Source organism: Balaenoptera physalus, assembly GCF_965194825.1.
Source record: "Balaenoptera physalus genome assembly, contig: HAP1_SCAFFOLD_1205, whole genome shotgun sequence".
Lineage (NCBI taxonomy): Eukaryota > Metazoa > Chordata > Mammalia > Artiodactyla > Balaenopteridae > Balaenoptera > Balaenoptera physalus.
In genome coordinates, this window is record NW_028125589.1 from 194,683 (window position 1) to 258,008 (window position 63,326).

The 63,326-nt window shown below is 40.0% G+C and overlaps 1 protein-coding gene across 1 annotated transcript; it reads right to left on the minus strand.

Annotated features, from left to right (window-relative positions):
* Positions 1–25,262: 25,262 nt before the first annotated feature.
* LOC309653801 (uncharacterized protein) lies at positions 25,263–60,726 on the minus strand (the record flags this gene model as incomplete). The annotated part of the gene is made up of 2 exons (XM_082478597.1): positions 25,263–26,237; positions 60,313–60,726. Coding segments are annotated over 2 exons (449 nt in total), but the record flags the coding sequence as incomplete, so codon positions are not given.
* Between the last annotated feature and the right edge of the window lie 2,600 nt (positions 60,727–63,326).

A 63,326-nucleotide genomic window follows, 5' to 3' on the forward strand; every position in this document is an offset into this window, starting at 1 on the left:
AAACACTCTAATCAAATTTACTCCGATAAGAAATAGAAATTAAATTAAAAAAAAAAACATAAGTTAGGAGACATAAACTTCTGGGGGCTTGTCCCAGCATATTGCACTCTAATTTACAAGCTCAGAACACTACCCCCAGGAAGACTCTGTTCTCCTAGTAACAAGACTTGAGAACGCAATAATGCTGCCGCCTTGTGGCTGCTTCCCACAACAGCACTTTAAACCCAGTGCCAATGATTGCTTATATAGTCACAAGGACTGCAGGGCTGTAAATGACACAAGCCCTCAAAATATGCCCTGGGGTAGGGAATTGGCAAGAACATTCAACACATGAGAAATTTCCAAGAAGTCAATAAGAGGAGGGAAGTTGTACTCACTCTTTAAAAAAAAAAGGAAAAGAAAAAAAAGGACATGCCTAAAGCTTAGTATAAGGAATTATGAGCCACATACAAATTCAAATTCAAAAAGGTTTCAGCTCACACCAGTCATTACCATCAGCAAAATGTCTACAAACTATAAATGCTGAAGGGGTTTTAGAGATCTGTGTACCTTCTAGCTGCTGGTGGGATGTAAAGTGGAAACAGCACTAACGCAAACTGAATCGAGCTGCTTGAAAAGGTAAAAATTGAGCTACCAAATGATGGGGCAGGGCACCTTTTGGGCCTATAACCTAAGACCACCAAAATTGGAAAGACAGGGGCAGGCAAATATGCACTGCAACAATACTGAAATAGCCAAGATATGGAAGCAAAAAAAAGGTCCATAAACAGATGAATGGACAAAGAAGAAGTGGTATACGGACAGAATGGAATAGTAGCCTCGGGAGAAAAATGAACAATGCTGTTTTCAGGACTATAGTTGAGCCTAGAAAAAATCATATAAGGTTAAGTAAGTCAAAAGGGTATGACAAATATCCTATGATATCATTTATACAAGTTTTCTTAAGATTGCTACCAATGAACGTATTTCCACAGAAAAAGACACTCACAGACTTATCAAATAAACTAATGGTTAGCCAAAATGAAAGGTGGGGCGATGGGTAATTTAGGACTATGGGGTTAACATACATATACTAATGTAAGTTAAATGTATATAAACATATAACATATAAACGATATGAATTATATAATCACCAATACCTTCAAAATATATATTCTGTGATCACATACATGGTAACAGGATCCGAAGATGAACAGACATATGTATGAATCATTGAACAGATTCTGTACAGCCAGAAAACCACAACACTCTAATCAAATTTACTCTGATAAGAAATAGAAATTAAATTTAAAAAACAAACATAAGTTAGGAGACATAAACTTCTGGGGGCTTGTCCCAGCACATTGCACTCTAATTTACAAGCTCGGAACACTACCTCCAGCAAGACTGTGTTGTCCTAGTAACAAGACTTGAGAACGTAATAATGCTGCCGCCTTGTGGCTGCTTCCCACAACAGTAGCTTTAAACCCAGTGCCAATGGTTGCTTATATAGTCACAAGGACTGCAGGGCTGTAAAAGACACAGGCCCTCAAAAAATGCCCTGGGGTATGGAATTGGCAAGAAAATTCAACACATGAGTAACTTTTCAAGAAGTCAATAAGAGGAGGGAAGTTGTACTCACTCTTTAAAAAAAAAGGAAAAGAAAAAAAAAGGACATGCCTAAAGCTCAGTATAAGGAATTATTAGCCACATGCAAATTCAAATTCAAATAGGTTTCAGGTGACACCAGTCATGACCATCTGCAAAAAGTCTACAAACTATAAATGCTGAAGGGGTTTTAGAGAATTGTGTACATTCTAGCTGCTGGTGGGATGTAAAGTGGTAACAGCACTAACGCATACTGAATGGAGCTGCTTGAAAAGGTAAAAATTGAGTTACCATATGATGCGGCAGGGCACCTTTTGGGCCTATAACCTAAGACCACCAAAATCGGAAATACAGAGGCAGGCAAATGTGCACTGCAACAATACTGAAATACCCAAGACATGGAAGCAAAAAATGGTCCATAAACAGGTGAATGGACAAAGAAGAAGTGGTATATGGACAGAATGGAAGAGTAGCCTCGGGAAAAAAATGAACAATGCCGTTTTCAGAACTACAGTTGAGACTAGAAATAGTCATATAAGGTTAAGTAAGTCAAAAGGGTATGACAAATATCCTATGTTATCATTTATACATGTTTTCCTAAGATTACTACCAATGAACATATTTCCACAGAAAAAGACAGTCACAGACTTATCAAAAATACTAACGGTTAGCCAAAATGAAAGGTGGGAGGATGGGTAAATTAGGACTATGGGGTTAACATACATATACTAATGTATGTTAAATGTATATAAACATATAACATATGAACTATATAAATTATATAATCACCAAACCTTTAAAATATACATTCTGTAATCACATACATAATAACAGGTTCCGAAGATGAACAGATATATGTATGAATCATTGAGCAGATTCTATACAGCCAATTAAAACACTCTAATCAAATTTACTCCGATAAGAAATAGAAATTAAATTTAAAAAGCAAACATAAGTTAGGAGACATAAACTTCTGGGGGCTTGTCCCAGCACATTCCACTCTAATTTACAACCTTGGAAAACTACCTCCAGGAAGACTCTGTTGCCCTAGTAAGAAGAGGTGAGAACGTAATAATGCTGCCGCCTTGTGGCTGTTTCCCACAACAGCAGCTTTAAACCCAGTGCCAAAGGTTGCTTAATAGTCACAAGGACTGAAGGGCTCTAAATGACACCTGCCTTCAAAAAATGCCCTGGGGTAGGGAATAGGCAAAAAAATTCAACACATGAGAAACTTTTCAAGAAGTCAATAAGAGGAGGGAAGTTGTACTCACTCTTTAAAACAAAAGGAAAAGAAAAAAATGACATGCCTAAAGCTCAGTATAAGGAATTATTAGCCACATGCAAATTCAAATTCAAAAAGGTTTCAGGTAACACCAGTCATGACCATCATCAAAAAGTCTACAAACTATAAATGCTGAAGGGGTTTTAGAGGAATGTGTACCTTCTAGCTGCTGGTGGGATGTAAAGAAGTAATACCACTAATGCAAACTGAATGGAGCTGCTTGAAAAGGTAAAAATTGAGTTACCATACGATGCAGCAGGGCACCTTTTGGGCCTATAACCTAAGACCACCAGAATCGGAAAGACAGAGGCAGGCAATTGTGCACTGCAACAATACTGAAATAGCCAAGACATGGAAGCAAAAAAAGGTCCATAAACAGATGAATGGACAAAGACGAAATGGTATACGTACCAAATAGAATAGTAGCCTCTGGAAAAAAATGAACAATGCCGTTTTCAGGACTACAGTTGAGCCTAGAAATAATCATATAAGGTTAAGTAAGTCAAAAGGGTATGACAAATATCCTATGATATCATTTATACATGTTATCCTAAGATTGCTACCAATGAACATATTTCCACAGAAAAAGACACTCACAGACTTATCAAATAAACTAATGGTTAGCCAAAATGAAAGGTGGTGGGATGGGTAAATTAGGACTATGGGGTTAACATACATATACTAATATAAGTTAAATGTATATAAACATATAACATATAAATGATATGAATTATATAATCACCAATACCTTCAAAATATACATTCTGTAATCACATACATGGTAACAGGATCCGAAGATGAACATACATATGTATGAATCATTGAACAGATTCTGTACAGCCAGACAATCAAAACACTCTAATCAAATTTACTCCGATAAAAAATACAAATTAAATTTAAAAAACAAACATAAGTAAGGAGACATAAACTTCTGGGGGCTTGTCCCAGCACATTGCACTCTAATTTAAAAGCTCGGAACACTACCTCCAGGAAGACTCTGTTGTCCTAGTAACAAGACTTGAGAACGTAATAATGCTGCCGCCTTGTGGCTGTTTCCCATAACAGCAGCTTTAAACCAAGTGCTAATGGTTGCTTAATAGGCACAAGGACTGCAGGGCTATAAATGACACCTGTCCCCAAAAAATGCCCTGGGGTAGGGAATAGGCAAGAAAATTCAACACATGACAAATGTTTCAAGAAGTCAATATGAAGAGGGAAGTTTTAGTCACTCTTTAAATAAAAAAGGAAAAGGACAAAAAAGGACATGCCTAAAGCTCAGTATAAGGAATTATTAGCCACATGCAAATCCAACTTCCAAAAAGGTTTCAGCTTACACCAGTCAAATGACCATCAGCAAAAAGTCTACAAACTATAAATGCTGAAGGGCTTTTAGAGAACTCTGTACCTTCTAGCTGCTGGTGGAATGTAAAATGGTAACAGCACTAACGAAAACTGAACGGAGCTGCTTTAAAAGGTAAAAATTAAGCTACCATATGATGCGGAAGGGCACCTTTTGGGCCTATAACCTAAGACCACAAGAATCGGAAAGACAGAGGCAGGCAAATGGCACTGCAGCAATATTGAAATTGCCAAGACATGGAAGCACAAAAAAGGTCCATAATCAGATGAATGGACAAAGAAGAAGTGGTATATGGACAGATCGGAGTATCAGTCACAAAAAAAATAAAACAATGGCATATGCAGCACCACAGATGAGCCTAGAGATAATCACACAACGTGAAGTAAGTCAGAATGCGAAAGACAAATGCCCTATGATGTCCCTTATGTTATCTGAAAATTCATAAACATGAACATATTTCCTAGAGAAAGGCAATCTCAGATTGAGAAGACAAACTTATGGTTAAGCCAAAGAAAATGTGTGAGGAATGGATAAATTAGGATATTGGGGTTAACACACATATATTAATACATATAAAATATATAATCCCCAAAGACCTATGGAATACCAAAAGTGGTCTACTCAACACTCTGTAACAACCTACATGGGAAAGGACCCAAAGATCAACAGATATATATGTATATGTGTAAATGCACAAGATTCTGTACACCTAGAAAAAAAGACATTTTTCAATCAAATTTGCTCTGATAAAAACTACAACTTAAAGACACAAACAAGAATTACGGAGGCTAAAACTTATGGGGGTTTGTCCTGGCACATTCCACTCTAATCTGCAACCTAAAAGCACAACTTGCAGCAAGGTTCTGTTTGCCTAGCAAGCAGAGTTGGCAACATGGAAATGCTGCCACCCTAAGGCTGTTTCCTCAAACAGCAGCTTTAAATCTACTGCTAATGGTCACTAACATTCACAAGGACTGCAGGGCTGTAAATGACTCATGCCCTCAAAAAATGTCCTGGGGTAGGGAATGGCCAAAAAAATCGAAACGTGGCAAATTTTTCAAGAAGGCAATTTGAAGTTGTAACTTTAGCTCCATCTTAAAAAAAATGAAAAGAACATTGATAAACGCAAAACACCAGGAATTATGAGACGCATGCAAATCCAATCTACACGAAGGTATCACCTCACACCAGTCAGAATGACCATCAGCAAAATGTCAACAAACAGAGCATTAACCAAGATGGCGGAGTAGAAGGACGTGCTCTCACTCCCTCTTGCGAGAGCACCAGAATCACAACTGGCTGCTGGACAATCACTGACAGGAAGACCCTGGACTACACCAAGGAGGATACTGCACGTCCAAGGACAGAGGAGAAGCCACAGTGAGACGGTAGGAGGGTGCAATCAGAGTAAAATCAAATCCCATAACTGCTGGGTGGGTGACTCGCAGACTGGCGAACACTTATACCACAGAAGTCCACCCACTGGAGTGAAGGTTCTGAGCCCCACGTCAGGCTTCCCAACCTGGGGGTCCTGCAACGGGAGGAGGAATTCCTAGAGAATCAGACTTTGAAGCCTAGTGGGAATTGATTGCAGGACTCCTACAGGACTGGGGGAAACAGAGACCCCACTCTTGGAGGGCACACACAAAGTAGTGTGCGCATCGGGACCCAGGGGAAGGAGCAGTGACCCTGGGGGAGACTGAACCAGACCTACCTGCTGGTGTTTGGGGGTCTCCTGCAGAGGCGGGGCGTGGCTCTGTTTCACCGTGGGGACAAGGACACTGGCAGCGGAGGTTCTGGGAAGTGCTCCTTGGCGTGAGCCCTCCCAGAGTCTGCCATTAACCCCACCAAAGAGCCCAGGTAGGCTCCAGTGTTGGGTTGCCTCAGGCAAAACAACCAACAGGGAGGGAACCCAGCCCCACCCATCAACAGTCAAGTGGATTAAAGTTTTACTGAGCTCTGACCGCCACAGCAACAGTCAGCTCTACCCACCACCAGAGCCTCCCATCAAGCCTCTTAGATAGCCTCAACCACCAGAGGGCAGACAGCAGAAACAAGAAAAACGACAATCCTGCAGCCTGTGGACCAAAAACCACAGTTACAGAAAGATAGACAAGATGAAAAGGCAGAGGGCTATGTACCAGATGAAGGAACAAGAAAAAACCCCAGAAAAACAACTAAATGAAGTGGAGATAGGCAACCTTCCAGAAAAAGAATTCAGAATAATGATAGTGAAGATGATCCAGGACCTCGGAATAAGAATGGAGGCAAAGATTGAGAAGATGCAAGAAATGATTAACAAAGACCTAGAAGAATTAAAGAACAAACAAACAGAGATGACCAATACAATAAGTGAAATGAAAACTACGCTAGAAGGAATCAATAGCAGAATAACTGAGGCAGAAGAACGGATAAGTGACCTGGAAGACAGAATGGTGGAATTCACTGCTGCAGAACAGAATAAAGAAAAAAGAATGAAAAGAAATGAAGACAGCCTGAGAGACCTCTGGGACAACATTAAATGCAACAACATTCGCATTATAGGGGTCCCAGAAGGAGAAGAGAGAGAGAAAGGACCAGAGAAAATATTTGAAGAGATTATAGTCGAAAACTTCCCTAACATGGGAAAGGAAATAGCCACCCAAGTCCAGGAAGCGCAGAGAGTCCCATACAGGATAAACCCAAGGAGAAACACGCCGAGACACATAGTAATCAAAGTGGCAAAAATTAAAGACAAAGAAAAATTATTGAAAGCAGCAAGGGAAAAACGACAAATAACATACAAGGGAACTCCCATAAGGTTAACAGCTGATTTCTCAGCAGAAACTCTACAAGCCAGAAGGGAGTGGCATGATATACTTAAAGTGATGAAAGGGAAGAACCTACAACCAAGATTACTCTACCCGGCAAGGATCTCATCTAGATTTGATGGAGAAATCAAAAGCTTTACAGACAAGCAAAAGCTACGAGAATTCAGCACCACCAAACCAGCTCTACAACAAATGCTAAAGGAACTTCTCTAAGTGGGAAACACAAGAGAAGAAAAGGACCTACAAAAACAAACCCAAAACAATTAAGAAAATGGTCATAGGAACATACATATCGATAATTACCTTAAACGTGAATGGATTAAATGCCCCAACCAAAAGACATAGACTGGCTGAATGGATACAAAAACAAGACCCATATATATGCTATCTACAAGAGACCCACTTTAGACCTAGGGACACATACAGACTGAAAGTGAGGGGATGGAAAAGGATATTCCATGCAAATGGAAATCAAAAGAAAGCTGGAGTAGCTATACTCATATCAGATAAAATAGACTTTAAAATAAAGAATGTTACAAGAGACAAGGAAGGACACTACATAATGATCAAGGGATCAATCCAAGAAGAAGATATAACAATTATAAATATATATGCACCCAACATAGGAGCACCTCAATACATAAGGCAACTGCTAACAGCTATAAAAGAGGAGATCGACAGTAACACAATCATAGTGGGGGACTTTAACACCTCACTTACACCAATGGACAGATCATCCAAAATGAAAATGAATAAGGAAACAGAACCTTTAAATGACACAATAGACCAGTTAGATTTAATTGATATATATAGGACATTCCATCCAAAACCAGCAGATTACACGTTCTTCTCAAGTGCGCACGGAACATTCTCCAGGAGAGATCACATCTTGGGTCACAAATCAAGCCTCAGTAAATTTAAGAAAATTGAAATCATATCAAGCATCTTTTCGGACCACAACGCTATGAGATTAGAAATGAATTACAGGGAAAAAAACGTAACACAGACAAACACATGGAGGCTAAACAATACGTTACTAAATAACCAAGAGATCACTGAAGAAATCAGAGAGGAAATCAAAAAAATACCTAGAGACAAATGACAATGAAAACACGACGACCCAAAACCTATGGGATGCAGCAAAAGCAGTTCTAAGAGGGAAGTTGATAGCTATACAAGCCTATCTCAAGAAACAAGAAAAATCTCAAGTAAACAATCTAACCTTACACCTAAAGAACAAACAAAACCCAAAGTTAGCAGAAGGAAAGAAATCATAAAGATCAGAGCAGAAATAAATGAACTAGAAACAAAGAAAACAATAGCAAAGATCAATAAAACTAAAAGTTGGTTCTTTGAGAAGATAAACAAAATTGATAAGGCATTAGCCCAGACGCATCAAGAAAAAGAGGGAGAGGACTCACATCAATAAAATCAGAAATGAAAAAGGAGAAGTTACAACAGACACCGCAGAAATACAAAGCATCCTAAGAGACTACTACGAGCAACTTTATGCCAATAAAATGGACAACCTGGAAGAAATGGACACATTTTTAGAAAGGTATAACCTTCCAAGACTGAACCAGGAAGAAACAGAAAATATGAACAGACCAATCACAAGTAATGAAATTGAAACTGTGATTAAAAATCTTCCAACAAACCAAAGTCCAGGACCAGATGGCTTCACAGGTGAATTCTCTCAAACATTTAGAGAAGAGCTAACACCTATCCTTCTCAAACTCTTCCAAAAATTGCAGAGGAAGGAACACTCCCAAACTCATTCTATGAGGCCACCATCACCCTGATACCAAAACCAGACAAAGACACTACAAAAAAAGAAAATTACAGACCAATATCACTGATGAATATAGATGCAAAAATCCTCAACAAAACACTAGCAAACAGAATCCAACAACACATTAAAAGGATCATACACCACGATCAAGTGGGATTTATCCCAGGGATGCAAGGATTCGTCAATATACGCAAATCAATCAATGCGATACACCATATTAACAAATTGAAGAATAAAACCATATGATCATCTCAATAGATGCAGAAAAAGCTTTTGACAAAATTCAACACCCATTTATGATAAAAACTCTCCAGAAAGTGGGCATAGAGGGAACCTACCTCAACATAATAAAGGCCATATATGACAAACCCACAGCAAACATCATTCTCAATGGTGAAAAACTGAAAGCATTTCCTCTAAGATCAGGAACGAGACAAGGATGTCCACTCTCACCACTATTATTCAACATAGTTCTGGAAGTCCTATCCACGGCAATCAGAGAAGAAAAAGAAATAAAAGGAATACAAATTGGAAAAGAGGAGGTAAAACTGTCACTGTTTGCGGATGACATGATACTATACATAGAGAATCCTAAAACTGCCACCAGAAAACTGCTAGAGCTAATGAATGAATATGGTAAAGTTGCAGGATACAAAATGAATGCACAGAAATCTCTTGCATTCCTATACACTAATGATGAAAAATCTGAAAGAGAAATTATGGAAACACTCCCATTTACCATTGCAACAAAAAGAATAAAATACCTAGGAATAAACCTACCTAGGGAGACAAAAGACCTGTATGCAGAAAACTATAAGACACTGATGAAAGAAATTAAAGATGATACCAACAGATGGAGAGATATACCATGTTCTTGGATTGGAAGAATCAACATTGTGATAATGAGTATACTACCCAAAGCAATATACAGATTCAATGCAATCCCTATCAAATTACCAATGGCATTTTTTACGGAGCTAGCACAAATCATCTTAAAATTTGTATGGAGTCACAAAAGACCCCGAATAGCCAAAGCAGTCTTGAGGGAAAAAAATGGAGCTGGAGGAGTCAGACTCCCTGACTTCAGACTATACTACAAAGCTACAGTAATCAAGACAATATGGTACTGGCACAAAAACAGAAACATAGATCAATGGAACAAGATAGAAAGCCCACAGATTAACCCACGCACCTATGGTCAACTAATCTATGACAAAGGAGGCAAAGATATACAATGGAGAAAAGACAGTCTCTTCAATAAGTGGTGCTGGGAAAACTGGACAGCTACATGCAAAAGAATGAAATTAGAATACTCCCTAACACCATACACAAAAATAAACTCAAAATGGATTAGAGACCTAAATATAAGACTGGACACTATAAAACTCTTAGAGGAAAACATAGGAAGAACACTCTTTGACATAAATCACAGCAAGATCTTTTTTGATCCACCTCCTAGAGTAATGGAAATAAAAACAAAAATAAACAAATGGGACCTAATGAAACCTCAAAGCTTTTGCACAGCAAAGGAAACCATAAACAAGACGAAAAGACAACCCTCGGAATGGGAGAAAATATTTGCAAACGAATCAACGGACAAAGGATTAATCTCCAAAATATATAAACAGCTCATTCAGCTCAATATTAAAGAAACAAACACCCCAATCCAAAAATGGGCAGAAGACCTAAATAGACATTTCTCCAAAGAAGACATACAGACGGCCACGAAGCACATGGAAAGATGCTCAACATCGCTAAGTATTAGAGAAATGCAAATCAAAACTACGATGAGGTATCACCTCACTCCTGTTAGAATGGGCATCATCAGAAAATCTACAAACAACAAATGCTGGAGAGGGTGTGGAGAAAAGGGAACCCTCTTGCACTGTTGGTGGGAATGTAAATTGATACAGCCACTATGGAGAACAATATGGAGGTTCCTTAAAAAACTAAAAATAGAATTACCATATGACCCAGCAATCCCACTACTGGGACTGCATATACCCAGAGAAAACCGTAATTCAAAAAGACACATGCACCCGAATGTTCATTGCAGCACTATTTACAATAGCCAGGTCATGGAAGCAACCTAAATGCCCATCAACAGACGAATGGATAAAGAAGTTGTGGTACATATATACAATGGAATATTACTCAGCCATAAAAAGGAACGAAATTGAGTCATTTGTTGAGAAGTGGATGGATCTAGAGACTGTCACACAGAGTGAAGTAAGTCAGAAAGAGAAAAACAAATATCGTATATTAATGCATGTATGTGGAACCTAGAAAAATGGTACAGATGAGCCGGTTTGCAGGGCAGAAGTTGAGACACAGATGTAGAGAATGGACATATGGACACCAAGGGGGGAAAACTGCGGTGGGGTGGGGATGGTGGTGTGCTGAATTGGGCGATTGGGATTGACATGTATACACTGATGTGTATAAAATTGATGCCTAATAAGAACCTGCAGCATAAAAAAACAAACAAACAAAACAACTAATACTAAACTTTCATTGGGTTATTTGTATGGAAATATGTTAATATAAATGTTTCAGACATTACATGAAATTTCTAAAAATCTTATATTTGTATTTGTATGGAAATATGTATGGAAATATGTTAATATAAATGTTTCAGACATTACATGAAATTTCTAAAAATCTTATATGTTCTGGTATAATGTTATAAGTAATAATCCTAGTTATTACTTTAAAATGTATATCTCAGAAATAACTAATTTTCTTGTCAACTGCATTATTATGAACTTTCATCAAATCTTTAACTGTGGTCATTTTTACGTCTTTTCTCATTTACAGACAGTTCTGGGTGTACTCTGATGCTTTTGCAAATATGTTCCTATTAAAGGGTTTCATCTTCAAGAAATTCATGGAAAAGACTCTGACAAGTACAAGTTTCTGGTAACTGACTGCACTGCTGAACTGAATGAATAAGCATTTTCAGAACTCTAATGAAAAACTGATGAACTCAAAAAAGTGCTAACAAAAGATCAAGATGAAAAAAAAATTTAATTACATGGGACTGAGTGAACTGATGAGGATGAGTATAATTTTTGTGACTTTCTGTCTGAATTAAAAAAAAAAATCCCACAAGGACTCAGAGGCAAAGAATATACAAATCAATTTTCACTGCAAAGTAAAGGAGCTGTTACAGTGGAGGATTACTGGACTGAATGTTAATATTATGACATAGTATGAGTGTCTTTCAGGTTTGGTAACTGCAATCATTGTTGCTTTTGTTGTGGTCATCCATGTACAATGCTTAGTGTCAGTCTATTTATCTCTTGTAAAAATAAATTACACTGTGTGTGTGTGAAAAATAATGTCAACAAACAATAGGTGCTGAAGCAGTTGTGGAGAAAAGCGTAACCTCTCGGTCTAAGTGGGATGTAAACTGGTAATGGCCAAATAATAGGAACAGGACGGCAGTGCGTTTAAAGGTAAAAATTGAGTCACCATATGATCTGGAAGGCCCACTATTGGGCCTGTCACCTGTGAAAGCCAGAATCAAAAAGGCACGGGATGGAAAACCGTGTATTGCAGCAGTACTTACAATAGCCAAAACATGGAAGCAAACAAAATGTCCATCAACAGATAAATGGACAAAGAAGAAGTGGTACACATACCGAATGGAAGAGTAGCCTCGGGAAAAAAATGAACAATGCCGTTTTCAGGACTACACATGAGCCTAGAAATAATCATATTAGCTTAAGTAAGTCAAGAGGGAATGACAAATATCCTATGATATCATGTATACATGTTATCCTAAGATTGCTACCAATGAACATATTTCCACAGAAAAAGACAATCACAGATTTACAAAACAAACTAATGGTTAGCCAAAATGAAAGGTGGGAGGATGGATAAATTAGGACTATGGGGCTAACATACATATACTAATGTATGTTAAATGTATATAAACAAATAACATATAAACTATATGAATTATATACCCACCAATACATATAAAATATATAAAGACAAAACACCTACCAAATACCAAGGGAGGTCTATTCAACATTCTGTAATAACATACATAGTAACAGAATCCGAAAATGAACAGACATATGTATGAATCATTGAGCAGATTCTGTACAGCCAGAAAACCACAACACTCTAATCAAATTTACTCCGATAAGAAATAGAAATTAAATTTAAAAAACAAACATAAGTAAGGTGACATAAACTTCTGAGGGCTTGTCCCAGCACATTCCACTCTAATTTACAACCTTGGAACACTACTTCCAGGAAGAAACTTTTGAACTAGTAACAAGAGTTGAGAACGTAATAATGCTGCCGCCTAGTGGCTGTTTCCCACAACAGGAGCTTTAAACCCAGTGCCAATGGTTGCTTATATAGTCACAAAGACTGCAGGGCTGTAAATGACACACGCCCTCAAAACATGCCCTGGCGTAGGGAATAGGTAAGAAAATTCAACATATGAGAAATTTTTCAAAAAGTCAATAAGAGGAGGGAAGTTGTACTCACTCTTTAAAAAAAAGGAAAAGAAAAAAAAGGACATGCCTAAAGCTCAGTATAAGGAATTATTAGCCACATGCAAATTCAACTTCCAAAAAGGTTTCAGCTTACACCAGTCAAATGACCATCAGCAAAAAGTCTACAAACTATAAATGCTGAAGGGCTTTTAGAGAACTCTGTACCTTCTAGCTGCTGGTGGAATGTAAAATGGTAACAGCACTAACGAAAACTGAACGGAGCTGCTTTAAAACATAAAAATTAAGCTACCATATGATGCTGCAGGGCACCTTTTGGGCCTATAACCTAAGACCACAAGAATCGGAAAGACAGAGGCAGGCAAATGGCACTGCAGCAATATTGAAATTGCCAAGACATGGAAGCAAAAAAAAGGTCCATAATCAGATGAATGGACAAAGAAGAAGTGGTATATGGACAGATCGGAGTATCAGTCACAAAAAAAATAAAACAATGGCATATGCAGCACCACAGATGAGCCTAGAGATAATCACACAACGTGAAGTAAGTCAGAATGCGAAAGACAAATGCCCTATGATGTCCCTTACGTTATCTGAAAATTCATAAACATGAACATATTTCCTAGAGAAAGGCAATCTCAGATTGAGAAGACAAACTTATGGTTAAGCCAAAGAAAAGGTGTGAGGAATGGATAAATTAGGATATTGGGGTTAACACACATATATTAATACATATAAAATATATAATCCCCAAAGACCTATGGAATACCAAAAGTGGTCTACTCAACACTCTGTAACAACCTACATGGGAAAGGACCCAAAGATCAACAGATATATATGTATATGTGTAAATGCACAAGATTCTGTACACCTAGAAAAAAAGACATTTTTCAATCAAATTTGCTCTGATAAAAACTACAACTTAAAGACACAAACAAGAATTACGGAGGCTAAAACTTATGAGGGTTTGTCCTGGCACATTCCACTCTAATCTGCAACCTAAAAGCACAACTTGCAGCAAGGTTCTGTTTGCCTAGCAAGCAGAGTTGGCAACATGGAAATGCTGCCACCCTAAGGCTGTTTCCTCAAACAGCAGCTTTAAATCTACTGCTAATGGTCACTAATATTCACAAGGACTGCAGGGCTGTAAATGACTCATGCCCTCAAAAAATGTCCTGGGGTAGGGAATGGCCAAAGAAATCGAAACGTGGCAAATTTTTCAAGAAGGCAATTTGAAGTTGTAACTTTAGCTCCATCTTAAAAAAAATGAAAAGAACATTGATAAACGCAAAACACCAGGAATTATGAGATGCATGCAAATCCAATCTACACGAAGGTATCACCTCACACCAGTCAGAATGACCATCAGCAAAATGTCAACAAACAGAGCATTAACCAAGATGGCGGAGTAGAAGGACGTGCTCTCACTCCCTCTAGCGAGAGCACCAGAATCACAACTGGCTGCTGGACAATCACTGACAGGAAGACCCTGGACTACACCAAGGAGGATACCGCACGTCCAAGGACAGAGGAGAAGCCACAGTGAGACGGTAGGAGGGCGCAATCAGAGTAAAATCAAATCCCATAACTGCTGGGTGGGTGACTCACAGACTGGCGAACACTTATACCACAGAAGTCCACCCACTGGAGTGAAGGTTCTGAGCCCCACGTCAGGCTTCCCAACCTGGGGGTCCTGCAACGGGAGGAGGAATTCCTAGAGAATCAGACTTTGAAGCCTAGTGGGAATTGATTGCAGGACTTCTACAGGACTGGGGGAAACAGAGACCCCACTCTTGGAGGGCACACACAAAGTAGTGTGCGCATCGGGACCCAGGGGAAGGAGCAGTGACCCTAGGGGAGACTGAACCAGACCTACCTGCTGGTGTTTGGGGGTCTCCTGCAGAGGCGGGGCGTGGCTCTGTTTCACCGTGGGGACAAGGACACTGGCAGCGGAGGTTCTGGGAAGTGCTCCTTGGCGTGAGCCCTCCCAGAGTCTGCCATTAACCCCACCAAAGAGCCCAGGTAGGCTCCAGTGTTGGGTTGCCTCAGGCAAAACAACCAACAGGGAGGGAACCCAGCCCCACCCATCAACAGTCAAGTGGATTAAAGTTTTACTGAGCTCTGACCGCCACAGCAACAGTCAGCTCTACCCACCACCAGAGCCTCCCATCAAGCCTCTTAGATAGCCTCAACCACCAGAGGGCAGACAGCAGAAACAAGAAAAACGACAATCCTGCAGCCTGTGGACCAAAAACCACAGTTACAGAAAGATAGACAAGATGAAAAGGCAGAGGGCTATGTACCAGATGAAGGAACAAGAAAAAACCCCAGAAAAACAACTAAATGAAGTGGAGATAGGCAACCTTCCAGAAAAAGAATTCAGAATAATGATAGTGAAGATGATCCAGGACCTCGGAATAAGAATGGAGGCAAAGATTGAGAAGATGCAAGAAATGATTAACAAAGACCTAGAAGAATTAAAGAACAAACAAACAGAGATGACCAATACAATAAGTGAAATGAAAACTACGCTAGAAGGAATCAATAGCAGAATAACTGAGGCAGAAGAACGGATAAGTGACCTGGAAGACAGAATGGTGGAATTCACTGCTGCGGAACAGAATAAAGAAAAAAGAATGAAAAGAAATGAAGACAGCCTGAGAGACCTCTGGGACAACATTAAATGCAACAACATTCGCATTATAGGGGTCCCAGAAGGAGAAGAGAGAGAGAAAGGACCAGAGAAAATATTTGAAGAGATTATAGTCGAAAACTTCCCTAACATGGGAAAGGAAATAGCCACCCAAGTCCAGGAAGCGCAGAGAGTCCCATACAGGATAAACCCAAGGAGAAACACGCCAAGACACATAGTAATCAAAGTGGCAAAAATTAAAGACAAAGAAAAATTATTGAAAGCAGCAAGGGAAAAACGACAAATAACATACAAGGGAACTCCCATAAGGTTAACAGCTGATTTCTCAGCAGAAACTCTACAAGCCAGAAGGGAGTGGCATGATATACTTAAAGTGATGAAAGGGAAGAACCTACAACCAAGATTACTCTACCCGGCAAGGATCTCATCTAGATTTGATGGAGAAATCAAAAGCTTTACAGACAAGCAAAAGCTACGAGAATTCAGCACCACCAAACCAGCTCTACAACAAATGCTAAAGGAACTTCTCTAAGTGGGAAACACAAGAGAAGAAAAGGACCTACAAAAACAAACCCAAAACAATTAAGAAAATGGTCATAGGAACATACATATCGATAATTACCTTAAACGTGAATGGATTAAATGCCCCAACCAAAAGACATAGACTGGCTGAATGGATACAAAAACAAGACCCATATATATGCTATCTACAAGAGACCCACTTTAGACCTAGGGACACATACAGACTGAAAGTGAGGCGATGGAAAAGGATATTCCATGCAAATGGAAATCAAAAGAAAGCTGGAGTAGCTATACTCATATCAGATAAAATAGACTTTAAAATAAAGAATGTTACAAGAGACAAGGAAGGACACTACATAATGATCAAGGGATCAATCCAAGAAGAAGATATAACAATTATAAATATATATGCACCCAACATAGGAGCACCACAATACATAAGGCAACTGCTAACAGCTATAAAAGAGGAGATCGACAGTAACACAATCATAGTGGGGGACTTTAACACCTCACTTACACCAATGGACAGATCATCCAAAATGAAAATGAATAAGGAAACAGAAGCTTTAAATGACACAACAGACCAGTTAGATTTAACTGGTATATATAGGACATTCCATCCAAAACCAGCAGATTACACGTTCTTCTCAAGTGCGCACGGAACATTCTCCAGGATAGATCACATCTTGGGTCACAAATCAAGCCTCAGTAAATTTAAGAAAATTGAAATCATGTCAAGCATCTTTTCGGACCACAACGCTATGAGATTAGAAATGAATTACAGGGAAAAAAACGTAAAACAGACAAACACGTGGAGGCTAAACAATACGTTACTAAATAACCAAGAGATCACTGAAGAAATCAGAGAGGAAATCAAAAAATACCTAGAGACAAATGACAATGAAAACACGACGACCCAAAACCTATGGGATGCAGCAAAAGCAGTTCTAAGAGGGAAGTTGATAGCTATACAAGCCTATCTCAGGAAACAAGAAAAATCTCAAGTAAACAATCTAACCTTACACCTAAAGAAACTAGAGAAAGAAGAACAAACAAAACCCAAAGTTAGCAGAAGGAAAGAAATCATAAAGATCAGAGCAGAAATAAATGAAATAGAAACAAAGAAAAGAATAGCAAAGATCAATAAAACTAAAAGTTGGTTCTTTGAGAAGATAAACAAAATTGATAAGCCATTAGCCCAGACTCATCAAGAAAAAGAGGGAGAGGACTCAAATCAATAAAATCAGAAATGAAAAAGGAGAAGTTACAACAGACACCGCAGAAATACAAAGCATCCTAAGAGACTACTACGAGCAACTTTACGCCAATAAAATGGACAACCTGGAAGAAATGGACACATTTTTAGAAAGGTATAACCTTCCAAGACTGAACCAGGAAGAAACAGAAAATATGAACAGACCAATCACAAGTAATGAAATTGAAACTGTGATTAAAAATCTTCCAACAAACAAAAGTCCAGGACCAGATGGCTTCACAGGTGAATTCTATCAAACATTTAGAGAAGAGCTAAGACCTATCCTTCTCAAACTCTTCCAAAAATTGCAGAGGAAGGAACACTCCCAAACTCATTCTATGAGGCCACCATCACCCTGATACCAAAACCAGACAAAGACACTACAAAAAAAGAAAATTACAGACCAATATCACTGATGAATATAGATGCAAAAATCCTCAACAAAACACTAGCAAACAGAATCCAACAACACATTAAAAGGATCATACACCACGATCAAGTGGGATTTATCCCAGGGATGCAAGGATTCGTCAATATACGCAAATCAATCAATGTGATACACCATCTTAACAAATTGAAGAATAAAAACCATATGATCATCTCAATAGATGCAGAAAAAGCTTTTGACAAAATTCAACACCCATTTATGATAAAAACTCTCCAGAAAGTGGGCATAGAGGGAACCTACCTCAACATAATAAAGGCCATATATGACAAACCCACAGCAAACATCATTCTCAAAGGTGAAAAACTGAAAGCATTTCCTCTAAGATCAGGAACGAGACAAGGATGTCCACTCTCACCGCTATTATTCAACATAGTTCTGGAAGTCCTATGCACGGCAATCAGAGAAGAAAAAGAAATAAAAGGAATACAAATTGGAAAAGAGGAGGTAAAACTGTCACTGTTTGCGGATGACATGATACTATACATAGAGAATCCTAAAACTGCCACCAGAAAACTGCTAGAGCTAATGAATGAATATGCTAAAGTTGCAGGATACAAAATGAATGCACAGAAATCTCTTGCATTCCTATACACTAATGATGAAAAATCTGAAAGAGAAATTATGGAAACACTCCCATTTACCATTGCAACAAAAAGAATAAAATACCTAGGAGTAAACCTACCTAGGGAGACAAAAGACCTGTATGCAGAAAACTATAAGACACTGATGAAAGAAATTAAAGATGATACCAACAGATGGAGAGATATACCATGTTCTTGGATTGGAAGAATCAACATTGTGATAATGAGTATACTACCCAAAGCAATATACAGATTCAACGCAATCCCTATCAAATTACCAATGGCATTTTTTACGGAGCTAGAACAAATCATCTTAAAATTTGTATGGAGTCACAAAAGACCCCGAATAGCCAAAGCAGTCTTGAGGGAAAAAAATGGAGCTGGAGGAATCAGACTCCCTGACTTCAGACTATACTACAAAGCTACAGTAATCAAGACAATATGGTACTGGCACAAAAACAGAAACATAGATCAATGGAACAAGATAGCAAGCCCACAGATTAACCCACACACCTATGGTCAACTAATCTATGACAAAGGAGGCAAAGATATACAATGGAGAAAAGACAGTCTCTTCAATAAGTGGTGCTGGGAAAACTGGACAGCTACATGCAAAAGAATGAAATTAGAATACTCCCTAACACCATACACAAAAATAAACTCAAAATGGATTAGAGACCTAAATATAAGACTGGACACTATAAAACCCTTAGAGGAAAACATAGGAAGAACACTCTTTGACATAAATCACAGCAAGATCTTTTTTGATCCACCTCCTAGAGTAATGGAAATAAAAACAAAAATAAACAAATGGGACCTAATGAAACCTCAAAGCTTTTGCACAGCAAAGGAAACCATAAACAAGACGAAAAGACAACCCTCGGAATGGGAGAAAATATTTGCAAACGAATCAACGGACAAAGGATTAATCTCCAAAATATATAAACAGCTCATTCAGCTCAATATTAAAGAAACAAACACCCCAATCCAAAAATGGGCAGAAGACCTAAGTAGACATTTCTCCAAAGAAGACATACAGACGGCCACGAAGCACATGAAAAGATGCTCAACATCGCTAATTATTAGAGAAATGCAAATCAAAACTACAATGAGGTATCACCTCACTCCTGTTAGAATGGGCATCATCAGAAAATCTACAAACAACAAATGCTGGAGAGGGTGTGGAGAAAAGGGAACCCTCTTGCACTGTTGGTGGGAATGTAAATTGATACAGCCACTATGGAGAACAATATGGAGGTTCCTTAAAAAACTAAAAATAGAATTACCATATGACCCAGCAATCCCACTACTGAGCATATACCCAGAGAAAACCGTAATTCAAAAAGACACATGCACCCGAATGTTCATTGCAGCACTATTTACAATAGCCAGGTCATGGAAGCAACCTAAATGCCCATCAACAGACGAATGGATAAAGAAGTTGTGGTACATATATACAATGGAATATTACTCAGCCATAAAAAGGAACGAAATTGAGTCATTTGTTGAGAAGTGGATGGATCTAGAGACTGTCATACAGAGTGAAGTAAGTCACAAAGAGAAAAACAAATATCGTATATTAATGCATGTATGTGGAACCCAGAAAAATGGTACAGATGAGCCGGTTTGCAGGGCAGAAGTTGAGACACAGATGTAGAGAATGGACATATGGACACCAAGGGGGGAAAACTGCGGTGGGGTGGGGATGGTGGTGTGCTGAATTGGGCGATTGGGATTGACATGTATACACTGATGTGTATAAAATTGATGCCTAATAAGAACCTGCAGTATAAAAAAACAAACAAACAAAACAACTAATACTAAACTTTCATTGGGTTATTTGTATGGAAATAGGTTAATATAAATGTTTCAGACATTACATGAAATTTCTAAAAATCTTATATTTGTATTTGTATGGAAATATGTATGGAAATATGTTAATATAAATGTTTCAGACATTACATGAAATTTCTAAAAATCTTATATGTTCTGGTATAATGTTATAAGTAATAATCCTAGTTATTACTTTAAAATGTATATCTCAGAAATAACTAATTTTCTTGTCAACTGCATTATTATGAACTTTCATCAAATCTTTAACTGTGGTCATTTTTAAGTCTTTTCTCATTTACAGACAGTTCTGGGTGTACTCTGATGCTTTGGCAAATATGTTCCTATTAAAGGGTTTCATCTTTAAGAAATTCATGTAAAAGACTCTGACAAGTACAAGTTTCTGGTAACTGACTGCACTGCTGAACTGAATGAATAAGCATTTTCAGAACTCTAATGAAAAACTGATGAACTCAAAAAAGTGCTAACGAAAGATCAAGATGAAAACAAAAATTAATTACATGGGACTGAGTGAACTGATGAGGATGAGTATAATTTTTGTGACTTTCTGTCTGAATTTAAAAAAAAATCCCACAAGGACTCAGAGGCAAAGAATATACAAATCAATTTTCACTGCAAAGTAAAGGAGCTGTTACAGTGGAGGATTACTGGACTGAATGTCAATATTATGACATAGTATGAGTGTCTTTCAGGTTTGGTAACTGCAATCATTGTTGCTTTTGTTGTGGTCATCCATGTACAATGCTTAGTGTCAGTCTATTTATCTCTTGTAAAAATAAATTAGACTGTGTGTGTGTGAAAAAAAATGTCAACAAACAATAGGTGCTGAAGCAGTTGTGGAGAAAAGCGTAACCTCTCGGTCTAAGTGGGATGTAAACTGGTAATGGCCAAATAATAGGAACAGGACGGCAGTGCGTTTAAAGGTAAAAATTGAGTCACCATATGATCTGGGCCTGTCACCTGTGAAAGCCAGAATCAAAAAGGCACGGGATGGAAAACCGTGTATTGCAGCAGTACTTACAATAGCCAAAACATGGAAGCAAACAAAATGTCCATCAACAGATAAATGGACAAAGAAGAAGTTGTACACATACCGAATGGAAGAGTAGCCTCGGGAAAAAAATGAACAATGCCGTTTTCAGGACTACACATGAGCCTAGAAATAATCATATTAGCTTAAGTAAGTCAAGAGGGAATGACAAATATCCTATGATATCATGTATACATGTTATCCTAAGATTGCTACCAATCAACATATTTCCACAGAAAAAGACACTCACAGACTTATAAAACAAACTAAGTGTTAGCCAAAATGAAAGGTGGGAGGATGGATAAATAAGGACTATGGGGATAACATAGATATAGTAATGTATGTTAAATGTATATAAACATATAACATATAAACTATATGAATTATTTAGTCACCAATACATATAAAATATATAATGACAAAACACCTACCAAATACTAAGGGAGGTCTACTCAACATTCTGTAATAACATACAAGGTAACAGAATCCGAAGATGAACAGACATACGTATGAATCATTGAGCAGATTCTGTACAGCCAGAAAACCACAACACTCTAATCAAATTTACTCCGAGAAGAAATAGAAATTAAATTTAAAAAGCAAACATAAGTAAGGCGACATAAAGTTCTGGGGGCTTGTCCCAGCACATTCCACTCTAATATACAACCTTGGAACTCTACCTCCAGGAAGATTCTTTTGCACTAGTAACAAGAGCTGAGAACGTAATAATGCTGCTGCCTTGTGGCTGTATCCCACAACAGCAGCTTTAAACCAAGTGCTAATGGTTGCTTAATAGTCACAAGGACTGAAGGGCTGTAAATGACACCTGTCCTCAAAAAATGCCCTGGGATAGGGAATAGGCAAGAAAATTCAACACATGACAAATTTTTCAAGAAGTCAATAGGAAGAGGGAAGTTGTAATCACTCTTTAAAAAAAAAGGAAAAGAAAAAAAAGGAGATGCCTAAAGCTCAGTATAAGGAATTATTAGCCACATGCAAAGGCAACGTGAAAAAGGTTTCAGCTCACACCAGTCAAATGACCATCAGCAAAAAGTCTACAAACTATAAATGCTGAAGGGGTTTTAGAGACCTCTCATCCTTCTAGCTGCTGGTGGGATGTAAAGTGGTAACAGCACTAACGAAAACTGAATGGAGCTGCTTTAAAAGGTAAAAATTGAGCTACCATATGATGCAGCAGGGCACGTTTTGGGCCTATAACCTAAGACCACCAGAATCGGAAAGACAGAGTCAGGCAAATGTGCAGTGCAGAAATACTGAAAGAGCCAAGACATGGAAGCAAAAAAAAGGTCCATAAACAGATGAATGGAAAAAGAAGAAGTGGTATATGGACAGAATGGAATATCCGTCACGGAAAAAAATAAAAGAATGGCATATGCAGCACCACAGATGAGCCTAGAGATAATCACACAACGTGAAGTAAGTCAGAATGCGAAAGAGAAATGCCCTATGATGTCCCTTATGTTATCTGAAAATTCATAAAAATGAACATATCTCCATAGAGAAAGGCAATCTCAGATTGAGAAGACAAACTTATGGTTAAGCCAAAGAAAAGGTGTGAGGAATGGATAAATTAGGATATTGGGGTTAACACACATATACTAATACATATAAAATATATAATCCCCAAAGACCTATGGAATACCAAGAGTGGTCTACTCAACACTCTGTAACAACCTACATGGAAAAGGACCCAAAGATCAATAGATATAGGTATATGTGTAAATGAACAAGATTCTGTACACCTAGAAAAAAAGACATTTTTCAATCAAATTTGCTCTGATAAAAACTACAACTTAAAGAGACAGACAAGAATTACGGAGGTTAAACTTATGGGGGTTTGTCCTGGCACATTCCACTCTAATCTGCAACCTAAAACCACAACTTGCAGCGAGGTTCTGCTTCCCTAGCAAGCAGAGTTGGCAACGTAGAAATGCTGCCACCCTAAAGCCGTTTCCTCAAACAGCAGCTTTAAATCTACTGCTAATGGTCACTAATATTCACAAGGACTGCAGGGCTGTAAATGACTCATGCCCTCAAAAAATGTCCTGGGGAAGGGAATGGCCAAAAAATTCCAAACGCAGCAAATCTTTCAAGAAGGCAGTTAGAAGTTGTAAGTTTCGCTCAATCTTAAAAAAAAGTGAAAAGGACATTGATAAACGCAAAACATCAGGAAATGTGAGACGCATGCAAATCCAATCTACACAAAGGTATCACCTCACACCAGTCAGAATGACCATCAGCCAAAAGTCTACAAACAATAGATGTTGAAGAAGTTGTGGAGAATAGCGAAACCTCTCGGTCTAAGTGGGATGTAAACTGGTAACGGCCAATAATAGGAACAGAATGGCAGCGCGTTTAAAGGTAAAAATTGAGTCACCATATGATCCGGAAGTCCCACTATTGGGCTTTTCACCTGTGAAAGTCAGAATCAAAAAGACACGGGATGGGGATTCCCTGGTGGCGCAGTGGTTGAGAGTATGCCTGCCAATGCAGGGGCCACGGGTTCGATCCCTGGTGTGGGAGGATCCCGCATGCCGTGGAGCATTTGGAGCCGTGAGCCACAGCTGCTGAGCCTGCGGGTCTGGAGCCTGTGCTCCGCAGCGGGATAGGCCGCTATGGTGGGAGGCCCGCGCACCGTGATGAGGAGTGGCCCCCACTTGCCGCAACTGGAGAAAGCCCTCGCACAGAAACAAGGAACCAGCACAGCCAAAAATAAATAAATAAATTAATTAATTAATTTAAAAAAAAATCTTAAAAAAAAAAAACGACACAGGATGGAAAATCGTGTACTGCAGCAGTATTTACAATAGCCAAGACATGGAAGCAAACAAAATGTCCATCAACAGATAAATGGACAAAGAAGAAGAGGTATACATACCGAATGGAATAGTAGCCTCGGGAAAAAAATGAACAATGCCGTTTTCAGGACTACAGATGAGCCTAGAAATAATCATATTAGGTTAAGTAAGTCAAAAGGGAATGACAAATATCCTATGATATCATGTGTACATGTTATCCTAAGATTGCTACCAATGAACATATTTCCACAGAAACAGACACTCACAGACTTATACAACAAACTAATGGTTAGCCAAATGAAAGGTGGGATGATGGATAACTTAAGACTATGGGGCTAACATAGATATATTAATGTATGTTAAATGTATATAAACTTGTAACATATAAACTATATGAATTATATAGTCACCAATATATATAAAATATATAATGACAAAACACCTACCAAATACCAAGGGAGGTCTACTCAACATTCTGTAATAACATACCTGGTAACAGGATCCGAACATGAACAGACATATGTATGAATCATTGAGCTGATTCTGTACAGCCAGACAATCACAACACTCTAATCAAATTTACTCCAATAAGAAATAGAAATTCAATTTAAAAAGCAAACATAACTAAGGAGAAATAAACTTCTGGGGGCTTGTCCCAGCACATTCCACTCTAATCCACAACCTTGGAACACTACCTCCAGGAAGACTCTTTTGCACTAGTAACAAGAGTTGAGAACATAATGATGCTGCCGCCCTGTGGCTGTTTCCCACAACAGCAGCTTTAAACCAAGTGCTAATGTTTCCTTAATAGTCAGAAGGACTGCAGGGCTGTAAATGACACCTGCCCTCAAAAAATGCTCTGCGGTAGGGAATACGCAAGAAAATTCAACACATGACAAATTTTTCAAGAACTCAATAAGAAGAGGGAAGTTGTAGTCACTCTTTAAAAAAAAAGGAAAAGAAAAAAAAGGACATGCCTAAAGCTTAGTGTAAGGAATTATTAGCCATATGCAAATCCAATGTCCAAAAAGGTTTCAGCTCACACCAGTCAAATGACCATCAGCAAAAAGTCTACAAACTATAAATGCTGAAGGGGTTTTAGAGAACTCTGTACCTTCTAGCTGCTGGTGGGATGTAAAGTGGTAACAGCAGTAACAAAAACTGAACGGAGCTGCTTTAAAAGGTAAAAACTGAGCTACCATATGATGCGGCAGGGCACCTTTTGGGCCTATAACCTAAGACCACCAGAATCGGAAAGACGGAGACTGGCAAATGTGCAGTGCAGCAATACTGAAATAGCCAAGACATGGAAGCAAAAAAAAGGTCCATAAACAGATGAATGGACAAAGAAAATGTGGTATATGGACAGAACGGAATAGTAGCTTCGTGAAAACAATGAACAATGCTGTTTTCAGGACTACAGATGAGCCTAGAAATAATCATATTAGGTTAAGTAAGTCAAGAGGGAATGACAAATATCCTATGATATCACGTATACATGTTATCTTAAGATTGTTACCAATGAACACATTTCCACAGAAAAAGACACTCACAGACTTATAAAACAAACTAATGGTTAGCCAAAATGAAAGGTGGGAGGATGGATAAATTAGGACTATGGGGCTAACATACATATACTAATGTATGTTAAATGTATATAAACTATATGAATTATATAGTCACCAATACATATAAAATATATAATGACAAAACACCTACCAAATACCAAGGGAGGTCTACTCAACATTCACTAACAACATACATGGTAACAGGATCTGAAGATGAACAGACATATGTGTGAATCATTGAGCAGATTCTGTACAGCCAGAAAACCACAACACTCTAATCAAATTTAGTACTATAAGAAATAGAAATTAAATTTAAAAAACAAACAGAAGTAAAGAGACATAAACTTCTGGGGACTTGTCTCAGCACATTCCTCTCTAATTGACAGCCTTGGAACACTACCTCCAGGAAGACTCTTTTGCACTAGTAACAAGAGTTGAGAACATAATAATGCTGCCGCCTTGTGGCTGTTCCCCACAACAGCAGCTTTAAACCAAGTGCTAATGGTTGCTTAATAGTCACAAGGACTGCAGGGCTGTAAATGACACCTGTCCTCAAAAAATGCCCTGGTGTCGGGAATAGGTAAGAAAATTCAACACATGACAAATGTTTCAAGAAGTCAATATGAAGAGGGAAGTTGTAGTCACTCTTTAAATAAAAAATGAAAAGAAAAAAAAGGACATGCCTAAAACTCAGTATAAGGAATTATTAGCCACATACAAATCCAACTTCCAAAAAGTTTCAGCTCACACCAGTCAAATGACCATCAGCACAAAGTCTACAAACGATAAATGCTAAAGGGCTTTTAGAGAACTCTGTACCTTCTAGCTGCTGGTGGAATGTAAAGTGGTAACAGCACTAACGAAAACTGAATGGACCTGCTTGAAAAGGTAAAAATTGAGCTACCAGATGATGCGGCAGGGCACCTTTTGGGCCTATAACCTAAGACCACAAGAATCGGAAAGACAGAGGCAGGCAAATGTCTAAGTCTGTATCTGTTACCATGTTACCATGTCTTTAACGAGGAAATGTCAGAACTGACTTATCAAAAAAAAAGTGTTTGTTTGTTTTAATTACAGTCACGGTGAGTAAGACGTAGCTCAGAATAGCTAATGTGACTTAGTGATTCTCTCATCAGGAAATACAGTTTCTACTTCCCTGTTTATTCTCCACATCCTGTAGTAAGCAGAGTTTCAATGAAAGATAAATCTACAGGGCGAAAAGAAAAGAAAACTTACATGTGTTGATAAGATCATTTTGACAGGTTGCACCACGTATGTCAGTGTTTCTGGGGATGGACACAAGCCAGAGCTCCTTACTCTGACATTTTCACTGATGTCATTCCCCTTGATCCTCAATTTGAAAGTGGATAAAAATATTTTCTATGTTTTCTTCTTTAAGGAATTAAATAAAGAATGCTTTCTAGACATGACTCTCTAATGATTTTCAGTCAGTGGTCATCAACGGAGGTAAAGCACAGAATCTCATCACCACAGAAGGGTGACATTCAGTCAGGTAAGAAAATTCTCCCCGAAATCAGAGCTTCATCTTTAACATGAAGTCAAAGGCTTTCACAGGTTCTTCATCACTCTGCACTCAGCCCTACCATATGGGATTGGCTCTGAGAATCTCACATCAGATGACTGACAAACATGGCATAGTACACTGATCTGGTACCAGATCCTACCTCTCTTAATGATCTCCTGCAGGGACATTGGAATATTCTAGGATATTTCCTGGAGCCCTCTACTCTATACAGGTACACTTCCAAGTAGAAACAGAAGCTTTGATTTTCACTGGGACCCCTGCTCTGTCCAACCAACCTCTCTAGAAATATGATGTTCTAATCTCTCCTGATTAGAACATTTCAAGGTCTCTCCCTGTGCTAATTTAGTAAAGAGAAAAGAGAAACAAGAAAGAGCAAACTATGCAGGGAGCAATATATAAGATTCCTTTACTTAATGTATTTACCTGATATACCCAAATATTGAGAAATATAGATTCATTTCATAATGGTCAAGAAAAGAGGAGGAGGAACCTCCATGCCAACAGTATATATAAAATGGAATCAATATTGCATAAGCTCCAGCTTAAGCTTAGCTACGAGGTACTAACTCTTCTCATAAAGAAGCAATAGTTCTCCATCATTTGAAGCACACTGAGGACTCAGACAGCTGGACACTGAGGGTGCAGTCTCCTCACTCGAATTCTGTACCTGCATCACAGAGCCATGAAATATTCCCAAAGAATTATTAAGGATGAGGTGGGGAGCCGAAATAAAAAAGATGAATCCATAGTCTGCCCTACCATCTGTTCTGCTGGATATTACCACCATCTTGGCCCAATATGACATTCCCACTTCTCTCTGGGCCTCCCTACTTTCTACCTCCATCCTCTCATTATATCTTACCTACACTTGGAAACGACTCTAGTTTTTCCACTTATCTTTATCAACAAGTAATCCAAATAGCAACTGTGTATATAAATCCTTAGAAACCTCAGGACTGACTCACTAATACATGACCTTCGAAGTCCACAGTTTTCCTAATTCCCTTTATTATTTTTTTCTAATTTCCATGTACTTACACTCTCAGGACCTCCACTGTTCTCAAGTTCGTCTTCCCTGCAAAATCTGTCAACCTAGACATAGACTTAAGTACCACCATCTAAATATCTCCTAGGGAATCCAGTTTTTAAAAAAGCCTCAGCAAGCCTTATGGACTTTATTAAAGACTCTTTAAGATAACCCATGGGAGATAGCAGTACACCCATAGATATCTATTTAATACACCCTCAGAGTAATTTTTTTTTATAAAGTCTCTTCTGGCCAATGAAGACTCTCAGTTCTTCTTCTTCAACATATGCAGGGTCTCACCCTTCTGATTACTCTCTGCTCTACCCCAGGTCCACTCCCTTTCCTGATATTACATTCTTTCCCAATTGTGTATGTTGGTAAAATCAAATAACATAAAATATAACATGTTAATTATTATAAAGTGCACCATTCAGTGATATTAAATACATTCATATTATTGGGCGATCAACATCACCATTTATCTTTCTAATTCTTTTCTACGTTTTAAAACTGTAACTCTGTATCCTTTCAACATAACTTTCCTTTTTGTTCCATAACCACCTGAAAAGCATCATTACCCTCCCAATTTCTATGGTTTTGACTACACTAAGTACCCCATATAATTGAAATAAGTAGTTGTATTGTTATGACTCACTTAAAGTCACAAAAAATGGCATTTTTGGTAGCTCAATTTCCTCAAGATTCATCCATGTTGTAGCATATTCCTAGATCTTTTCCTTCTTAAGGATGAATAATATTGTGTTATATGGGTATACCACACTTTGCTTATCCAGGAACTGGTGGATGAACACTTAGGTTGCTTTCATATTTTAGCTACTGTGATTATTACTCCTCTAAACACTGGAGTACAAATATTTCTTTAAGACCCTGATTTCAATTCCTTTGGGTATACCTCATAGTAAAATTCTTGGATCATGTAGTAATTCTATTTTTCAATATCTGAAAAATTGCCATACTCTTTTGCAAAGCAGCTGTATCATTCTACATGCCCACTGTCATAGCACAATGGTTCCAACTCCCTCACATCCTCACCAGTACTTGTTTTCTGCTTGTGTATTTGTGTGTGTATGCATGCACACAAATATATAAACATGCATTTAGTGATATGGAGCATCTATTCAAGTGCTTAGTCATTTGTACATCTTTCTGAAGAACCATCTATTCAAGTCTTTTATCCATTTTTGAAACAGGGTGTTTGCTTTTTATTGAGGTATAGGAATTCTCTGTGTATTCTGAATAGAAATCTCTTGTCAGATACATGGCTTTCAAATATTTTCTCCCATCTTGTGGGTTGCCATTTTATTCCGTTTACATTTCTTTGATACACATTTTTTTTAAATTATGTACTGCACATTTTTAATTGTTTTGTTAGCTGTACCTTTGTTGTTCTGTTGTTTCATATTGAGGAAAACACTGCCAAATCCAATGTCATAAAGCCCTTGTCCTGTATCTTCTAATAAGACTTTTTATTTTATTAGGTCTTATAGTTAGTTTCTTGATACGTTTTCATTAATTTTTGCATATGATGTTAGGTATGGGTCCATCTTCCTACTTTTGCATGTTGACAACATGACTTCTCAGCACCATTTGTTGAAAATACTATCCTTTCTACTTTGAAAAGCCTTGGCAACGTGTCAAAAATCATATGGCCATATATCAGGGTTTATTTCTGGGTGTTCTATTCTATTCTATTGGTCTTGAATAAGGGAGAAAATAGTATAACCTATCCAGGTTGATGAAGAACATAAAGAAAGACCAGGACTGAGAATTAGGAGGGCAATATAAAACAGCAGGGAGTAAAAGACAGTGTGAGAGAAGGTCTTGTATTTGCGAGTTCATGGAAATAGGATCATGCTAAAACCACTAAACGCCTGACTTTGAACAATACGGTAAATGTGCTAGCAAGAAACATAACACTTACCCATCTCTGGGAAATATAGTATGGGCATAAAGATAAACTACACACAAATATATTAAACAGGGAAGGGTTTTCATGGTGTGAAAATATTGTGGGATTTGAAATACAATTCACTTCTGTTCTACCATTGTCTCTAAAATTTATGAAAGTGTATATACAAGCAATACCAATTCTAGTAATGTGCTTGACAGGTTTATATATGAACTCCAGCAGACCAGTAAATGTACATTCATACTAGGACTCTTCCCTAAACCAAAAAACAAAACTCAAAAACTGGAAAGACTAGAGTTCACTTTGTCAACACACATACAGATGCAATGATGGTTAACGGTCCAAAAACAGAAAGTGAGCATGGGTGCAAGAGGTTAATCCCCAGGCTGGGGTGGGGTGCAGAGTTTGAGGGTAACACAGGTCGAAAAGGCTTTTGTCCTATCCTTGATTTTTGAGGTATGGAAATTCACCGGCCACTACCTTCATTTCAAACTGAATGAATGCACTATTCAATTTCTTTAAACAGGCGAAGTAAACATGAGTGATAATAAATTTCAAACTGTCGCTAATCAAATAAGATACTAAGAAAAATTAAATAATGTGATTTAAGAAAGAAGTGGACAGATTGTCCAATATGGTAGCATTCAAAGACCCAGAGCTTGATGCCTCTCATGGGGACACCAAAGTCACAACAGTTTACAGAACAGCAATTGATGAAAAAGACCGGGACCTACCGTAAAAGATGTTTTACAGCTAAAGACATAAGGACGGCGCCTCGACAAGACAGGAAGGAAGGGCAAAATCTCAATAGAGTCAAGACCCATACCACCAGGTGGGTGGCCCACAAATGGGAGAATAATTACAATTGCAGAGGTGCTCCCAGGTAGCAAGGGATATGAAGCCAACATCAGGCTCTCAAGCCCAGGGATCCTGTTCTGGAAAGAAGAGTTCCTAGAAAGTTGGGCTTTGAAGACCAGTAGTGCTTATTTTCCAGAGAGCCAGAGGGTTGTGGGAAATAGAGATTCCACTCTTAAAAGATGCTCACAAAATCCCACATGATCCGAGAATCAGAACAGAAGCAGTCAGTCATTTGAAAGGATCCCGGGTCACACCTACCTCCTGATCTTGGAGAGTCTCCCAGAGAGGCAAGAGGCAACTACAGCACAGCCTCAGGGACAGAGACACTGGCAGCAGCCATTCGGGGGAGCTCCTTCTACCTCGTGGACACTGGTACCAGCAAGCATAATTTGAGAATCTTCTCTCTATCTTTTTAGCCTCAGGACCTACCCCTACCCATTTCCACCAAACTAGAGACACAAGTACTAGGATGCTGCAGGCCAAGCAACTAACTGAGCAGGGGCATAGCGCCACCCACCGGCAAACAGGCTGCCTTCAGACCCTCTCAATGCACAGCTGCCCCTGGACATGGGCCCAGCCACCAAAAGCCCCAGGACCAGCCTCCTCAGTGGACAGGCACCAGCCCCAGAGTCCCTGGCCCCTCTGACAAGTGAGTCTACTCTGGACTTGGAGTCAGCCTCACCATTGGCAGGTGATAACTGCACAGGGACTGGATGGAGCTTGGACCTACCCAACAGCAAACCTGCTCTAGCATTGGGATCAGCCTCATACACCAACAGGCACACACCAGCTCCAGGAATACCACAGCCCAGCAGCCTGTGTGACCAGAACACTCACTTGCAGGCCAGAAGCAGCCATGGACTCAGCTGGGTCCTGACCCTGCCCATCAGAATGCCAACACAAGATTAGGGACACCCCAGACCCTGCAGATAGCTGTGTCAGGAACAGTGATCCAACACCAACTCTGCAACTCCTGGGCCCTGCAGCCAGAACTCAGGACCTGTCTCTTCCTCCCAGTAGCCAGCATAGCCCCAGGACCAGTGACTGGGCACTAACCCTGATATCACATGGACTGCAGTTCTACCCATAAGTGAACCAGCACTAGATTTGGTGTCCCCCAGAGTTGTGCAGCCAGCTGCCTTATGATTTAGTCTCACCAAGCAGCACAGACAGCCTCCATACAAGGCAGAGCCTGGCAAACAAGCAGCCTGGGGGCAGCCAAGCCTACCAGACCACCCACAGTAGTCAGCCCACCACAACAGAAGAGCCCAAGCAGCCCACATAGGGGGTACACCTAGAACATATAGTTCTAGTGACCAGGGGACACTGGGTTGCTGGGACACATAGGACCTCTCCTACAAAAGGCCACTTCTCCAAGGTCAGGAAATGTAACGAACCTACTACATACATAGCAATAAAAACAGCAAGTTAAGAAAAATGAGGTGACACAGAAACACGATCCAAATGAAGGAACAAGATAAGAACTCAGAAGAAGATCTAAGTGAAGTGGAGATAGCCAATCTGCTCAAGAAAGAGTTCAAGGTAATGACGGTAAAGATGATCAGAGAACTCAGGAGAAGAATGGACGACCAGAGCAAGAAGTTAGAAGTTTTTTTAAAAAGAGTTAGACCATTAAAGAACAACAAAACAGAGATGACGAATGCAATAACTGAAATGAAAAATACACTAAAAGGAAACTACTGTAGACTAAATGATACAGAGGAATGAATCAGAAAACTGAAGGACAGAGTACTGGCAATCACTGAAGATGAACGGTAAAACAATAGATTAAAATGAAAAGAGGAAAGTTGAACAGACTTGTGAAACAACATCAAGTGTACTAATATTTGCATTATACAGGTCCCAGAAGCAAAAGGGAAGAGAAAGCAGTGTAGAATCTACCTGAAGACATACGAGCTGAAACCTTCCATAACCTGGGAAAGAAAACAGACATCCAAGGCCAGTAAACACAGTAAGGCCAAAACAGGATCAACCCAAAGAGGACCACACCAAGACTCACTGTAATTAAAATGGCAAAAAAAATAAAGATAAAAAGACACTATTAAAAGGAGCAAAGGAAAAGCAACAAGTTACAAACATGGGAACTTGCATAAAGTTATCAGCTGACATTTCAGGATAACCTCTGCATGCCAGAAGGGAGTGGCACGGTATATTTAAAGTCATGGAAGGGAAAAGCCCATAACCAAAAATACTCTACCCAGCAAGGCTCTCCTTCAGACTTGATGGAGAGATCTAAAGTTTTACAGAGAAGCAAAACTAAAAGAGCTCAGCATCGCCAAACCAGCTTTATGAGAAATCTTAAGGGGGCTTTTCTAAGTGAAAAAGAAAAGGCCACGACTGAAACATAAAAATTAGGAAAGGAAATTTACTAAAGGAAAAACCTCATTGCTTAAGGCAAATATTCAACAGAGGTAGTAAATCAACCATGTACACAGCTAATAGGAAGGATGAAAGAAAACAGAAATAAAACCATCTATATTCACAATAAGAAGTTAAGGGACACACAAAACAAGTAGATGTAAAATATAAGGTCAAATTCAGTAACTGTGGGGGAGGAGGGTAACAATGCATGGTTGGTAGTGTCCATGTGAAATTAAGAGCTCAGCAACTTAAATAATCACACACATACACACTCACACAAAACTGAAAGAAATCCAAACATAATATTAAAGATAGTCCTCACGTCACAGATGAAGGGAATAAACGGGGAAGAAAGGAACACTGAAGAAATTAAAGAGGGATTCTAAAAATACCCAAGACAAATGAAAATGAACACACAATGATCCAAAATCTATGGGACACAGCCAACGCAGTTCACGGGGGAAGTTACAGTGATACAAGCTTATTCTTAGGAAACAAGAAAAATATCAAATAAACAACCTAACACTACACCTGAAGGAATTAGAAAAAGAAGAAAAAACAAAACCCAAAGTTGTCAGAAAGAAAAATTAAGAAAACTATACCATATGCAATCACATCGAAAAGAATAAGAGGGCTTCCCTGGTGGCGCAGTGGTTGAGAATCTGCCTGCCAATGCAGGGGACACGGGTTCGAGCCCTGGTCTGGGAAGATCCCACATGCCATGGAGCAACTGGGCCCGTGAGCCACAATTACTGAGCCTGCGCGTCTGGAGCCTGTGCTCCGCAACAAGGGAGGCAGCGATGGTGAGAGGCCCGCGCACCACAATGAAGAGTGGTCCCCATTTGCCGCAACTAGAGAAAGCCCTCGCACAGAAACGAAGACTCAACACAGTCATAAATAAATAAATAAATAAATAAATAAATAAATAAATAAAAGAACGTGAATTTCTTTAAAAAAAGAATAAGATACCTAGGAATAAACACACCTAAGCAGGTAAAAGACATGTGCTCAGGGCTTCCCTGGTGGCGCAGTGGTTAAGAGTCTGCCTGCCAATGCAGGGGACACGGGTTCGAGCCCTGGTCTGGGAAGATCCCACATTCCGCGGAACAGCTGGGCCCGTGAGCCACAACTACTGAGCCTGCGCGTCTGGAGCCTGTGCTCCGCAACAGGAGAGGCCGCAATAGTGAGAGGCCCACGCATCGCGATGAAGAGTGGCCCCCGCTTGCCGCGGCTGGAGAAAGCCCTCGCACAGAAACGAAGACCCAACACAGCCAAAATATAAATAATAAATAAGTAATAAATAAATTAAAGAAATCACTATAAAAAAAAAGACGTGCTCAGAAATCTATCAGCCATTGGTGAAAGAAGTTGAAGGCAACACAAAAAGATGGAAAAACATAGCATGTGCATGGACTGGAAGAATTAATACTCTTAAAATAACCATACTACCAAAGACAGTCTACAGATTTAATGCAATCCCTATCAGAATACCAAAGCATTTGCACAGAACTTGAAAAAGTAATTTTAAAATTTGTATAGAAACACAAAGGCCCCAAATAGCCAAACAATCTTGAGAAAGAACAGAGCTGGAGGCATCACGCACCTTGACTTCAGACTATACTGCAAAGTGACAGTAATCAGAGAGAATCGTACCAGAGCAAAAACAGACACAAAGATCACTGGAAGAGAACAGCGATCCCATAAATAAGCCCACACACTTATATTTAATTGATTTATGACAAAGCAGGCAATATGGAGAAAAAACTGTCTCTTCAATAAGTGGTACTAGGAAAACTGGTCAGCTACATGGAAAAGAATAAAATTAGATTATTTTAGAACACCATATATAAAATAAATGCAAAACTGAATAGACACCTAAATGTAGGACCAGAAACCATAAAACCCCTAAAGGAAAATATAGAACATTCTTCAACATAAATGATAGCAACAGTTTTAGGTTCAATCTACTAAGGCAAATGAAACAAAAGCAAAAATAAACAAATGGGACTTCACTAAACTTAAAAGATTTTGCACAGCAAAGGAAACCAAAGACAAAATGAAAAGACAACCTGCTGAAGGAGAGAAAATATTTGCACATGATAAGAGGTTAACACCAAAAAGATGACTAAGCAAGGGTTCATAGCTAAACTACAGAAAGAGCACATACAACTCAATATCAAAAAAACACCCAAAATCTTTTTTTTTAAAAAATGAGAAGACCTAAATAGACACTTTTCCAAGGAAAATATACAGATAGACAGCCAGAACTCACAAAGATGCTAAACATAGCTAATCGGCAGTAAAATGCAAATCAAAACTATGAGATATATCACCTCAGTCTTGTCAGAATGGCTGTCATCAAAAAGATCACAAATAACAAAGGTTAGTGAGGATGTGGAGAAAGGGAAACTCTTGTACACTCTTGATGTGAATGTGAATTAGTGCAGCTACTGTGGAAAGCAGAATGGAGGTTCCACAAAAAACTAAAAATAGAACTACCATAATATCCAGCAGTTTCACTCTTGGGTATATCAGAAGAAAACAAAAACACTATTTCAAAAAAATAACTGCACCCCAATGTTCAAAACAGTGTTATTTGCCATAGCCAAGATATAGAGTCAAACTAAGTGTTCATCAATAGCTTAGTGGATAAAAAAGATTTTTTATGATGACTTCAGCAAAAAATAAAATTTTGCCATTTGCAATAACATGGATGGACTTGGAGGGTATTATGCTTAGTAAAATAAGCTGCAGAGAAAACAAGCATGGTATGTTATGAGAAAACAAGCATGGTATGTTATCACTTACACATGGCATCTGAAAAATTGAATACAACAACAACAACCAAAAAACAGACTCACAGATTAAAAAACAGACTAGTGGTTACCAGCAGGGAGAGATAGGGTGGAGGAGCAAAATAGTGGTAGGAGATTTTGAGGTACAATCCACTATGTATAAAATCAATAATCTACAGTGGTGTACTGTATAGCATGGGGAATATAGCCACTCTTTTATAATAACTATAAATGGAGAAGAAGCTAAACATTTATGAATCACTGTTGTACCTCTGAAACTAATATAATAATGTAAATTAACTATAGATCAATAAAATATAAAGTAAGAAACAATAAAGGGGAGACAGATTATTAGATAGAAATCAATTAAATAAACACAAGTTTTGGAAATCAGGAATTAAAACACAACATGTAAGACACAACATTGGCATTTAAAGTGTACAATCTATTCATTTAAAAGAAATCATTTAAGTGGTAAAAAATGGTACCCATTCTCACAATTTTGTATATCTAGGATAAATTATTATCTACAAAAATATGTTACAAATATTCACTCAAAAAGAAAGAGAAAATTTGGATAAACCCATTTTAGTATACAAATTTAATATCAAAGTCTCTAGGTAAAATTGATTTGAATAAGTTCTGTTAGCCACTTCTAGTTTCTTTGTGATGTAAAATCTTTTAAAGCATAAAAATCAGCCTTTCTACATTATACCACTAGACATACATGGAAGTTAAAAGAAATGAGAAGACAGAACAATCAACCAGGAAGGTGAATTTACTGAGAAACAGTCATTCGTTCTCCCTCCTCCTTTTCTTTTCCTCCTTTTCCAGGTCTCTTTCGGTTCCAATCAAGAGAAGTCTTGAGAGTTCTGAGAATATTTCTTTGACGGCTTCAAATCACCATACCTACATCCTCTGACACAACTACACACACGGGAACAAAAATAAACCTCTGCTATCTACTCATGTAGGAGGGATTCATGCAAAATTAACTCCTACATGGAGACCAACAGGTGAGTTTTCTACCTGTTCTTTATAATGTCCTTCCATTATAGTAAATCCCACACATTATGAGGCAGAAGTGGTTACGTGAGCTTTTCCTTCAAGTCAAAAATCTTGCATTCATTTCAAGCACCTGGTGATCATAGGGTACAGCCAGGGAAGGTGCCATCCCCCCTGGGGGTGGGGGGTGGCGGTGAATGGGCTCCCACACCCATGCACCTCCTGATGTACAGATTCTGGAGAAAAGAAGGGCGATCATACCGCAGTCAGCCTGTCAGGCTGTCGGGCCACTGGGCGACCGGACCAGCCTGGAAGGGTCCCATCAGCTGCTGAAAGCAAAACTCTGTCCCCCCCCTGTGACGTCAGGCAATTTGGGCCAGAGAGTCAGAGGATAATCAAATCAGAGAGTCAGAGGACAATCAGAGGTAATCAACTCCTCCTCTCTGCTCACCTCCTTGGGGTTACAGCAACCCCATCTCCAAACCCAAATCTGACCCTGGAGTGCCAAACTGGGAGTGGCAGGTGGGCTCTGCCCGTGCTTCAGCGCCCTCTGGAGGTTGTCTGCTCTAAAGGCAACTCTCAGCCCTTCCTTCTCCTTCCCTAGTCATGGGGGCTGCCTTGGTCTCCTGCAGCTGCTGGCCTGATTTCATTCTTCTTTTTTCTCCAATTACAATGAAGTGTCTTACAGAAGTTTGGAATCTCTTGAAGAAGGAAGATCTTTTAGTCAATACACCTTAACTGTGAGAAGTTGGTATCAAGAATGAACCTGAAATACTGTATTTTTCTCCTGATGATTCCAAGGAGAGACAGCACAAGTTTTCTAAATCATAAGAAGAACCAAGGTAAATATGATATTCTGAGCCAGAGATGAAAAAGCAGTTTCTAGCACCCCTTCCTCATGTCATTTAACTGGGATTTAAATCAAACAACTGCCACTGGATTTTAAATCACATGACCCAACTTTAAATCAATCAGCTGCTTCCCTGTAACTCACGTGACTTGGCTTTGAATAGTAAGAAATGCAGAGGTATAAAAAGGATGTTCTGAACAATAAATGGAAAAACAACATTTTAGAAAGTTTTTTTCTTTTCGAATGGACCATTCATTGCCTACAGAATAAAGGATTCTCTTGTGGATTTCTTGAACTGTAAACACATACAATGTCTCCGTTGGCTTGATTGACTTAGATTTGGGTTTTTTTGTTGTTGCTATTGTTAACATATTTCTTGGAGTATAATTACTTTACCTTGTTGTGTTAGCTTCTGCTGTATAACAAAGTGAATCAACTATTCGTATACATATATTCCCATATCCTCTCCCTCTTGTGTCTCCCTCCCACCTTCCCTAACCCACCCCTCTAGGTGGTCACAAAGCACTGAGCTGATCTCCCTGTGCTATATGCAGCTGCTTCCCAATAGCTATCTATTTCACCTTTGGTAGTGTATATATGTCCATGCCACTCCCTCACTTCATCCCAGCTTACCCTTACCCCTCCCTGTGTCCTTAAGTCCATTCTCTACATCTACGTCTTTATTCCTCTGCAGCGACTCCTGCTAGGGATGGATACTTCCTTTTATGCTCAAGGAAATCCCCTAGTTTGAATATGATTTGAGTTTGATCCTGTGAAACCATCAGAACTTCCCACCAGAGATAAATGAGGAGATTCTGGCCTTTATTAGTATGCACGATGAACACGGGTGTCCTGGCTGTACTTGCCAACCCTCCTATTTACCCACCTATTTTTATCCACCTTCCTCCCTGTGAGTACCTTTGACCAACCCTGAGCTCAGACTCCTGACCTATTCCAGTGACTTTGTCAGTCTTTCTTTAAAAATGGACAGGTAATGAAATGAAATTGACCTAGAAGCAGCAGCTCAGTAAGGGAAATAAAATCATCAGAAGTTATCTAATCACAGCCACAGCCATCCAGGGCTCTGTCTTATCTCCTGGGTCATAAGAATGGTACCTTCCTAAACTTGAAGGACATCCCATCAAATAAGCAAAAGTGTTGCTCACCTCTGGCTCTTGGAGGGATTGCTAGGCAATCTACACAGTGTATACTAACTGCAAAACACTGTCATGGTTTTGAAACACCTATGATCCAGGAAAGCTTTTTGGGGTGCATGGGGAAGGTTTCTTTTAGACATCAAGCAAAAAATAAATCACCAAGCTCTTTGAGCACAGGGGTTCTTAAGAGGGCAGTAGAAGGAAGGAATGGGCAGAAAAGATGATCTCCAATGAAGTTAAGGACATTTTTCCAAAAGAGTAGGATTTAGTCTCAGTTTAAGGAGAACACTTTTAAATAGCTGGGACAGCTCCAAACTGCAGTTTAGGGAACGAGTGCTTCAAAAGAACAGTGCTTTAAAAGTCCTGGCAAGGCAGCAAGAGGATGAAGAGTTGGTTTTGCATAGTTTTGAACACAGGAGTAAAGAAGCAGAGGCATCTCTGACTAAAAGGCCCTGAGATCCTATGGCATCAATGCGTCAGTTGCAGGGGCAGGGGTGTGGGGGGCGATATTTCTCTCAATGTCTCCCAGGGCAGCCACCCCTCCCTACCCTAACCCCCAGTCCCTTCACCCTTCCTCCCTCCACTGTTGGGTCCCCAGGGACAGCACTTCTTACGCTGGAGTGCTCAGGCACCATTTCTGCAGTCTGGATTCTTCCTGGAGCCTGGCAAGTTCTGGGACAGGAAGACAGGTCTGCAAGCCCGCTGTGGTGCAGTCGGACCTGGAGGCCTGGAGAGGAACTGGAGCCCTGAAGCCCACCCACGTCCTTGAAGCCGAGGGAGGAACACATCCTCCTAACAGTACTTCTCAGGGGTCAGCATGCTCCCCACCCGATGGTGATCCATACTCACTTGAGGCAGCAAGCACTGCCTCTAACTGGCCCCCTCGATTCCGCCTTAAGGGTCCTCGCACATGTGTGATAGCGCAGGCCCCGGATCTCTTTAGTCAGCTGAGGCCAGTGCTGCCGGGATCCCTCCAGTCCCATCCCCCAGCCCCTCCCTCTCGGACTGTATGTAACAGAAGAAAGAGCACAGAGGAATAGGCTGAATCAAGGGATCTGGGAGCCTGGGTATGAGTTTGAAGACCGAGAACCTAAGGCGCAATTACATATTACTGAAAACTCTTGTGGGGTGTGTGAGGGGAGGTTAGGGGGCTGAGAGGCTGAGTCGACCTGGTGAGTCCAGCCCCAGGACACCACACAGCCCTGCCCCCCTTTCCTTGCCATCAGACAAGGGTGACGCAACTCCAGCTGGGACTCTGCACTTCCCCCTCCCTGATTCTCCAGAAGAGCAGGTGGCCCCCCTCTGAGGGCAGGGGCAAGACCACAGACCAAGTCCCCCTGCACTAAGGCACTACTGGAAGCTCTTCCTGAAAATCAGTCCTGCCTTGGAGCGAACCCGTGTACCGCCAAAGCTGGTCTCGTCCTGCAGCTGAGGGACGCAGGCTTTAAGTCAGCTGCCTTGGCTTTAAATCAATCAGTTCCCCCTTTAAGTCAGGTGACCTGATTTTAAATCCCTGTGTGCCCCTCAAGCCAGCAACTTCAAAAGTTGGGAACTTCACTTTGATCCCAGCACCTCACACACAGCTGAATGCACACTGTAGTCACCCCCAACCCTGGCTTAGAGGCAGGATATAAGGTAAGGGGATGGGCGTGCACACATGGTGATGAGGGTGTACTTCATGTACCAGAAGGGTCCAGGTACTCTGGGCACAGCAAGCAGTGCACGATACAGCAGCTCCCTGGCAAAGCTGGTGATGCACAGGGGGAGCAGGCACACCCAGGCATTCAGAGGTTCCAGGGCGGGAGCTGGGGCACAGCCAGCCGGGAGGGTGTGAAAGCGGAGGATCTGAGCCTTCTGGTGAAAGGCAGACACAGAATATGGATGAGAAACAAAGACCAGATGAAACATGGATTTGAAAAACACACCATGCTCTTGAAATTGGGGTGGGGGGCACCCCAGATTTGAGTCTTCTTACTCCCCAGTAGCTAGTGCTTTGGCATTTGCCCAATTACTTATAAAATGTGACTGATAATATCTAACCCATAGAATACAGCATTTGGAGTGGTTTGCGTGTTTATGTTTCTATAGGGGAATAAACTTTTCTACAAGAAAAATGTATATTTTCTGAAATAAATTAAAACCCCTTTTTAAAAAGTACCGTATCGGACTTCCCTGGTGGCGCAGTGGTTAAGAATCTGCCTGCCAAGGCAGGGGACCTGGGCTCGAGTCCTGGTCAGGGAAGATCCCAAATGCTGCGGAGCAGCTAAGCCCATGCGCCACAACTACTGAGCCTGGAGGCCACAACTACTGAAGGCTGCGCGCCTAAAGCTGGTGCTCCACAACAAGCGCAACAAGAGAATCCACCGCAATGAGAAGCCCACGCACCGCAACAAACAATAACCCCCGCTCCCTGCAACTAGAGAAAGCCCACACGCAGCAACGAAGACCAAACGCAGCCAAAAATAATTAAATTAATTTTTTTTAAAACTACTATATCCTTCTATACATCTTCTTGGGGAAGAACAGAGGGAAGGAGTGGGAGAGTGAGAAAGACCAATACTTAGTGCACATCCCTGATGCAGGTGCTCTGCTGGCTCAGATAGTTTTATCCCCACTTTACAAAGGAGGAAGTAAGCTCAGAGAGGTTTAGTAATTTTCCCAAAGCCAAACAGCTATTGAGTGGCAGAACCAGGATCTGAACCAAATCTGTAACCTTCAAAGCCTAAGCCCTCATCACACCAAAACTCAATTAATATTTACATTTATCGAATTACATTGCAACCTGGGGAGTTCTTGGCACAGTCCTGAATAAGAGTGAGAAAGAAAGAAATAGCGTTGTTCATCCAGTCAACCAAATTTTTTTTTTAATGCTATTCTTGTCTGCTTACATTCTTTTTATTTATGTATGTATGTATGTATGTATGGCTGTGTTGGGTCTTCGTTTCTGTGCGAGGGCTTTCTCTAGTTGTGGCAAGCGGGGGCCACTCTTCATCGCGGTGCACGGGCCTCTCACTATCGTGGCCTCTCGTTGCCAAGCACAGGCTCCAGACACGCAGGCTCAGTAATTGTGGCTCACAGGCCGAGTTGCTCTGCGGCATGTGGGATCTTCCCAGACCAGGGCTCGAACCCGCGTCCCCTGCATTGGCAGGCAGATTCTCAACCACCGCACCACCAGGGAAGCCCAACCAAAATTTTTGAAGCAGCTGCTAGATGCCTGGCCCTGTTTGGAGTTCAGCAGTGATCAAGACAGGAAGAGTCCTACTTTCATGAACCATGTAGTGGGGAGGAGAGAGAGGTGCAACTTGGGTGAGGGATTTCACCTTGCTGGGCCTCTGTTTTCTCATCTGGAAAATGGGATGGGTGTTTCTCATTTTCTGGGATTGTCCACCCCTCACATTCTCTGATTCCATAAGAAGCATTTGTTTTCCTGTTTTTTAAAATTCAATCAGGCCATGAGCTGTGATGAATGTCGTTAGCTGCTCCCCAAATCACTCTATTTCCACCCATTTCCTGTGATCAGGTCTATCCCCCAACATGACTCAAAATCAATCAAGTCACAGAAGCTAAGGGGCAACCAGCAGAAGAATTCCAACCCTGGCTTCTCAGGAGCTCTGCGGTCTACCTGGCCAGGTAAACTTCACGCACCTGGCACAAGGTGGCCATCCCTGGTTTCACATCAACATGATCTCAGGCACAAACCTCCTTGTTTTTCCATCTTTTCTTTAAGTTACTTGCTGAAACAACTGCACAAATATGAAAAAGATATAAAAATCAGGCATCCTCTGCCCTCACTGCCTACTAATAAATGATTTTCTGCCACTTTAATGATAAAGATACAATATTTCAGCATTCCGCTGCCCTTATTATTTTTCATTTTGTTGATATTTCTACTGAATACATCTTTCAATATTTTAACAATGGAACATATATTTAGGTTGTTCCACACACAGCCTTTGGTGGTAAGGGTTTTGTTGTTATATTTCTATTATGTTTCCTTTAAAAATAATTATCCTGTTTAAATGGATTATGTCAACTTTATAGGCATTTTTTATATGATACTGATGAAATTAATACATAGAGGGCAGTAGTACAAATTGATTGGAATTGAGAGTCTCTATTAGCACAGTTAAATATAAATATTATATATATATATATATATATATATATATATATATATATATATATATATATATATATGCCAAATTACATGCTGAGTGAGATTCTCCTACTCTTTTTCACTCTCTGCCCCTCAAGCCTGTAAGAAATGGAATATTTCTTGCCATATCAGTAAAAAAAGGATGTCACAGACATCAGCACTTGCAGCCCTCCAGTGTGAGCCAGCAGGCCCTGAGGAACTCAGGATATGCAAATACAGAATGCTGGCCCCAGCGAGCTGAGGTGCATATCAAAGGAATGATTTCAGTGAGCCCAGACGCTTGCATCTTCCCATACAAAGAAAAGCGCTACATTCCTCACCTTGGGAGAGCTGGTTTTCCTTAGTTAACAATCACCTTTTGATGTTCCCCATTACCTGCGCCATTCCCCTCCCCTGTCCCCTCCCCCCAGTACTTTAGCTCAGGGAGGAAGGAGCGCAGAGAGACTCGGCTGAACAAGGGACCTCCGAGCCTGGGGATGCGTTTTCAGCTGCTTTCCCCGCAGTCAGGAGGAGGGGCGCTGACGCTCCCACCGGACCCTGCGCCTCCCTTTCCCCGTTTCCCCTCAGGACGCTCAGGCCGACCCACTCCCCACGCCCACCAGGCCCCGCGAGCCAGGCCGAGGGCAGGGGCGAGAGGAGGGACCGAAGTTCCCCGGGACCAGAACGCTGGGGGCCGCTCTTTCTGCACAGCAGCGGCGGGTGGCAGCGAACCCCTGCCCCTCAGAAGCTGGTCTTGCACTGACGCCCGGGCACCAGACCAGGAGGAGGGTTGGCGTCCACTTACCCGGCCCGCGATCCCCAGGACTGTCGCGGCTTTGGCCGCCGGGGCCCCTCCAGAGCCGGCAGCCTCAGTGAGGCCGCCCTCCCTTCGGGCTCCGGGGCACTTCAGTGACGGCGGAGGGAAGAGACCCCGAGCCGGGAGTTCCAGCTCTGCGGAAACGCGGGATCCGTTCTGGGCGAGGAGGTGGGACCGCTCTGCCCCCAGGCCTTCCGGGAGGGAGGGTGGCGCCGGGGGAGAAGCCGCCTGGAGCCTCCAGGAGCCCTTCTGGGGGTCCTGGAGGGGCGGCCCGGCCTGGGGGGCCGGCCCACTGTGGCCGCAGCCCAGGCCTTTTTCCTGGAATCCTACACAAGAAAGAAAGATACACAGTCTATAGTAAATATTCACAAATGATTGTTGCTGCTGTGCTTACTATTCTATTAAAGGTGTAAAATCCATAAAACACTTTAAGTTCAAAGTTAAATATGAATTTTTACCTTTCTAATTATGTCTCTGCTATTCCCAACTGTGGTTAATGAATCAGAGACTGTGGCATCACTAGTTAAAAATGAGCTTGAGGAAAAAACAGAACTCAGGCCCACCAGACCTACTGAATCACGATCTGCACTTTTAAAATCTCCCCAGTGTACTTGTGTACCCATGAATAGTTGAAAGGTACATTTCTACCTCGACATGTCTTTTCTGTCTGAGAAATACACACATTTTATCCAGTTTGATATAAATAAAACACTCAAAAATGCATATGCCTGTGTTGAAACCATCATTCTATCATTTCTTTTCCAGATAAGTATAGTCTCTACACTGGTTTTGTGGATCACATGCCATACTCTTTTCTTGTAGTTACAAATAAGGTAGAGAAAGTTACTTTGTAAATATATATATATTAGTGGATAATTGAAGACAGTCTTCTATAATTAAAACCAGTTCTCTTAACTTGCTGTTTTCTTCTTGGGTCACATTATGAACTCTTCCCATGGCCACATGGCATGTGTACTTTTAATTTCAGGGACTGCTGCCATTCCAGGATGTGGCCATAGATTTCTCTCAAGAGGAGTGACAATGCCTGGACCAAGATCAATGGGAATTCTACAGGGGTGTGATGTTAGAGAAGTATAGGAACCTGCTCTCCTTGGGTGAGGATACCTTCCTTCCAGAATTCCTTTTCCAACCACAGGGTTTAGAGTCCTTCATTTGTAGAATGTCTCCTGGAATCTTCTGCTTCCTACAATAGGGTTTCAGATTGCAATGTTTCAGGAAAGACTGGGAGTTTGTGGGTATAATTTATCTTATTCTTTTAAAATCGCAGCCTCCCTTTTAATATACTTTGTAACTGCTTGGGATGTGTCTATATGAACTGTGTATTATATGCTTCTGTTATAGTCCTTACAATATTTTTTTGTCTTATTTTCTGTAACAATTTTCCATGGATTCTTTGGGCTTAAGGTATATTAAAAGGGAGACTGCGATTCTGGGACTTCCCTGGTGATGCAGTGGTTAGGATTTCGCCTGCCAATGCAGGGGACCCTGTTCGATCCCCGGTCTGGGAATTTCCCACGTGCCACGGAGCAACTAAGCCAGTGGGCCACAACTACTGAGCCTGCGTGCCACAAGTACTGAAGCCGGTGTGCCTTGAGCCCGTGCGCCATTTATTTTTTGGAGAATAAAACTGCCTCTGAGTGATTAAAATCTAGACCAGCTAGTCAAAATGCTTTATCACCTGTTCTTCTAAACCACTGATCAACGGAACAAGTTTTACTAGGGATAACAGAGTAATTGTATTCTGGAGTTCATATCAGCAATATGTTTTATGACCTTGATGCTGGATCACGACATTTCAATGGTATAACTGCTATTAATTGTCTGTTTGTTCAACGATTAAAGTCTCACGTGATCTGAGTTCAGACTGGAGTCATCCTGGTTGGTTTCTGTCTATTGCAGATTTCTTCCAGTATGAAAGGACAAGAGCAATACGGCTTACTTTACAAAATGTCTTCAAACTAAATGATGATATAATCTACATTCAGTTAATTTATACATACCCTACTGTAGAACAGGGTTTGTTACGGTGGCAGAGCCCGGTAATTAGGTAAAACTGAAACATTTATCTGCAGTGGTTCAAGTTCTCTTCCTAAGAATATATTTATAATCAACATTCTTTCACAAAGTACCCAATTTAATTCACCATAGCATTCCTCATATTAACTAAATGGAGAATCCTAGGCTATATACAAATCCAGAAAGGGCCAAAAGTCATCAGCCCCTATGGATTATTACAACCCATTACTGAGACATTCAAATTATTTATTAAAGAACCACCATGACCATCAACATCATCAATTTATATATTATTGCCCCAATGCTAGCCTTAACCCTGGCTCTCACAACATGAATTCCTCTTCCCATATCTTATCCACTAATTGATATAAATGTAGGCATACTATTTATATTAGCCATATCAAGCCTAGCCATTTATTCCATCCTCTGATCTGGTTGAGCTTCAGATTCAAAATACTCACTCACTGGAGCTCTACGGACAGTAGCACAGACAATCTCATATGAAGTCTTGCTGGCAGTTATTCTATTCTCAGTCCTAATGCTAAATGGATCATTTACACTTTCAACAGTAATTATTACACAAGAACACCTATGACTAATTTTCTCCTGACCCCTACCCAGAATTTGATTATCTCCGCAGTAGCAGAAATCCAATGAAGCCCCACTTGATTTAACAGAAGTAGAATCAAAACCTGTCTATGTCTTCAATGTAGAAAATGTAGCAGGCCCATTCACCCCGTCCTTCCTAGAGAATATGTCAATTTCCTTATAATAAACATTTCCACAACATTCTATTTTTAGGAGCATTCGACAATCCCTACGTGCCAGAATTATATACAGCCCAAGTCATCATTAAAACACATCTAACAATCTCCTTTCGATGAATTCGAGCATCCTACCCACAATTTTGATATGATCAACGTATACATCTCTTATAAAAAATCTTTTTACTACTAACATTAGCCCTATGTATATGAGAGTTTTCACTACCTGTCATCATACCAGGCAACCCACAGCAAACTTAAGAAATATGTTTGACTAAAGAGTTACTTTGATAAAGTAAATGATAGAGGTTTAAATGCGCTTATTCCTGGAATTGAACTTATTTCTAAGAATTTTACATTCTCCATGCTACCACATTACACCACAATGCTATATAGTAAGGTTCTCTAAGAAAGCTTCAAGGCCCATACCCCCAAAATATTGTTGTATATCCTTCCTGTACTAATAAACTCTCATTGTTTTTTACTATCATTCTACTGACCATTATTTCAGGAAATATAATTGTAGTAACAAGCTCACACTGGTTAATGGTATCCCCATTCTAATAAAAAACATGAACCCATAAGCTACAGAAGCATCCAACAAATATTTTCTAAAACAATCCACCACATCAATACTACTTATAATGGCTATTATCATTAATCTAATATACTCTGGTCAAAGAACACAATGGATTACAAAAATCTTTAATCCAGCAGCATCCACTATCATGACAATCGTCCTTGTCACAAAAGTAGGACATTCCCCATTTCACTTCTGAGTGCCCGAAGTAACTCAAGGCATTCCATGAACAGCAGGCCTGATGCTATCAACATGACAAAATTGCACCCCTATCAGTTTTATACCACATGTCACCATCCATCAACCTAAACATACTGTTAATCATAGTGATATTATAAATCATAGTTGGACGCTGAGGCAGACTTAGCCATACTCACCTGGAAAAAATTACAGCCTCCTCATCAGTTGCCCATATAGGATGAATAACAGCTATTATAATGTATATTCCAAGTATAACAATCCTAAACATACTAATTTATATCATAACAACACTATCTTCTTCCTATTTATACCCAGATCATGTACTACAAGGGTATCATTATCACACACATGAGATAAAACACCTCCCATCAGGATCCTTATCCTCAGCATTATAGTGTCATTAGGAGGTCGCCCACCATTATCAGGGTTTTGACCCAAATGAATAATTATCCAAGAGATAACAAAAATGATAACATCATTCTACCAACACTAATAGCCATCACAGCAGTCCTCAGCATATACTTCTACTTGCAGCTAACATAACCCACATCACTAACTATATTCCCTTCATTAAACAACACAAAAGTACAACAATTTGAACATACAAAACAAATAACTTTCCTATCATTACTCATCATAATAGCCACACGATTACTACCCATAACACCCATCCTATCAGTGCTGGAATAGGAATTTAGGTTAGCTTAGACCAAGAGCTTTCAAAACCCTAAACAAGTACAATTTACTTAATTTCTAAAAATAAGGACTGCAGGACTTTCTCCTATATCAATTGAATGCAAAGCAAACACTGTAATTAAGCCAAATCCTTACGAGATTGATGAGTTTTAACCCCAGGAAATTTTAGTTAACAGGCAAATCCTCTAGTCAACTGGCTTCAATCTACTTCTCCTCCCTTTGAGAAAGAAAAAAGAAGAAAAAAAAAGGCAGGAAAATCACCGGCAGAATTGAAGCTGCTTCTCTCAAGTTACAATTCAATCTGTTGATTCACCACAGGGTTTGCCAGAAAGAGGGCTCAATCTCTGTCTTTAGATTTACAGTCGAATGCTAGCTCAGTCATTTTACCTCTGTTCATACACTGCTGATTATTTTCAACAAATCACAAAGATATCGGCATTTTATCTTTACTATTTGGTGCTTGAGCTGGAGTAGCAGGCAGCGCCTTAAGTATATTAATCCTGGCTGACCTATGCTAACCTGGAGCGCTACTTGGAGATGCCCAAATCTGTAAGGTAGTCATAACAGTCCCTGCACTTGTAATAATTTTCTTTATAGTTGTACCCATTATGATTTCAGGATTTGAAAACTGACTTGGGCCACTAATAACTGGGGCACCTGAGGTAGCATTTCCCCCAGTACATCATATAAACTTTTGACTACTTCCCCCATCATTCTTACTCTTACTCATATCACCAATAGTAGAAGCTGGTTCTGGTACAAGTGGAACCCTATATTCAGCTCTAGCCTGCAATCTGGCCCATGAAGGAGCCTCTGTCGATCTAACCATTTTCTCCTTACATTTAGCAGGTGTCTCTTCAATTCTTGGTGCTATTACTTTTATTACTATAGTCTTTAATACAAAACTATCAGTCATATCCCAATACCAAACACCAGTATTTGTTTAATCTTTCCCAACTATAGCCATATTACTATAATTACCACTCTCAGTCTGAGCAGCCAGAATTGCCATATTGTTAAGAGACAGAAATCTAAACACTACTTTCTTTGACCCTGCAGGAGGAGACTGAATCCTATACCAACACCTATTCTGACTCTTTGGTCACCCTGAAGTCTGTATTCATGGCCTACCAGGCTTTGTTATAATCTCACATATCATTACATACTATTTAGGACAAAAAGTGCCTTTCAGCTATTTGGGACTAGTATGAGTCACGTCCACTGGCTTTTTAGGATTTCTCTTGTGGGCCCATCATATGTTTACCATAGGGATAGCTGTCGACTCAGGAGCATACTTTGCATCAGCTACCGTAATTACTTCTATCCCTACAGGAGTAAAAGTATCTAGCTGATTAGCAACTCTTTATTTAAGTTTTCTTTCTCGTTTCTTTTTTTTTTTGGCTGCGTTGGGTCTTGGTTGCTGCACGTGGGCTTTCTCTGGTTGCGGTGCACGGCCTTTTCATTGCAGTGGCTTCTCTTGTTGCAGAGCACGGCCTCTAGGCGCGTGGGCTTCAGTAGTTGTGGCTTGCAGGCTCTAGAGGGCAGCTCAGTAGTTGTGGTGCATGGGCTTTTTGCTCCGCGCCATGCGGAATCTTCCCAGACGAGGGCTCGAACCCATGTCCCCTGCATTGGCAGGCGAATTCATAACCACTGCGTCACCAGGGAAGTCCCTGGTTAGCAACTGTTCACGGAGGTAATATTATATGACCTCCCACTATACTATGAGTTTTAGGCTTTAGTTTTTCTTTTTACAGTAGGTGGTTTGACAGGAATCATCTTAGCCAACTCATCCCCAGACATTGTCCTCCAGGATACATACTATGTAGTAGCACACTTCCGTGACCTAATGTCCATGGGAGCAGTCTTCACTATTATAGGAGGCTTCCTACACTGATTCCCACTATTCTCAGGTTATACAGTTAACTCAGCATGAGCAAAAATTCACTTCACAAGTATATTTGTAGTAGTAAATATGACTTCCTGCAGCACTTTCTTGGCCTCTCAGGGATGTCACTACGTTAGTCTGAGTACCCTGAGGCACACACAACATGAAATATTTTATCTTTAGGCTCATTCATCTCCGTAGCAGCAGTAATGCTAATAATCTTCATACTTTGAAAAGCATTTGCATCTAAACAAGAAGTCTTAGCAGTGGAAATTGCTACTCCTAACCTAGAATGGTTACACGAATGCCCTCCACCATATCCTATGTTTCAAGATCCTACCTATGTAAATGTGAAATAAGGAAGGACTCAAGTCCTTTTCAACCAGTTTCAAGCCAACACCATAACAATTATGTCTTTCTCAATAAATGAGATAAAAGTAAAAAGTGATGTAGCTTTGTCAAAGTTAAATCATAGGCTAAAATCCTGTATATTACTAAGGCATATCACTTTCATCTAGGCTCTCAAGATACAACATCACCGATTATGGAAGAACTTTTACATTTTCATCATCACACATTAATAGTGATTTTTAAAATAAGTTCTCTAGTCCTCTATATCATTTCACTAATATTGACATCTAAACTAACTCACTTGCATACAATAGATGCACAGGTAGAGAAAATGTGAACAATTTACTAGCCATTATTGTAATCTTAATTGCCCTATCATCATTGTGAATCCTTTACATGACACATGAAATCAATAACTCTTCCCAAACCATAAAAAACTATGGGTCAGTAATGATACTGAAGCTACAAATACACAGATTATGAAGATTTAAATGTTGACTCCTCTGTAATCCCCACATCAGAGCTAAAACCAGGAGAATAATGACTAATAGAAGTCAACAACCGAGTAGTTAGAGATAGTCATTGAATATTAGTTTCATCTGAAATTGTTGTACACTCCTGAGTTGTTCCTTCTCAGGCCTAAAAAGAGCTATCCCAGGATGCCTAACTTAAAGAATCCTAATACCAACAGGACCAGGCCTATGTTGTGGACAAGAGAACTCGTTTTCCTGAGTTCAAAGACAGGACAGAGGGATATGGCTGAGATATGGGGTGAATCTGGAGCCCATGGGGATGCACTCTCCAAGCTCCAGGATAGGAATGGGGCCTCTAGGGTCCCAGGCCACCCACCACACCCTCCCGAGCACGATCTGGACAACATTCCCTGTCAGTGATGAGGCAGCCCTAATACTGGTCATGCCCCGATGTTGTGTCCTATGTGGGCCCCATGCTCTTGGGACCACATCCCACACTCTGCAGGTCCATGCTACAGGGTCCTTCGTGCCTCAGGAGTACAGACCACACAACAAGCAGTTCCCTCCCCAACCAGCAGGAGGAGGGGAGGAGAGCAGGGGCACCAGGGAAATCTCACTCAGACAACAACACCCCAGGGGTGCCAGCGGGGACAGTGATGATGCAGATGAGGCACAGACCAAGAGATGGGACCAGAGGACCCAAAAGGCAGCTGGTCAGGTCCTGGCTCATCTGCACCCAGGACACCTTTGTCCCTCATACACCCCCTTCCTCATACACCCTCTCCTTAAATGCAGATTCTTCAGATGCAAACAGGCAGAGCTTCAGACTGAAAGTCAGCTCTTCCAAAATGACCCATCAGCAAACACTGCAGGATTCCACTCCCTGTGCTTTGTGGCTGCTTCCCACTAGCTATTTATTTTACATTTGGTAGTATATATATGTCCATGCCACTCTCTCACTTCATCCCAGATTACCCTTCCCCCTCCCTGTGTCCTCAAGTCCATTCTCTATGGCTGAGTCTTTATTCCTGTCCTGCCCCTAGGTTCTTCATAACCATTTTTTTCTTTTTTTTTTAGATTCCATATATATGTGTTAGCATACGGTATTTGTTTTTCTCTTTCTGACTTACTTCACTCTGTATGACAGTCTCTAGGTCAATCCCCCTCACTACAAATAACTCAATTTCATTTCTTTTTATGGCTGAGTAATATTCCATTGTATATATGTGCCACAGCTTTATCCATTCATCTGTCGATCCTGCCAACACTTTTACTTTACTCAATTGAGACCAATGTCAGACTTGTAAGGTAATAAATTTACGATGTTTTGAGTCACTCAATTTGTGGTAATTCGTATGAAAGCAATAAAAAAACAAATACAGAGGTCCTACAAGAGCCAGGCTATATATTTATATTTAAGTATTTCTAAAATGAATTTAACCCTGTGATTGACAGCAGCAGCAGCTTCCAAGGGATCCCACCACACACCTGAGGCGAAAGCAGCCTAATAAAGAAGCAGTGACAGCAGCAGGTCACTGTCCCACACTTGGGGTAGAGGGGGATTTGATCTACTGTAGCAGCAGCATAGCCTGAATGGGAATGCATCCTCCTGTGGCACTAGTCCCATCAGCATTAGTCTAATCTGCTAGCATCTGCTGTGCCAACAGGCCCAACGTATACAAACCCTCCAACTCAGTAGCATTAAGTGAGCCAGGCTCAGTGTTTCCTGAAACTCATATCCAATGGCACTGGAAAGCCCAGATATCACCTACTGTTATGCAAACATAAAAAAAAATAACAGAAGACTGGCAACTTCAGAAAGAAAAGGGGAACAATGGAATGGGTGAAAACAAGTGGGATAAATATAAGAGACTATCATTAGCCTCATGAGTTTCTTAAATTCCCTCTGATGGTCAAAGCAAAAATTATGACACCATCTGATGTGGTTCTCAATGTATATAAAGGAAATACTACAGAAAATCATACTTTAAAACTGGGGACTATTAAGAGACCTAAATGGAAGTAAAATTTTGAAACTTCACTTGAAGTAATAAACCACTGATTCCAGTAGGCTATGATAAGTTACATATGTATAGTGTAATGCCAAAAGCAACCACTAAGAAAACTATACAAACAGTATCCACAAACGATTATAAATAAATTAGATTAAAATGGACTTATTAAAAAATGTTTAAGTAACCCACAAGAAGGCAAAATAAGAGAAACACAGGATTGAGAAACTGAGGTAAAAGACAAAACAAAAAATAAAATGGTAAACTGCGGTGGGGTGGGGATGGTGGTGTGCTGAATTGGGCGATTGGGATTGACATGTATACACTGATGTGTATAAAATTGATGCCTAATAAGAACCTGCAGTATAAAAAAACAAACAAACAAAACAACTAATACTAAACTTTCATTGGGTTATTTGTATGGAAATATGTTAATATAAATGTTTCAGACATTACATGAAATTTCTAAAAATCTTATATTTGTATTTGTATTGAAATATGTATGGAAATATGTTAATATAAATGTTTCAGACATTACATGAAATTTCTAAAAATCTTATATGTTCTGGTATAATGTTATAAGTAATAATCCTAGTTATTACTTTAAAATGTATATCTCAGAAATAACTAATTTTCTTGTCAACTGCATTATTATGAACTTTCATCAAATCTTTAACTGTGGTCATTTTTAAGTCTTTTCTCATTTACAGACAGTTCTGGGTGTACTCTGATGCTTTGGCAAATATGTTCCTATAAAAGGGTTTCATCTTCAAGAAATTCATGGAAAAGACTCTGACAAGTACAGGTTTCTGGTAACTGACTGTACTACTGAACTGAATGAATAAGCATTTTCAGAACTCTAATGAAAAACTGATGAACTCATAAAAGTGCTAACAAAAGATCAAGATGAAAAAAAATTTAATTACATGGGACTGAGTGAACTGATGAGGATGAGTATAATTTTTGTGACTTTCCGTCTGAATTAAAAAAAAATCTCACAAGGACTCAGAGGCAAAGAATATACAAATCAATTTTCACTGCAAAGTAAAGGAGCTGTTACAGTGGAGGATTACTGGACTGAATGTCAATATTATGACATAGCATGAGTGTGTTTCATGTTTGGTAATTGCAATCATTGTTGCTTTTGTTGTGGTCATCCATGTAGAATGCTTGTTGTCAGTCTATTTATCTCTTGTAAAAATAAAATACAGTGTGTGTGTGTGTGAAAAAAATAAAATAAAAAATAAACATAAAAAAAATAAAATGCTAGACCTCATCTTTAACATAGCAATCGTTACATTAACTGTAAATGATCTAAATAGCCAAGTCAAAGACAGACATTGGAAGAGTAGATGAAAAAATCACAAGCATGATCCAACTATATACTGTCTATAAGAAGCTTACTTTAAACATCATGATATTGGTAGTTCAGAGTAAAAGGATGAAAAAGGTATATCATGTGAACATTCATCAGAAAAAGCAGAAATGGCTATATTAATATCAGATAAAGTAGATTTCAGAGCAAAGGAAATTATTAGGGGCAAAGAGGGTCATTACATAAAGATAACAGGAATAATCCACCTAGATGACCTAGTGATACTAAATGCGTGTGCACCAAACAACAGAACTTCAAAACACATGAAGCAAACACTGAAAAAGGTAAAAGGAGAAAATTTCAAATCCACAATTATTATTTGAGACTTCAACACAGCAATTTATAGAACTCCCAGAGAGAAAAATCAGCAAGGGTATGGAAGAACTGAAAACATCATCAATCAACAGGATATAACTGACATTTAAAGAACACACTCAATAAAAGCAGAATACATATTCAAGTGTCCATGGAACATTCACTCATATACCATACACTGGGTGATAAAAAAACATTAGCAGATTTAAAAGAATTAAAATCAGAGAGAGTATGTTCTCTAGCCATAATGGAACCAGACTAGAAATCAATAACAGAAAGACAACAGGAAAATCTTCAATCACATGAAAACTAAACATCACAATTCCAAATAACTCATGGGTAAAAAGTCAAGGAAAAAATTTTAAATGCATAGAATAAAAGAAAATGGAGATATAACAGATCAACGTTTGTGGAATGAAGTGAAAGCAATGCTGAAAGGCAAGTTTATAGCACTAAATTGGGAAAGAAAATATTTCAAAGAAATAGTCTAATTTTCTATATTAAAATAGTAAAAACGGAAGAGGAAAAAACACTAAACAAGCAGAAAGAAGGAAATAATAAAGATGAAACAAAAATCCATGAAACTAAAAACAGGAAAATGGGGGGGGGGAGGAAATCAATGAAACAAAAGGCTGGTTCTTCAAAATAAACAATCTAATCAAGAAAGATGTAGCAAGACTGATAAAGATAAAAAGAGAGATGGCACAAATCACAGATATCAGAAATGCAACCAGGGATACCATGACATATCCTGCAGGTTAATAAGGGACACGTTATTATGAACAAGTCTACACTATAAATTCAAAACTGTGGATGAAATGGACCAATGCGTCTACACCCAAAATTACCAAAACTCAGCCAAGATGAAAGAGACAATCTCAATTTTCCTGTAACTATGAGAAACACTGATTTTTCATTTAAAAACTCCCAAAAGAAATATTCAGGCTTAGATGTTTCACTTTTACCCAAGACTTAAAGCATTAACACCAATTTTACATGACTTGATAAGAAACGGAAGTAGAGGGAACAGTTCCTAATTAATTTTATGAAGCCAGTATTACCTTGATACCAAAACCAGACTGGGACAGTATAGAAAGAAGAAAACTACAGCCCAGTATTTTTTATGAAATTGGCTGTAAAAATCCTCAGCCAAATATTAGCAAATTAAATCCAGAAATATATAAAAAGAATAATATACCATGACCAAGCGGTATTTATTCCAGTTATGCAAAGTTGGTTAAATATTTGAAAATCAAACAATGTAATCTACCATATCCAACAGATTAAGGGGGAAAAGTCATGTGATCCTAATCATTAATGCAGAGAAAGCATTTGATAAAATCCAATCCCATTCATGATTTTAAAAAAAGAAGAAAAAAAACTCCAAGCAAACTAGGAATAGAAAAGGAACATACTGAAACTCATAAAGATGATCTACAAACAACCTATACCGACATTATATTTAACTGTGAAAGACTGAACGCTTTCTCTGTAAGATCAGAAACAAGGCACCGATATCTGCTCTCACCACTTTTATTAAATATATTACTGGAGGTTCTAGTAAGAAAATAAAGCAAAAATAAATAAATAGATAAATTTAACAGTTAAATTTTTAAAAAGTTTATTTAAAAGATGAAAGAACTATTCCTACTATGTTGAATAGGAAGGAATATATCCTACTGAATGTTGAATAGTAATATATCCTATTATATTGAATAAGGAAAACTAAAACTGTCTATATCTGAAGATGAGATGATAATCTAAATGGAGAAAATACCAAGGAATCCACAAAAAGCTTGAGAAATAATATTCGTTTGTAAATGTTTTAGAGTACAAGATCCACACAATTTTATCAAATTACATATTAATAACAAATGTGTAGAAGCTTAAATAAAAATATGTGATGCCATTTACAACTGACCTAAATAAATACTTAAATAGAAGCCCAATAAGACATTTATAGGACCTCTATACTGAAAATTACAAAATGCTGATGAAGAAAATTTTAAAAGTCCCAAACAAATAGGGAGACATACCTTGTTCATGGATTAGAAAACACAACATAATAAAGATGTCAATTCTCCCCAAGTTAACAGGCTTAACACAATTACTCTTAAAATGCCCTCAAGGTTTTTGTGGATATAGACAAGCTTATTCTAAGATTTATATGGTAGGAAGAGGCTGAAGAATAGCTAAAACAATTTGTAAAGGAAGATTAAAATGGGAGGAATTAATCTACCCAATTTCAAGATTTCGCCATAATGATGGAGGGTAGATACACAGATCAATGGAATGGAACAGAGAACCCAGAAATAGACCGACACAAATACATTTAACTTGGTTTTGACAGCAGTGCAAAAGCTATCAGGGAAGAATAGACTTTTCAAAAAATGGTACTGAAACAGTTGGACATCCCTCGACAAAAACAAACAAACAAACAATGAACCTTAACCTAAACCTTACACATCTTACACAAAAATTAAATCAAAGTGGATCATAATCTTAAATGTAAAAGCAGGACAGTTTTAGAAAAAAAAAATAGGAGAAAATCTTTGGCATCTAGAACTAGGTGAATAATTCTTAGACTTGACACCGAAAGTATGATCAATAAAAGCAAAAACTGATAAATTGGATCTCATCAAAATAAGTTAAAAATGCTTCATAGAAGATCCTTTTAAGTGGATGAAAACTCAAATTACACAGTGGGAAAACATATTTGAAAACCCCATAGGAGACAAATGACTTGTATCTATAATATACAAAGAACTCTCCAAACAACTTAAAAAAATCCAACTAGAAAATAGTCAGAAGACAGGAACAGACATTTCATGGAAGAGAATATACACATGGCAAAGAAGCACATGAAAAGATGTTCAACATCGTTAGCCGTCAGGGAAATGCAAATTAAGACCATAATGAGATATCAGAGAATAACTAAAATTAAAGTATAGTGACAACATCAAATGCTAGCGAGTACGTAGAAAAATTATATCACATCACTGGTGGGAAAATAAAATGGTTTAGCCACTCTGAGAAACAGCTTGACAGTCTCTTTTAATCCTAAAAGTAGATTCACCCTACAATGCAGTAATTGTACTCTTGAGCATTTATCCAAAAGAAACAAAAACTTAATGAAGTTCCCACAGAAACTTACACATAAATGTTCATAGCAGTTTTATTTCTAATAGCCGAAAACTGGCAACTACCCAAATGTCTTTCAATGGGTGAATGTTGAAACAAATTGTGATAAAATCTTATGATAGAATACTACCGAGCAACAACAAGGAACAAATTATTAATATATGCAAAAATTGAAATGAACTTCAAGGGAATGATGCCGAGGGAAAATTTTTTAAAAGCCAATCTCCGAAGATTAAGTAATTCATGATTATGTTTACATATTATTCTTAAAATAACAAAACTGTGGAGATGGAGAACAGATTAGAAGTTGCCAAGGGTTAGAGATGGGGGTAGAAGGTACAGCAGGGGAACTTCGTGAGGTTTTTGTGGTCCCAGTACAAATAATACAGCAATCTTGGTTTTAATCCCTAAAGATTTTTTAAAGCAATTCCTAATAAGAGGTGTCCAGATATTTAGCAATGGCAGCAGATTAGAGGTATAGCTCCCCAACATGACAACTTCGAAAGAGATCTATACTATCAATACTAATTTAATGCATATGTTAATTTTTAAAAGGCCAGTCACAATACTTAAATGGTACATATCTTAACGATATTACTCCGGGTATCCAGCTATACCAGATGGACTAGCAGGAGTTTCTGTACATTCAATCTTATTTAAGACAGTAAATCTTATAATAAGACAGTTAAAAAAAGAAAAAGAAAAAAAACAAACCTCAACTACAGTTGGATATTCTCACAGCAAGATGAGGTGAAAATACGTAGCAGCGGTTCAAAAGCTTAAGCAGTGGCACCTAAATTTGGCTGCACATTAGAATCCTCTGAAGCACTTTTTAAAAACCCTCACACCGACGGTTGGTCATGCTAGACCAATACAATCATTTTAACTCTCCTCAGACGATGCCAATGTCTAGCCAGAACCGAGAACCAGCGGACTAAGCAGAAGGGGATGTTTCTACAAAGATCTCTTAACAATAAGTCCTCTCACCCAATCAAGATTTACCTCCCCGCAAAGGGGTAAAGGAGGCTAGATGTTGTCCATACTTGCTTAGCTTTAATTAGCACTTGTGACTTGCCCAAAACCTAGATCATGTTTCCCCTAAATTTCATGTTATTCCCTAAGTTTTTCAAACCCAAGGCTAAGGGGTTTGCCAGGATGAGATTTTAAGTGCTCACACAGGGGAAGTCCCTGGCAAACCAGGACAGCGGTCACTCTACATTGCAATGTAAAGCATCCGAAATAACCCTGCCACTGCTCCCAGATACTACTAGTCTGTGCCAACCAGTGGAGAAAAGGCATTCTCCATTACTACCATGGCAAATGCTACTGTACTTACCTTGGCTAGTCCCTATCTTTTCCAGGCGCCACTCCCCTTCACCTGCTGGTGGATGCTTTGGCCAGCTGACAATGCAGATATTTTCAAACTTTAAGGTGAATAAAAATCATCTGGAGGGTCTGTTGTAACAGAGATCACTGAGCCCCACCAGAGTTGCTGATTCCATAGGGCTGGGACCGGGCCCTAAAACTTGAATATCTAACACATTATCAGGGGATGCTGGGAAAGCTGGGCAGGTAATGGTAAAGCTGGCCAGGAAAAAGAAACCCGACGTGTCAGATCATAAAGTACGGAAGGGCAAGCCCGCCAGCAGTTCAGGCCGGTGGGGGGGGACCGGGGTCCCCAGCCCTACAGGGCCAACGGCAGACCGGCTCGGGCGACCCTCGGAAGCGCGGGGTCCCCGCGGCCGAGTCTGTGCCCCCGGCCGGCCCCGGCTCCCCTCTGCCCACCCTGCGCACGGGGGCTGGAAACGGCCGCGGAGAAGCAGGCAGGGCGGGAAGGGGGGCTCCAAAGAGGGTCTGGCGACTCGAGTCGCTCCGTTTCTCGGTGGGCTCAGCGCGCGCCCTGGGGGAAGAGAGGTGGAGGTCCAGGAAGAGGGGACGGGCGGCACTCACGTAGACCAGCAGCAGCCATGGGTAGACGGCGGGCTCGGCCACCACGGGCGACTCCAGCCTCAGCTTCTCCCCCACGTTTTCGCGCGCGGCCCCCGCACCAGGCTAGTCTGGCGGTTGGGGGAGGGGCGGGGCGCCGCCGGCGGGGGCGGGACAGGCGGGCGGGCGGGAGGCTGAGGGGAGGGAGCCTGGCCTGGGCCTCAGCCGGCGCCGCCGCCGCGCCGCCGCCGCCGCCGCCGCCGCCGCCGCCGCCGGCGGCCTGCTCCCGTCCGGCCCCCGGCTCCCTCTTTGTGGTCACAGGCCCGGGGCCTCCAGCGCTGCTGCCAACTGGGGCCGGCGTGAGGCAAGCACAATGAGCCGGGGGCCAGCTGAACCACTCACTCGCAGCGAGCGCCTCCCGCCCCGTGGACCCGCCCCCTCGCACGCACGCACGCACGTACGAACGCACGCACGCACGTACGCACGCAAGCACGCACGCACGTCTTCAGCTGCCCCCGGCCACACCCACCGGCCCGAAGTGGAGACCCGGGGAGACCCCTCGGGGCCTGGGGTGGCGGGTTCGACTCCCGCCCTTGACGTACCGTGACACCTCCCCCCCAATAATAAGACTATAATTCCTCATTAAATATGGCAGCCGGAATCCTGGCTTCTGTTCACAAAAATGCTGTGTATTTAGCCTATGCTAGGCACCAGACCTGGACGCTCAGTACTGGCAAAAAAGGAAATGCCCTGCCCTCATGGCGCTGCCATTTTAATTGGAATAGTAGTGACAATGGTCAAGGGAGAAAATAAAGTGTCATCGCCACGGGGATGGTTAATCTCATGTGCGCACTGCGTGGGGCCCCGGCAACCACAAACATTATTCCAGATGTGGCCAGGAAGGTATTTTTCAGAAGAGATGAACACTGAAATTGGACCACTTTGCATAAAGGAGATTGTCAATGCCGTGGCGTGGGTGGGCCTCGTCCATCAGTTGAAGGACTGGAGAGAAAAATGAGGTTCCGTAGAAAGAGGGAACTGTTCCTCCAATGGCCTTGGCACATCAGCTCTTCCCTGTGTCTCCAGCCCAGAGTCCTGCCCTGACTTGCCTGCCTCACGGTCACATGAGTCAACTCCTTAAAACAAAACTATATATGTAAAAATACTGAATATATACAAGCCTATTAATTTGTATATGTGTGTATACATATTATATATATGTATACACATATGTTTATATGTGCGTGCGTTTGTAGTATATGTGTAAGTACTATATACAGTATACATACAAGCCTATATATTTGTGTGTATATATTGTATACATGTATGTATGTGTATATATATATATAGTATACATATTATAAATGTGAACATGCTGTATATATACACACACCCATATATTGATTTATGGGTGTGTGTATATAGACAGTGTATGTACACTGTATGTATGTATGTATACAGTGTATATTTATATATAGGTGTGTATATCTGTTGTATACCTGCATGTGTATATGTTTCTAGGTATTATATGTATATATGAATATACTATTATATACACACTTGCGTATGAATTTATATGTGTATGTCCATGCGCATATTTACATATAGGTGTGTGTGTGTGTATACATTGTATATATGTATGTGTATATATCTTATATATATGATATATGTATGTATATATACGATGAATTTCTATATACAGTACACATATATTTTTATGCTATATGCTTTTATATGTAGGTGTATATGTGTGTCTATATGTATGTACGTGTATGTATTGCATATATTATATGTGTATGTATGTATACTGTCTATATGCACACCTAAATATCTTTGTATGTGTGTATATATGTATGATATATATGTACCTAGGTGTGTATATTGCATATGTTATACGTATGTGTACATACTGTATATATACAAACTATGCATTTTATATGTGTGTATGTATAGTGTATATGTATGTGTGTATTGTATATATTATGTGTATATGTGTGTATACATACTGTATATATACAAACTGCATTTTATGTGTGTATATATGTATGAGTTTATTGTATATACTATATGTGTATATGTGTGTACGCATACTGCATATGTACACAGCTGTATATTTTTGTATGCTTGTACATATGTACGTGTGTGTGTATATACACACACACCCCGTATGGATTCTGTTTGTCTGGAGAACCCTCACTGATACGGACACTTATGACAATTGAGTACCTGCTCTTTGCCAGCCAGGGAGCCAAAGGCTTGTCTTTCGGGGTCTCCCTTAAGTGTCACAAGTCCCAGGAGGGAAGGTGATGCTGCTCCTACCAGTTGAGGTGCCTCAGGATCAGTTAGGTGGACAGGGCAGGGGGCTGGAGCCTGGTGGAGCCCAGGTGGAGTTCTAGCAGCAGTACAGCCTAGCAGTCCCACTTCCCCGGGTGCTTCTCACAAAGACGCCGAGGGAGAGTCAGGATCTGAAGGAGGGGATGAGGAAGCTTCCGTGGGTCCGCAAGCCCAGACCAAGGCTGACTCGTCAAGAGTGTTAGAGGTCAGGACTGTGGTTACCCTGGGGGTGGGCTTACACAGAGCCATTCATATTCTGAAAAAGTATCCATTCTGCTCTTGTTTGTATGGTTACCCCCCTCCCCCAAATCTTTTAAAAACAGATTCTCTTGGTTGCTGGGAACACACATGGGGAAGTTGTGTGTGAGGGGGTATGATCCAGGGGACAGGGAGGATAAGCCCCCCACTCGTAGGGCCAGGAGTGGCTCAGCTTTGTGAGCTGAGGATGGCCCACGAGGTCCCAGAGAGAAGGGTCCCTGCTCCGTCCCTGCTCTGTGCACCCCATTCCCAGCCTGAGAAGCCCAGAGCCAACCCCCCCACCCCCCCGCTGCAACACACACACACCAGGGAGGAGAGCCAGTCACCGTGGCTCCCAGGCTCCGGCTCCAAGGCTCCCGGCACTAGGAGCTATTTTCAGCTTTCATGCCCTAGGACACGGCCAGAGCTATTGTCTCAGGAAACTCTCTGTCTGTCTCTCACCCGGC